The sequence below is a fragment of the Gordionus sp. m RMFG-2023 genome, chromosome 2 (genome assembly GCF_954871325.1).
Source record: "Gordionus sp. m RMFG-2023 chromosome 2, tfGorSpeb1-WG-v2, whole genome shotgun sequence".
In the NCBI taxonomy this organism is placed as follows: Eukaryota; Metazoa; Nematomorpha; class Gordioida; order Chordodea; family Parachordodidae; genus Gordionus; species Gordionus sp. m RMFG-2023.
In genome coordinates this window covers 15619335-15691423 of record NC_088776.1, presented here as the reverse complement: position 1 = coordinate 15691423, position 72089 = coordinate 15619335, and the positions used below count along the sequence as shown (strand labels likewise).

Sequence of the window (72089 nt, the reverse complement as noted above, 5' to 3'; positions counted from 1 at the left end):
ATGGAAAATTATCAATCATATTCTAACATTTCCACAAATAATTTCTTTAACTACTAGTATCATTAATGAAAATACAAATCATCCTCTTCCTCCATTATTCCTAAATCCAAAAGAACATACCATTATTGGAACAAAGAAAAGATTGACATGGTAATAAAATTTTTAGCTATGCCAGAGGAGGAACAGATTAAGATTAAGGACATAGCGAAATTTGTTAATATGTCGAAAGCCTCGATTCATAAAATAAAACTGGATACATTCCCAGAAATTATTGGTGATCCCTTAAAAGAATTCACTCTTAAACAAAGAGGGAGAAAAATAAAGGACAATTCAAATATTGAAAGACAAATTACTATTTGGAGCTGGGCTATTGTAGACTACCAATTGACTAAAGTAAACTATTTATATAATAAATTACGATTAACTTTTAATATTTTAATTAAATAGGTACTACTTAGCAGAAAATTTGGGATGTCTATGAACTACCATTTAAATATTTCATATTTTATATAATCAATATTCATGTATTTGTGAAATTACTAATATATTTCTTATTATATATTGTTTATATGTAATATATGAATTGAATAAAATATTTAATAATTTATAACTCAAACATGATAAAATAGAGTGGGAGAAAAAAAACTATTTTCAGAAATAAAAGATTTTGACTAAGATCTAAAATGAATATTTTATCATTATTTTTAAAATTATTCTACATAAAATATCTTTAACTAAGTAAAAGAAAATATGTAATGACAATATATTTTTTTAAGTGTGACATTTAAAAAAGTTGTTTAATATTTTTTTAACATATATTAATGTTTAAGTATGATTAAAATAAAAATATAATAATATCATTTATTTTGTTTTAACATCTGGTAAAAAATACCCCCCCCCCCTTCACTGTATAAGAGAAGTAATAAATTTTAATGGAAGGCACCAAAAATTTATATTTTAAATTCATTTTATTTTTTTATATATATCTACACGGAAAATTTTACAAGTAAGTTTTTTACATATAAGTTTTTAAAAGGTTATATAAATCTATTTTTAAAAAAAACGAAAAAGAAAGAATTGCGAAAAGGTCATTTCATTTAAAAAGAAAAATAAAAAGTTTTGTCCTTCAAAATATATTTAACATTTCCCTCTTTTTTTAATGTCTTCTTTCCTCCGTTTCTTATCTTCAGTTCCAGTCTTTGTTTCTCAATTGCTCCATTTGTCATTTATATTTATTCGTATATCTTGAGATTGTTTGTTTGACCATCTGATTATCGTTTGTTGAATCGTTTATTGAACATCGTTTGTGAAACATCGTTGGTTGAACATTGCTTGTTGATTTGCTGTTTGTATTGATCATCCCATTTCTCTTTCAAAAATTTATATATATTTTTTTTTTACAAAATTTTTATTTATTTATAACAATCATTTTCTATGTCGTAAGTCATATTCTCGCTTTTGAACTTGAATTTGTTCACTTCTTCCCCCTTTAAAAATTTTTTCAGCTTTGTAGAATTTTCATTTGATATTATGTTCGTTGTTTAGCCTCAGTCATATCTTTTTCATTGATTTGTTCTTAGCTTGTTATCGTCTAATCACTCGCTTAAACATCATCCATTAGCTTGTTCATCTCGTTATTTATTATCATTTTTATTTATTTATCAATGTTTGTAAATATATATTATGATAAATATATCTCAAATAAAATAATTTTGGAATAATTGAAATGATAATGGAATAAATAATTTATAGAAATCATTCATAAGAATAAGAATTTGGAATATAGAATAATAGAATATTTGGAATTGTCTCGTTTTATATAATAATTTTTTATTTATTATTTAATTATTTTTATTTTTAAATTTTACTCCTTTATTTTTCAATTTAAACAATTTTTTTATATCATAATTTATCTTCAACTTGTTCTTTATAAAAAAATTTCTCTTTCTCCTTCCATTTTCAACATACGATCTCCATATCATCATATTCTTAAAAACTTTTTCAACATCAAGATATTTAATCACCTTGCCTCTCTTTTTAATATTTGTTTTAATTTTCTTTATTTTTAAAGTTTTTTTTTTAATTTTTAATTTTTTATTAATTATAAATTTTTTTATTTTATTATTTTCTCTAATTTTTATTTCATTATTTTCTTTAATCACTATTGTTTCTTCAATTGTTATCATATGATTTATTTCTTTTAATTTATAAGAATTTATTTCTTTTTTAACATTTGGTATTAATTTACATAATTCAATCTTATTCTAGTTTTTATTATTTTGACTTTTAAAATTATAATTACCAAAACATTTTAATATATATATTGCTTCATCATAACTTGAACTTCCATATATCTAGTGTTGTTAAACGGCTCATTTTGAGCCGATTTTTAAAAACGGCTAAATCCATATTTTAGCTAGAAAAATATTACCTAAATCTCGAAATTTCGCTAATTGATGTCTAGACCTTTGTGCCATCTATGAGCAAAATCTTCAGACTTGCGTAATATTATTTTTGATAAAATATTGAGTTAGCCGTTTTTAAAAATCGGCTCAAATCGAGCCGTTTAACAACACTACATATATCGGTAACATTGCGTCCATAAGAAAATATAAGTCATCTGGTAGATTAAATGTTAAACTCAAAACATCTTTACTCTCATGGTATATTAAATATCTTCTAATTCATCTATGAATTTTGTTTTATTCTTATTGTCCCATATAGGTTTATTGATAATTAAAATATTTTATTATTAAAATTTTATTATATTTATTTTTAATTTTACATTTTAATCATCTCTTATGTGTTTTAGAATTAAATTAACATCATTTTCCATAATCCTCTTTCTTCTAGTTCTGCCACCTTAATAAATTTTAATGGAAGACACCAAAAATTTAAATTTATTTTATTTTTTATATCTATCTACACTGAAAATTTACAGTTCTTTATATACATTTTTACAAGTAAGTTTTTTACATATAAGTTTTTAAAAGGTTATATAAATCTATTTCAAAAAAAAAACGAAAAAGAAAGAATTGCGAAAAGGTCATTTCATTTAAAAAGAAAAATAAAAAGTTAAAATATATATTTAACAAGAAGAAAAAAAATTTTTGTATTATATTTTTATCTTTTCTTTTTTTAAATAAAAAATTTCCTTTATTTTAAACAAAAATTAATTTAATATGTCTAATAATTGAAATTGTATTATTGAATATTTATTTAAAAAATAATTTAGGCAAAAAAATTTTGATGTAAAGAAATTAATTATCGTAAGGAAGACCAAAACCAATTTTGCAAAACTTTAAAAAGGAAATCAAAATAGACTTTCCTAGTTTTTTTTTCGATAAATATGAAAATTATGAGTGGCTCACTGGATACGAATTTTTTAATTCTCTATATTGTTTATCATGCCTATTACTCCCAAAGGAAAAATATATTTGGCATGATAAAGGATTTTTGGCAAAGGTAGTCTAACGGCAGGAGGAATCAACCATTAATTTGCAGTTAATTCAATTATTGGCAAGATTGAATTCAAAAGATTATAAACTCGATCGCAAAATGTAGATTAAAATTTTACTTAAAAACTAAGACGAATTTCGCTTATTTATAAATCTTATTTTTTTTTTGGATTTGACTAATAAAAATAATAAATGTTTTTCATTTTGTTGTATTGTTAAAAGTCAAATTTGAGTCTATTTTTAAAATAGCCCGATTAAGATTTAACCAAAAATAATATTATATAAACTTTAAGATTTCGCTCATAGATGATGGCAGAAATGTTTGAACATCCATTTGCCAAATCTCGTAGCTTGCATAGGATTATTTGGCTAAATTTTTAATCGAAAAATTAGACTTTTTAACAACCTGTTCCAGTAAACTAAACGTATCGTCATTAATATATTCAAGATATATTAAAAAATAGTGCCAATATGCACTATACTTTTATACTATTCCATTTTAAAATCTAGTAATGCTCAGTTATCATTTTATACAAAAATCATATAGTATAATTGTAAATACCCTATAATTTTACTCCCTCTTTGAATATTTAGGATTAATATTTTAAATCTCAATTTGATAACTATTCATATATGATGATTTTTAATACTAGACTTTGTCCTAGCTCAAAATTTGACCGGGAAGGGTGAAATCTGGTAATTATTAATGACGATAAAACAAACAGCGATGAAAAAAAATGGCAGTAGATCACAAATCATGAAAATTTAGAGTAAGGTATAATATAGGTACAAGTCTGACGTTAAGGAGGGAAATTTAAAAATATATTATCAATATATGTATCGTATGGATTTTAAGTAACTAATTATTAGAAAAAATAAACAAGAAAAATGAGAAATAATAGTATGCCACCCTAGATCTAAGGAAAAACAATAATGGGAAGATCATCAGTATCATATTTCTCAGAAGATACAGGAGGCCCGTTATCTTCTTCAGTTTTACATTAGTACGTGAAAGCACCATTTTTTGGCATACATAATTAACTAAATATGTTGTTTTAGTTAACTAAATGTAAACTAATTGACATTCTTTTATGTGATTATATTTATTTTTATTTTGCATTTGAGAAATAAGGAATATCTTAATATCATCACCGTTAAGGTTGGCTGAACAATTGGCGGCACTAATTTCTAAAATATATGTCAATGTTTCGTGCTTTATTAGTGTCAATGCGTTAACCAGTACAGCAGCCATTATAAAGTAAAAAATAATTTACTAAAAAAATTTTGACCAACCTTAATAGTAAAAAGCACTGAATTTATTCTAAAAAGTTTATCAATGTTTAGTTCTTAATTTATATTATATTTATTTAAAATTACTAAAATTAGCATCATGCCACAATAGAAAATACAGAAAAATAAATATGCGTTGGTTAATATTAGTGCCTGCCTATTAAATATTAATTACTCGACAGTTTTGCGAATCAAAAAATAAAACTAGTTGTCTAAAACATCTACAGAACCCCAGTTTTGGTAGCACTAATTCTGAAACTGATATTGCCAATAAGCAAGGCCTAATTAGTATAGTGCATGAATCTATTTGGGGTTTAAAATGAAAGGTCATTCGGAGAATAAAAACAAAATTAGCGTCATGCTTAAATTTTGATGTTAGAAGTTCTAGATATTGAATTTGCATCAACATTTATTACTCTTACCTATAAATTATAAGATCTAATTTACTATATAATGCTGTTAAGTTAACCTTAGGGTAACTTTTTCTAAATATCAATAAAATGCAATAAAAACTATAATATCACGCTTTGAGCAGATAGTCAGACTTATGGAAATAATAAATCGGAAACTTAATGTAAAAACTCTGAATATTTATATGAGCCCAGTAGAGTCGCTAGGGAAGGAGGCAGATAGACAGGGGCTTGATATACACTAAGGCCCACATATATTGAACCATGTTACAATATATCTAAAAATCGTATTATATTAGTAATTATTATATTATTTTAAAAAAATGAAACATTCTATTTGATTGAAAATATGTAATTAAAAGACGATGATTATTTATTTTATGTGACAATTCTAGAAATATATTTGACATAGAACTAGTTAATCGTTTTTGCTACCCAGATTCTGTTGGAACATTATCTTTTAAGGAGATTAAGTCATGTCTTAAAATATTTAAGCCGAATTCAACGACTTTTGCGTTGGGATTTGATTTTGTTAGACTTCTAAGATCAACTGAAACTATAACTGAATTTGCTGATAAAATCAGAACAATTGGCAGGCGTTGTCAATACCTTGATGATATTGACGAACTTGATCAGTTTTAGGTTAGCATGGAAATGCGGATTGAAAATAGTTCGAGCTTTATATCCTGTAATCTTGATAGAGATAATTTTATATTGACTTTCCAATTTATTCCGAACTGGCCGCTTCAGCTGACAAACAAAGAAATGGAGAATAAGAATATGCCATTTGTCAATAAAATAAATAATAATAACAAAAATAATAATGAACATCGATTTAAAACGAATACTTTTGATAAAATCTATAATAAAGCCATGTATAATCGCATATGGTGACCATCCGTTAGATGTTAAGAGCGAGACCTGGTTAACGTTAAGATTGGATCACGGATAAAGACTCTACCTTTGGTAATAATGTAAACTAATGGGGTACCTCTTTTCGGATTACCATGGATAGTACTGTTCAATTTAGGAATGCCTCATGAAATTAAGATAAAACAAATGCGGATTTAGGTGATGTTTCGTTGAACCAAACTAAAACATTGAATCTTGCTATTGAGAAATAAAAATGTTACGTAGCAGTGGATTCTAAATTCGTAAATTTGTTAGAAAACATTATTTTTCGGTGATAAGATGGGACATATTCATAATTTTGCGGTGCGAGTACATTTATGAGATACAGCTATACCAAGATCGTTCCCAGTCCGTAGGGTACCATTTCCCTTAGCAAAGCAATTGAAATGGAATTAGACAGACTTGTGGCTGTGGGAATTATCAGACAGATTGATCTATATTTAGCGCGCAAGAGTAATGGCGATATTCGAATTTGTGCTAATTTTGAAGTTACCCTTAATCCGTATTTATTGTGCTACCATGTTATTCCTACCGTAAACAATTTGTTAGAGAAAATTCAAGGGTTATAAATTCACCGTGATATATCTAAAGGATGCGTAATAGAAGCAGATGAGGAGTCTCATAAATTTCTAACGTCAGCGATACATGATGGTTACTTTCATTATGGACGAATGCCTTTTGGATTGAGTGCACACACTATATTCAAGAAATATATGGATGAGGTGTTATAAGATTGCCAAATGACCGGTGCACATTTAGATGACGTAATTATTTCTGGTCAAGAAAATAATTGCCAATCTATGAAAGTAACGTCGGTGGATGAAAGAAGAACAATATTCCTTCGGGGTTAAAAAATTATAGTCATCCGAGTAAACATTAATTCCTTATAAGGCGCAGTTGCCGATAATTTTAAAATGCGATGCATCTGATTCAGGAATAGGGGCTGTGTTGTAACAGCATTTAATAGAGGGAAGTACAAAACCTATCTCGTTCGCGTCACGTTTTTTAGAATCAGAAAAACACTACACTCAGATTGATAAAGAGCACTTCTATTTGAATTTAAAAGGCTTTATTCATATATTTATGGTTACTTAAACTGACCATAAACCCTTAGAGCGATTATTTGTGGTGAAACGCGATCTATTTAAAATTTATAGTAAGCGTTTGACTCGTTGGGCTTGGAAGATGGCTTCTTGATTTCACAAATTATCTGGAAGTAAAAATGTGATTGCAGGTGCATTATCAAGGCTTCCGATATTGAATGTGGAAGAGAATCAAATCAAGATTCTAAACATGCCTTTGAGATTTTAAATATTATGCATTTGTCAGAAAATATTATACAAAAAGAGTCGAGGCAAGATTTAATTTAAAAAATAAATAGCAATGTATATTTAGCAGAGTTGGCTAAACTTTGATCGTCATAAAGATAAAGAAATTGTTAATTTTTATAATCAACAGGAAGAGTTATCTGTTGATCATTATATTATAGAATGGAATGAGAGATTGGTTTACGTATCGGATAATAGGCCACAATTCATATCTTAGGAATTCCGTCGGTACTGTGAATTAAATAACATACGCAATATTGACGCCCTATCATCCGAAAACCAGTGGATTAGCTGAGCGTACAGGGGGAATTATTTTCAATATTAACAATGCAACTTATTAATCAAAATTATCACAACTAGGAAAGATAGAATATGAATGATGCTTTAATATTTGCAACCAACAATAAAAAAGTAAAAATATAATGCAATATATTCCTATTAATAATTTCTAATGTTATCAATATGAACAAAGAGAAACTTATCATCTACCTGAATTTCCCAAATGACGTTACTAATTCTCCCAATGGCAATCCCCACACACCATTCTTGATTGGAGCCCACTTTGAAAAAAACAGAATTGCCAAATGTTAATTCTCTGAACTTTATTCTTTTAATTTTAGGTCGCATATCACAGTCACTGTCCTTCAAAAAACTCCATTTCTATCTTAGTTCCCTGCCGAATAATCTAAAAGCAGGTGAAGTTTTGGTTATTGAATGAGTGGTATTGCGATAATTCAATAACATCTCTTCCAATAACCTATCATCCCAACCACCTAATTTATAAATCATATCCTTAGCTGAGCGTACCGCTCTTTCATACCATTTGAAGACGGATGGTATGCAGGAGTAAATATATGTGTTATACCCTTTTTTAATAGAAAATTTTTTAAAATCATACGACCTAAAAGCTGGTCCATTATCAGAAACCAACTCTACGGGGTAACCAAATCTAGAAAAAATATTATTTAATACCATAATCGTGGTATTAGTAGTAATATTTTTAACCTTGATAATCTCAAGCCATCGAGAGTACCATCAATTATTACTAATCCATAATAATTCTTAATGGGTCCAAAAAAATCAATAAAAATACGATACCAGGGTTTGCTCGGATCTACCCAATGATTATTTCTAACCCTTGGTAATTTTGGAGCATTTAACATGCACATATTACACCTAAAATTATTTCCTTGATGTCTTTTTTAACCCCGGGCCACCAAAAATATCTTTCCATAATATCAATCATCCTAGACAAACCTATATGTTCCTCATGAAGAACATTTAGAATCTCTTTTCTTAGCGATTGGAGAATAACAATCTGCTCTCCCTTAAAAATGCAATCATTTTTAATAAACAACAACTTACCTAGCTCCATATATACTTTAATCTTTGTGAAATCTCTCGCTTCATTCAAAATAAATTGTTTAACTTTGATAAGTTCTAAATCTTCCACAGTCTCTCTTCTTATCATATCTAAATTATTCAAAATTCTCTGGTCATTTAAATCATTATCAATATTAAAAAAAACAAATAACATCTTCCTTTATTAACCTAGATAAACCATCAGCAATAATTTGATCTTTACCCCTCCTGTAATTAATGTCGAAATCAAACCCGGCTAAACAAAAAGCCCATTTCTGTAGCCTTGGCGACATATTGTAAAGTTTAACCGGATCTGTTCCAAACAAATTAACTAGAGGTTTATGATCCGTAAAAATTTTAAAATTCCTCCCTATTACATATTCCCTCCATTTCTTAACAGCCACAAAATCAACAATCCTTCTTTCTCAATAATCGAATATCTTTTCTCAGCACCCTTCCATGCTTTTGACATAAACTCAATCGGCTTTTCAAGACCATCCTCTTCAACATGAAATAAAACAGCACCCATACCTTTATTAGAAGCATCAGTAGAAATAAATAAATTTTTACTTCTGTCATAATGTGCAAGAATTGGTGCATTGCACAATCTTTCTCTAATCTCATCAAAACTAGTTTTTTCATTAATTCCCCAATAATTTTTTTTACCCTTTTTAAGCAATTCATATAAATTAGATGCCAATTTAGAAAAACCTTTGAACCTTGAATAATAATTCATCAGACCCAACCACGAATGCAATTCTTTCTTACTATTAGGTTCAGTCATAGTACTTATCGGATCAATCTTTTCTTTAATTGGCTATATACCTTTGTCACTTATCAAATAACCTAAATATTTAATACTCTCTTTGCAAAATTCACTTTTTTTAATATTTCCAATCAAACCAAAATCCATCATTCTTTGAAATAGCTTTTTCAATATATTAAAATGATCTTCCTTATCCTTACCAAAAATTAATTAATCATCTAAATAATACATAACCCCGTTAATGTCAGCAAATTTTTCATCCATGGTCTTTTGGAAATAAGCAGTCGACACTGTAAGTCCAAAAGGTAATCTATTAAATTGAAAAAGACCTTTATGTGTTGAAACGGTTAAAAATTTGGAAGTTTATTTAGTAATAGGTATTTGCAAATAAGCCGAGGAAAAGTCTATTTTTGAAAATAATCTACCTTTTCCGACCTTAGCAATAATGTCACTTATCCTTGGCAGCGGATATACAAACCTTTCTAACTGTGGATTAACAGTGACCCTAAAATCAGTACAAACTCTCAAAGCATTATCCTTCCTTTTAACCAAAACTAATGGTGTCGCCCATTGGGAAAATATAACAGGGGTTATTATGCCCTGTTGAAACCATTGTTCTAGAATGTTATCTAACTTTCTTCTAATTCAAACGGGTACTCTCCTGGCCTTCAAAAATCTTGGTTTAAAATTATTTTTTAACAAAATATTTATTTTTAAATGTTTTACTTTACCTATTTTATTATTAAAAACACAATCAAACCTTTTAACTAACTTATTAATATCATAATTAAATCATAACAATTTTTTTTAATAAACATTGACTGCATAACCAAATTCCCTCTATCAAATCTGTTATTATTTTTACAAGGATTGTTAAAAGTTACAAAATTAACCCTTCTCCTATCTCTTTAGTATTAAAATCAAAATTAAATCTAAACAAATCAAATTCTTTGATCCAATCTAGACCACATAAAGGTGGTCCCTCCCCTTCCAAAACATAAAAATCTAAATATATAATCGTATTTAGAAATTTGACCTTACAATAATAACTTTTAATGACTGTGATAGGCGACCCTTCATAAAAGAATAATTTATTCGAACAACTCTTCAACTCCACATCTTCATCCTTCGTAAGCTTTTCAAACTCTTTTATGGGCAAGGATGACACCGGAGAACCAGTATCTATCATAAAAGAAAAATCATAATTATTAACTTGAAGGTCAATCATAATATCATTAATAAAATTAATTTTATTTCTTGGCCTTAAATTATAAGGGGTTTGTATCATCTCCGTCTTTTTGAAAATGTTGTAATTGCTGTTGTTGTCGCTGCAGCTGTTGTTGTTGTTGTTGCTGCTGTTGTTGTTGCTGCTGTTGTTGTTGTAATTGTTGTTGTTGCTTAAAAGTTTGCTTGTTCTCTTTCCAAGACGAACAGTCTTGCCAATCGGTTCTATCCTCTCTTCTCCAAGAATCTTTCTCTACATATATTTTATTATTATTGATCTCCAACGATTGAAATTTGACAACAATGTCCTCTATAATATTAATCTCTGTAGTATTTTCTTCAATCAACCTTGTTTTTAGCTTTTCATTACGACAATTCAACATAAAATGCACCGACAAAAATTCAGGATTGAGCCCCGAACCATACCCTTTCAGTCTATCGAAATACTCTCTGGAAGACTCAAGTCTGTCCGGTTTTGTATTGAACAACTCCAAAGTATGCGTGATCTTGTTCTTTTCAACTTTCTTTTGTACTAAATCTTTCATTTGTTGATATGATAAATTATCAATGTTATCCATGATACTCACAGCCATCTCTTTATCCAATGTTTCGAATAATTTATATTTTTTGTAGCTTCATCTATAATATTCTTCGCAAGAAATTTCAGATCCAACGTCTTCAATAATACCTTGATCTTTACATCATTCCTATCCTCCACCATAATGAATATTATACGAATAGAATAGAATAATGTATGTGATTGTATTAATAAGTAACGGAGGAATTCCCAATATGTTTTTATAATTTATTTTAAAAATAAGAAAACAACAAGTTATTATCATGAAAGAAAAAAAAAGTGATTACAAAATGAAAATATATATTAATATATATATATATTTTGTTGCCTTGAGATATAAACATAAATTTCACTGAACTTTAAATATAAATTATTTAAGTATTTAAATATATAATAGCGCACATGCAACAATTAATATAAATAAATTAAAATTATTCACTTTATAAAAAATTATATCTGATATATTATAGTATTTAGTAATTTTATGGATCTATTATTAATAATTATAATACATTTCACATTTGTCTTAAGACTTATCTTTGGCTTATATTCCATTTATTAAAAAACATTTTTGGTTCATTTTATATATTTATAAATTTATTTTTCCAAAAATGTATAAATTATAATGAATAGATTTATAAAAAATATCAACGTTTACATTCTTTCTTTCAAATTACTGTTTAAGATATATGCATACATTTTTAAGGGTCAGGGAGTGGGGGGAGGACTAAGGTTCTAACAATATTATATGACAAATAAAAGTATTAATTGAATATCTATTAACAACCCTAGGTCAGATTCAGATATAATTCCTGTAGTAATACCGACTACTAATTATAAACAATACGACTACTAATTTATATTTCAATTTATTTCTAACATCAAATTTATATTAATTAATTTTCGAATATTCTATTCTATTTTTATATATAATATCTATAAATAATATTTTACTAATTTATTACATTTCCTTCAAACATTTTAAAGTTAGATTTCTTCAATAAACCTCTTTGTAGGTTTACGGTTTCTTGATGAACAACGTAATGTGGTATTTGTATTTGTGTTTGTATTTGCTTCATTCACTGGCACAACCATTTCTGTAACTTCCAAAGAACTTTCATGATTTAAAATAACTAAACGATTTCTTAACTGATCTGCATGCTTCCGTAATGTTTTCCCGGAAGATTCAACAATATAAGAATAAAGTCCTATTCTTTCTTTAATTACTCCCTCTCTCCAACCATTGGTATTTTCATTATTTAACCATATAGGTTGTGAGATTTCAAATTCTCTTTCCTTTGAAGGTAAATCATGGTGAAGGCTTTGTTTATCATTGGCCCTTACTATTTCGTGTTCGGCATTTGGTCGGATCCAATCCAGACTTGTTTTCAATTGCCTCCCAAACATAATTTTAGAGATCTCCCTGTGGAGCTATGCTCTCCCAATCGACAGGTTGTTAAAACCTGTGTCATAGCTTCTTCGGGATCGCTAATTGAATCTCTCGGCGCATAATATGGACCTTTCAAAGTTCGTACTGTACGTTCAGCTAATCCATTAGTTTTTGGATGATAGGGTACCGAACGTATATGACGTATGTTATTTAAATCACAATACCTACGGAATTCCCCAGATAAGAATTGTGGTCCATTGTCTGACACAATGTACTTGGGTATTCCAAACCTAGAAAACCATTTTTTTAGTCGTTTTATCATAGCAGCAGCAGAGGTATTTTGCAGTAGATCAACTTCTAACCATTTGGAGTAGGAATCGACACCTATTAGCCAATATCGCGAATCTACTGGTTCAGCAAAATCAATATGGATTCGCTCCCAAGATTCCTTCCCAACAGTCCAAGAATATAGAGGTACTTCTTGAATACTAGGTCTATTTTTCTGGCATCCAGAACATATTTTGATAAAATTTTCTATATCAACATCACATCTGGGCCACCAGCAATACAATCTAAAAATAGATTTCATTATATTTTCCCCAAGATGTCCCCGGTGAATCATTCCTAACACTGCATTTCTTAATTTATTAGGAATAACCAATCTCCCATTCCATTCTATAATATCACGATCGACAGAAAGCTCTTCCCGTCTATTATAAAAATTAACTATTTCTTTATCTTTATGACGATCAAAGTTCCGCCAACTTTGATGAATATGTATTGCTACTTTTTTTAATATTAAATCTTGCTTCGACTCTTTTCGTAGAATATTTTCTGACAATTGCATATCATCCAAATTAATACTTCGAATATCCAAAGCATGTTTAGAATCTTGATTCTCTTCCGTGTCTAATATCGGAAGCCTTGATAATGCGTCGGCGATTACATTTTTATTACCAGGTCTATATTCTATTTTAAAATCATAAGAAGCCATCTTCCAGACCCAACGTGTCAAACGATTATTAGAAATTTTAGGTAAATCGCGTTTTTCCCCAAATAATCGCTCTAATGGTTTATGATCAGTTCGAAGTAAAAATTTTCTACCATAAATAAATGAATGAAATTTTTCAATACCAAATAAAAGTGCTCGAGCTTCTATCAATCGGAGCGTAGTGTTTCTCTGATTCTAATAAAGTAAGTGACGCGAATGAAATAGGTTTTGTCCTTCCGTCTACTAATTGATGTACCAACACAGCCCCTAATCCTGAATCAGATGCGTCGCATTCCAAAATTATAGGCAACTGCTCCTTATAAGGAATTAACGTTTCCTCGGATGACAATAATTTCTTAACCTCATCGAAGGAATTTTGTTCATCTTTCGACCACTGCCAAGGTACTTTCACGCTCGTTAATCTATGTAATAGCGCCGCTTTAGAATGTAGATTGCGAATAAAACGTTCATGATAATTAACTAGTCTTAGAAAAGATCTAAGTTGTTGTATATTTTTAGGTTTTGGTGCATTTCGGATAGCTTTCACCTTTTCCGGGTTAGGATGTATACTGAATTTATCAATTATCACCCCTAAAAATGAAACCGATTTTTGTAAAAATCTCACTTTTGTTAATTTCGCCTTAAGACCTGCTGCATGTAATCTGTCTAACACTATTCGCAAATTATTTAAGTGCTCCTCATCATTTCGACCAGAAATAATTACGTCATCTAAATAGACACCAGTCATTTGGCAATCTTTTAGTAACTCATCCATATATCTTTGAAATATAGTTGGTGCACTTGCCAATCCAAAGAAATAGTCGGTAACGGAAATAGCCCTTATGAGTCACTATCGTTAGTAGTTCCTGGGATTTCGATTCTACTTCCATCTGTAAATACGCATCTTTCAGATCTATCACGGTAAATTTATCACCACCTTGGATTTTCTCTAACAAATCGTCTAAGGTAGGAATAACATGATGGTCATATAATAAACACGGATTGAGTGTAACTTTGAAATCAGCACAAATTCGAATATCGCCATTACTCTTGCGTACATTTACGGTTGGCGTTGACCACTGTACCCTGGTTATAGTCGAATCAATCTTTTCGATAATTCATGCAGCTACTAATCGGTCTAATTCCATTTCAATTGCTTTGCGAAGTGGAAATGGTACCCTACGGGCTGGAAACGATCTTGGTACAGCGGTATCCTTTAAATGTATTCGCATTGCAAAATCACGTATATGTCCCATCTTATCATCAAAATTTCTTGATGTTTATTAATCAAATCTCGAATTCTAGAATCTAGTGTTATGCAACATTTTTCTTTTTCAATATTGTTGACCAAATTGCGTACTTGTTTAATCATAACCTGACGAGGCATTTCTAAATTGAATGCTATAATCCATGGTAATCCGAAAAGAGGCACCCCAGTTATATTCATTATTACCACTGGTAGGGTCCTTGTCTGTGATCCAATCCTAACATTAACTTGGATCTCGCCCTTAACGTCTAACGGATGATCACCATATGCAGTCAATGGACTGGTTGGCCTAATTTTTGGTTGCCCAATACTTGTCCATATATCAATTCCTATCAATGACGCTTGTGCACCAGTGTCAAAATCAAATTCAACATCTAACCCATTTATCTCTGCAGTTAGATTTGCTCGATTCTCTCGATTTTATTGAATCTTCCAAATATTATGAATAGAATCACTTGATGACACTCTTATATAATTTAAATTCTTTAATTTACAGCAAACTGCAAAATGACCAATTTTTTTACATTTATTACATGCCGCATTTGTAGCTGGACATCTCACTTCTCGGTTATGAATAAAACCACATTTATAACATTTAAGTTTATTATAATCTTTATCATTATTATATTTGTATTTATTATCAAATGTAGTCGTCGTTTTAATTAGATGTTTATAATTATTATCATTATCATTATCATTATCATTTCTTTTTTTATTATCATTTATCTTATTAATAACAGGTATATTTATATTTGCCATTTCTTTATCTGCTCGCTCAGAAGCTAATGCCAGATCAATAATAAATTGAAAAGTCAGTACATTATTATCTCTATCAAGACCGTCGGGATATAGAGTTCTAAGATCTCTTTCCAATCCCGGTATTTCCCTGCCAACCATAAACTGATCACGTAAACGCTCGTCAAAATCATTAAGATAATGACAACGATTGCCAATTGTTCTAATTTTATCTGCAAATTCAGTTATGGTTTCAGCAAAAGCTGTTGACGTCGGTTTAAATAGTTTAAAACATATTGACTTAATTTCCTTAAAAGATAAAGTTTCGATCAAATCAGGATAACAAAAACGGTCCACCAACTCAATATTCTTATTGCCAAAAAATGTTAAAAATATATCTTTATATTGACATTCAGATGGGCTTACGTTTTTTAACCGAAAACTGACTTCCCATTGAGAAAAATATCTATGGATTGAAGTGTCCAACTCGAATTTATCAAATTTAATCGTAGATAAATCCGCTATTTTTTTTGAATCACCATTTAAGGAATTATTTTCTCTTTAAGGAATTATTATCTCCATTTAAGGAATTATTTTCTCCATTTATCTTCGCCATTTGTAGTAATACCGACTACTAATTATAAACAATACGACTACTAATTTATATTTCAATTTATTTCTAACATCAAATTTATATTAATTAATTTTCGAATATTCTATTCTATTTTTATATATAATATCTATAAATAATATTTTACTAATTTATTACAATTCCCAAAATCTCACTCTCTAAATATGTATCTATCCATATATTGCATTTTGATTTTTTAAATTTTTTTTTTAAATTTTAAAGCTGTGAACCGAATTGTGATATCTTATAAAGGTAATTTCCTATTATTTTTAATTTTCTAATTACAAAAGAAATGAATTCAATTGTATTAAAGATTTTTTAAATAGAATTTTTAGATTAATATATATATTAATTTTATTTTAATTTTTGAAAAAATAAAATTATTTTTATGATTCAAATGCTTTGAATATTTTGCCTCATTATTTAATGTTTAAAAGTCAGATAATTAAAACTAATGTAAATAGTCAGGATAGGGTTGGCAGGAGGGTAAATCTCCCATGAAAAAAGCTTTCATGTATAAAGTTAGAAAAGTTTATTATCAACAAAATGGGATTGAAAAAATTTCTTATTCTACTAGATAATTTTTTTGCATTAGAATTTATCAACAAATAATTTAATTATACTAGTATTTTATGCAATCTCTTATACTTCTAGTTGATATAGAAATTGTGGAAAGTATTTTAGAACTTTAAATGATTTGGCAAATATGAAGAACATAATTAATTATCAATTGCTGAGACCAAAGCAACTGTAAATTTGATATTTCCAGAAGCCTACTTCTTAAAAATAAATTATTTTTAAGCTTTTTTTTAAAAATTTTATTGACCTAGCCCAAATTTTTATTTTTGATAATCTTTTTTAATATTTTATTTTGAATAAATTTGGATCTATTCTGCAAAGGTCTTCAAATGTAAATGGTAAATATGCACAGTAAATGAATATTAAATGCTCCTCCAACTTTTTATAAATAAATTTATTGTTAAAAATGACCCAATTCAGTACTGATATTTCATTTTTAAAATTTTTTAAACTTACCTCAGGTTTTTTAAATCATACTATTTTTTGACAAATTCTGGAGGGGTTATGTTTGTGGGCTGAATTTTGGGTCAGGTCTACAGGTCTATGATATACTCAAAACAATCCAAGGTTCAATTATTACAATCAGTAGAAGAATATTATACCTCTTTATTTCTCTCTTTTAGTGTTGATTAAAACCTTGATATAGCCAATTTATTAAACCTCAATTTTTTCCCAAAAGAGGGTCTATTTGCATTTTTGGTAAGATTTTATTTTTTGAGTAAAATATTAATTTATTGGTTTTAAAAATTCACAAGGTTTTTAAGTCCAAAAAATAAGAAGTTTTTGATATTTCAAGCAGTCTATACTAATTGAATAGTTATTTACTAACATATTAAAAATATATTTTAACTACTATATCGATTTTCACTCAAACAAATAATTGCCATTTTCTTATAAAAATTTGTATAGAAAGTATTACTTCAGAATATAAATTGAGTTGGTTATTCAAAATAGATTGCATATATTTTTTTTTACTAACAAATACCAGTTTATATGTAATTGCAATATTTCTCAAGATATTTTTGTGATTATTTCATATATTTATCATCTGAATTTTTAAATATAAAATTACATATTAGAAATTCTGTCTTTTTTTCTAATCAATAACATAAATTTCTGTACATTTTGAACATTCAGAAAATTTATATCAGATCTTTTTCTAGGGGGCAGAGGGTTGGAAAGCATCGTCCTCTGCCCCTACACTCTTTTGACAAGCCTTTGGTCAACAAATTCGATTTTTGGGACCTATCCTGGCTTAAAATTTTATTTTAGGCCAAACCTCACCAGGTCTAAAATTTGTAATTAAAAAATTTATATTAAACATTTTATAAAATAATAAAGATTATTAATTGATTTGTACTAATCCCAGTAAATTGTTATTTATCATTTTATTTTAATAAAAGAAGTGAAAATACTATTTTCTATAATATTGTATATTCTTTAAGCTTGGCTTAATTTTTTTTACTCTCAAGCCCAGCTTGGCTCAATAAGCCAGAGCAAAAATAGTTTTAGGCCAAAGCTAAACTTGCCAACTTGCAGGGCTTTACTTCACCCATTTTTTTTACCAAACTTTAGCTAGGTTGGACCTAAAATAATATAGAATAATATTAGGTTTACACTATATTTATAGTTATCTTTAAATCCCTTTACCTAAAAAATTTAAAGTAAAGTTTATATTTAAAAAAAATAATAAGTCATTTTTGTGGGAAGGATCACAAAAATTTGGCAAACTTGTTAAATATACCTATTTGATTAAGGCTATGATTTTTGGGCAGTTAATTATAGTGTTGTCAACATGTTTCATTAAATCATCACAACACTGTAATCAAAATGGACAGTATTTTTATTATCATCAATTAATTTTTTGGGCAATATTTATTAATTTTTGGGCATTAAATTTATCAAAATGGGCAGTATATAAATAATATTGAGCAGTAAAAAAAAATGTTGATTTGAAGCTAAAATTGTATTGTACATTATTTATTTGAAGTTGCTTAGTATTTGTATAAATATCTTTTTATTATTAGCTATCAAATATATTATATGAAAATTAATATATTATATATGAAAAAGCTAGCGAATTAAATAAAATATCAAAATAGTTGTGGAATTGCAGTTTTATTAAAAATAATTTTTATATCTAAATATTTAATTGAAACATACATGTTATTGTACAACAAGAGCTATTTATACTAATATCCCTTTTATTATAATTTATCAAGAATATTTTATGAAAATTAACATAAAATATTTGTAAATTAACATAAAAGTTAGAAAATTAACAAATTCCTTACAATTGATTTGTTACCAAAAACCAAAGTAAAGTCATTGTGAATGGCTTTTGCAGCAAGAGCATTATAAAATATAAAGGAAAACAACATTCCCCCTTATTAATCATTATAATAGGTTGCATTCACATTTCAGTAAAAGGGTAATAAAATTGACATTTTTTTAAAGCCTACTTCACCAATTTCTTTATCTAAAAAATTAATTTTAAAGATAACTTGCTAAAGTTATTTGTAAATAATAATTTACCTTTTAAAACTGTTAATACAAAAGATTTTTAACTGACCTTGATTGTTCTGTAAAATCAATATGCTCTTATACTCTTAAAATGCATATGTATAATACATTTGCAGGAAGAACAATTGGTAAAGGAAATAATATCCAAGAATAAAAGTCAGATTAATTTTTCATCTGACACTTGGACTAACCCAACACAAAGTAAATAACATAATTTTAAATGATGCTCCAATAAATGAAGCCCATTCAGGTGAAAATATTTTTAAAACCTTTGTTAAAATAACTAAAAATTTTAATTTGGGGAATAAAAATTTTACTATAACTTTGGATAATGCAACTAATAATAAACCTTTATTGATACATTTTCTTTAAAATATCCATTAACAAATAGGGCACATCCGATGCTGCCCATGTAAATAATTTTACTAAAGAAATTTTAAAAGTTTTAGATGCTTCTATTTTAAAACTAAGAAACATTTAAAATGATTCTAATCCTCCTAAAAAATTAAATTAATTAAAAAATATATGTAGTACTAAACTCCCTCCCCCCCTTAAATTTTTTGAAAACCTAAATTAAATTGTGAAATAAGGTGGAATTACACCTACCGATTGAAAGAGACTTATTGCTACAGCTTGCTATAACAAAATAAGTCAATTAAGTAATAAACTAATATTAAAATTCTTCAAGAAAAACAAACATCAGAGGTAAACTAATTTACAATTAGGGAATAATATTTAACATATAGGAGGATTGGGAGTTAAAACAAATATATATGGGGATAATTATCCTACTTATAATATGATTATACCTTATATTATAATTCTTGAAAACACTTAAAAAATGGAAAACCTTATTTCCATAAATCCTTTAACAATAGTTTTAAAGAAGTATATGAAATTGTTTGGCTACTATAATTTAACGGCTGTTGATGCAATAATAACCACAATATTAGATCCCAGGCTTAAATTGGAGTATTTTAAATTAATATTTGCTGATTATGATATTGATATATCCATGTTAACGGACAAATTTAAAGAGATTTATAACAGCTAAACAGGTATTTAATTTATCCCCCATTTAAATAAATATGATTTATTTTATAAGCGGATAATTATAACTCAAACAAACAGTGTGAAATAGATTTTTATCTGAGTGAGCTAAGAGCAAAGAGTGATACTGACTCATAATGTGGTGGAAGGTTAATGCATATCTAATCCCCATACTCTCGAAAATGGTAAGGGATTACTTATATATACAAGGAGCATCAACTGCTTGTGAAAGGCTTTTCTCAGTTGGAACTAATTTGTTGTCAAAAAATCGCATGTCATATAAAAGAAAAACTATTTGCCTTAAAAATTGACGTAGAATTATAAATTAAATTAATAATATACATTTTAATTTTATCTATAACTTGATTATATATTTTTTGTCACAAATTATTGATTACATATTTTTATTATTAGATTATAATAATTTTCTGTTTGAAATTAAATTTGCAAAAAAACTTTGTTAATATATTAGAGCATGATTTATTTTATTACGAAAATTCATTACAATTATCCGAATAATTCTAATTAAATTACGAATAATGCACTATTCGTCGAATTCGTTTATGAATAGGCCTATTTTGCAGTATCTATCTATAATATGAAAATAGGTTTGCACTCTAAATTTTTCCTTGGAATAAGTAATGAATGGGGTAGGTCATCATAACATTCGTAGTTGAGCCTGTGAGCTTATTGAAAATTCTAGCTCAAATTTCAACAGCAAAATATGAAACCTCTTTAATAATTCCTCATTTTTTTTTTCGCTTCAAAAAAATTTTAGAAATATTTTCTATATAATTAGTCATTTTTAATCATGTTTTGTTAAGAATTTTGAATCAATTTGCTTAAGAAATTAATTTTATCTTTATTTTTACTGTATTTATATTACTATTGTAAAAAATTAATTCAAAATTTGGCGTTTCTTTAATCAACCAACTATTTCTAATTTTTTTTTGAAACGATAAAAAAAAATGAGGAATTATTAAAGAGGCTTCATATTCTGCTGTTGAAATTTGAGTTAGAATTTTTAATAAGCTCACAGGTTCGACTACGATGACCCACCCCATTCATTACTGATCCCAAGGAAAAATTTAAAGTGCAAACCTATTTCCATATTATAGATAGATACTGCAAAATAGGCCTATTCAAAAACGAATTCGAATTGAATAGTGCATTATTCGTACTAGTATTTGTATTCAATTCGAATAATTGAAATTAATTTTCTTAATAAAATAAATCATGCTCAAATATATTGACAAATTTTTTTTGCAAATTTTATTTCTAACTTTATATCATTGGTTTCTACAAATAATCATTTATATTACTCCAAAATTGTAACGAATGAGCTTAAAAGATTTTACTCGACTTTCTCATCTTGTTGACAATATATGATGAATGTTGCTTAAAAAAAATTTTTAAGTCCGAATTTTTGATTGTTTTACCCTGAATTCATATTTAGTGCCTATTAGCTACGAAGTATACGAAATATTCTGTATTTTTGTATTCTTTGCCACAAATTCGCGCTACCAACACGAGCAGAAATTTTAATATTATATTATTTTAAATAACGTTCTTTTGCAAAGGGAAATTGAAAATATGAACAGTAAATGAATACACCGCTCCATTATAAGATTTTCTCACTGATTAATTTATATAATTTTTTTAGATCGGCTCGGTCCGGATTTTGAATCTTTTAAAAATTTGTTTTTTTTCCAGACAGAAATTTTTTAGCGGGTTTTATGGCAGGTATACTCACATACCATGCAAAAATATTTAATCTTCCTAAAGTGACCAGAACCATTCAAGTGTGCTTGCGTAACTTTTTGATCAACATAATAAAGATGGTTATATATAAGATTTTTTAATCCGATTTTGGCAAGGAGGGCTACATAGAGGTCTGCATTTAGCGGGGTTTCGGCCTGCCCGCCTATCTAAGTGGGCGGGCGGATGGGCGGATAAAAAATTTTGCGAGAATGGGCAGGCGGGCGGGTTAAAAAAATTTGAAACTATGGGCGGGCGGGTTAAGGAGATTTAAAATTTAAAAAAAATAATTGTTTAAATGATCTATAACAATATTTCTTTTTTTATTGTACCAATCGTTTTTTATAAGTGAAGAACATTTACCTAACTATATTATGTAATAAACACAACAATAAAACTTTTTTCTTAGAATAAATAAACATTTTTGTCTATTAAAAATTTCCTTTTATGGGAATGTAATAAAACTTTTCTAGTGCTTCTTCCGAACGCGGAATTAGCATTGCTGGAAGATTTTTAGAACAAAGAAGAACGTGTTTGAATCCAAATATGTCGATTCATTATTATTTTTGCATTATAATTACATATAATATTAATTTTAAATTTATATTCTTTTCATATCAATTTGATTAAATAAATTGTCCATAATTTACATTGATTATTTTTATACTTATATTAATTTCCTAAATTATAAACTTTTTGTAGAGGTGTAATGCTGAAATATTTTTATTAGATGCTTAAAAAAATGAAAGAATGTTCATAATTAAATTTTATAAGCGGGCTTGGGTTAAAAATTTATTTATAAATAATGAGCGGGCGGGGAAAAAAATTTAGACTAATGGGCGGACGGGCGGGCGGGTATATATTTTTTGAAAACTATGGCCGGGCTGGGTGGGCGGGTTAAATTTTTTTTAAAACATTGGGTAATGCAGACCTATAGGCTACACCACATAAAATAGTTTATAAAGAGGTGTCCACTTTTGAATAAGGGAGGCCGGGGTAAAGCTATTGATGGGGTAACAATATTAACCCGAGTAACCTTTTAACGCTTGAGCATATAGATATTAAATTTAATGTGAAGTGTATTTTATATTTAATATCTTACCTATGTTCATTTTTTGAAAACTTTTATGGATTTACACAGCCAAAAAACCGTTTTTTACCCAAAATTTATCACCTTAGTTTATTGCTATTGACAAATAGATATTCCTTAAAGTCCTATCTATGAAATGAAATTTATCGGAAATTTATAGCTAAACTAGAAATCACGAAATAACGATTTTATAATAAACCTTGGGGTAAAGTTGTTATGGGTAAAACGCTTAAAATGTTCCGTCTGATTTAAGATGTAAAAAGATAATTTTTAAATATAAACGTCTACACCATAAAGAGACCTTTAAGCAAAAAGGTATATTAATAAATAGTTTGTGTTATTTGGAATAAAACTTTAAGAATAGTCGCAAAGGTAAAGAATAATGGAAATATACGACTTTTCTAAAATGGGCACACTCAAAATGTGCTATTTTTTATATAATTGTTTACATTCCGGTATTGTATTGATTCAATTTATACTAAAAGTTGAATAGATGTCAAAATTGCAATATTTTATTCAATTAAACAATATAGTTATGTTCAATTTTATTTTAACCGCTCTACCCTGATGCTTAGTCAATTTACCTAACCGCTCTACCCTGATGCTTAGTCACTTTACCCTATAGGTATGGGGTAAAATGGTGAAAAAGCACACTTCACATAATTAATCACATCTCCTAAAGTATTACAGGACACTTTATTATTTTGTAGATGAGGGATTTGACTACATTTAAATATATAATTTGTTCTGTTTTGTTAATGTTTCAAAATAGTATGGTATAAATACAAAATGCCAATTTTACCCCGGTCCCATCTACTTTATATTTATTATATATAAACGTAGTATAGTAATCAAAATACCTTTTTTAATTTTAGGAGAATTAACAGTGTAAAGCTTCTATTTTTAAATGGACTTCTTTTCAAATATTACATTATATTTTGATTTTAAATATCGTTGAAATATATATTATTTTTACTTTATTTTTACCTTTGACTACATTGTTCTTAGTTAATTTGTAGGTTTTGATTGTTATAATTTTATAGTACTATACTATGTAAAAGTAAAACTAATTATAGGTTGTTGGTTGGTATTATAGTCTTCTTTGAAGTTTGATGGAGTGTGAAATTTGTAATTAAAAAAATTTATAGTAATATTTTCATTTTGATAAATTATTTATTATTACTTAATTATCTTATAATTGTTTCAATATAACTCTTCAAAATTTATAATATTATTAGTCATTTCCAGCGAATAAGATACAGTATTTATAATAGTATTAGTCATTTCCAGCGAATAAGATACAGTATACAAAATCTCACCAAAGGTTCCAGTTCGAGCCCTCACATAAAAAAAATTAGTATGTGGTAATATGTTTTAGAACTATTAAATTTTTATTGGGCCCATTTTTCAGACCCCCTGTCTGCACCACATTGAATAAAATAAAAAATGATTTAAAAAAATACTATAAATATAACTTGAAAATACAAAAATTAACTAATAAAATAAATTTTTTTAATCTATATAAGAATGACCATGACGATAAAAAAGGTCAATTTTTGTTGGTACCCAAACTATCCAATCCATAATTTGCCTGTTTTTGTTTATCATGTTTAGCTAATAAAAGACTTCCTTATACCCCGATCTTCCCAATTGACATTTATAAAGAAATATATTCATTAATAATTTTTTAAAAATAATTCCGAAAAAAAGGTGAAAAACCAAATTGTTATTCTAAAAATGGAGGAGCCCTAAAACTATTAATGGCGAAAAAGCCACTCAAATGTTTCTCCTCCCTTACGAAAATCCTATATACTTTTATGAGTGGCATATGAGAATCCCGAATTCTGAATTAATGTATAACGATGCCGTATAAAATGATACTTTGATTTATTATTTATTTCAGAGATCTGCAGAACTTTTTTCAAGCTCAACTCCAATTTTTTTTGTAAAATTTTGAAAATATGAGTCTCCATTTCGATTTTTTAAACCTGCCCATTTCACCGTTCGGACCTGACCTGCAGGTCCCTGATTTATTTTAAATCTCTGAAATCGGAATCAATTTAGTAGTAATTTTTTTTTAGAAGCTATATAATATAATTTTATTATATAAAAAAACTTGCAAAACATATAATATAAAAAAATGTAATTGGAAAATGATTCTCAAAAGAAAAAGCAATCCTGAATTCTGAACAATCTTTGCCCTCGACGGCACATACGTTTTTAAAAAAATGATAAGCCTAAGTGGCAGATCCATCTTGGAACCTGACTTCGGACTGTTTTCGTAACTCAAACATCTTTGTTTTCTCGGGGATTATTAAGAATCCGTTGTCATCACCTTACAAGTGGTTTATTCTACCATTTGACTATTAATTTAACCAAGAAAAAAGGATGAAGTTAGGCTTTATTATTTTATTTAAAAAAAATTAACATCGATTGGATTGATTGATTGAGATCATAAAATATTAAATTTATGGCTCCTCTGTTTTTCCCCCAATAGCAATATTTTTTTTTTATTATTATTATTCATCTCATAACTATTTTCGAAATTAATTTACTGTAAAATTATTTTTTATTTAACCTTAGGCGAGTCCTTTTACAAAAAGTGGAACAAAATTTTTTCTTTCTTTTCTCAATTGATTCTTATTTTAATTATCGATTAACCTATTGGACCATTGTATAATTTTGAACAAAACATTTTTGGAACTCAATTTGCTCAAATTAGACAAGTTTAATTAGTATATTTAAAACACTGTGAAATAAAATATTATCAAAAAAGCATGTGTATGTGTTTTTTTGCCCCCTATAAAAAAATAAATAAAACACATAATTATATTTATAGTAAATGTTTGAAAAATGTTTTTAATATATTTTTATAAGCCTATAAATAAAAGTTTAACTTCCTTGCCCATATTTTATCTGAAAATAATTTTACAGAAATCATCTTTTTAATTTATTTTTATAAACCTATAAATAAAAGTTTAACTTCCTTCCCATATTTTATCTGAAAATAATTTTACAGAAATCATCAAAATCACTATCCCCTTATCTTGACCGCTTTGGGTCAGTCCCTATTAAAAATTGTTCTATATATTGATAAGGCCATCTATGTGGATCCAAACATAATCGCACTCGAGGGATCCCTTATGAGAGTTTCCTTGTACTTTCATTAATTATATTATTTAACGGGTTTTGGATTCATTACTTTAACAAAATGGTTCAAAAGTTACTTATTTTTTTTTGAAATAAATGCTTTTGAAACAATGTAACAGATGGCTGAACAATGAAAATTTTTTTATATTTTGATCATAATTAAAAACATTGTTTAATTACATTCCCAAAATGCAAAAAAATTTCAAATATGGAGAATGTAAGTTCTTTTTCTTTCATGAATTTAAATATTACATTAATTGTTAAGTTTAGTTTCTTCACGTTATAAAATGAAATAAGTTTAGAAATTTTTGAAATTCGCACTCAACTTAAACTAAAGGAAGCACCGTTAATTTTATTAACCACTAATGGCGATCACTTTGTCGATTAATTCTGAAAAAAGCCCTGGCAAGGATGCCCCAGACAAAACTACGTGCTGCAAAATATTTTGGCCCAAAAAAATATCAATTCATATATTTATCCTAGAATTAATCTATATTAAATTAACCCTATTACCTGACAATTTATAATCCGTTTGTAGTATTTTTGTCCTACTATTGTAAATTAACCTTCAATGATTTGTCTATTTGTATTACAATTAGAGTAACTACAAAAAAAATTCTTATGGGGTAAAATATGGTTTTTAAAAAAAATGTTTTATTTGTCTACCATGTTTGATTTAATCCCAAATTATATTTACCGCGGTGTTTATTAAGTCAAATTTTTTTATAAACCCTATTGGTCACTTATCTTAATATTTTTGCATATAATTTTACTTATTTTATAAATGTAATATCAAAGATTTCAAAGGCAATTATTATATCATACTCTATATTTAATTATTACAAGTAAATTGTAATAGTATTACTATTGATAAGATAGGGATATCATTTTTTTTGATTGTTTCTTTTTTTTTAAAAGGGAAAATAAAAATAGATATGTTTTAATAATTTACTACACTACTACTATACATTACATTACTTATGCACATACAAAATATAATAATTTATGCATGCAATTTCCACTTCTATTATTTACTTTTGAATTGAGTTAATATAAATATAATACTATCTGTAGCAAGTGCTCTGTATTGGGTGCTCAAATTCAAACTAGTTACACAACATTTAACAATTTAATTTTAAATTCAAACGATATTCACCATCACCACGCCAACAAATTTTATGATCAAAATAAAACCCTGCAAATTCAATTTATTTTGGCCCAAGCCCGCCTGAATTTTTTAAAAATTTTAGGCCAGAGCTCGATCATCAAAGTCTAATTTCTGTTCTTTGAAAGTGCCTCAATTTGTAATGCAAATAAATTTGCAAATGAAACGGACGACAAAGCAAGAGAAGAGTATATAAATAATAATTTTATTTTTATTCCCATTTCTTAGGTAAAGATATGATAAATTTTCTCAAATCTTTTTTTAAAAACGCAATATATTCTTCTCCATTACACCATATTGAAAATTTACTTTTTACATTACATTTTCATATTTTTTACATAATAGTATAAAAAAAGTAATAATACAAAAAATACATTGGAGTTGGACAGATGTTATTATTAAATTATCTACTTCTCTATTATAATATATAAAATGTATAGCTAATTTACTTTTCTTCTTCTCCCCTCTCATAATTCACGTTCAATGCTAAGGATAAATCGATTGTATTTATCTCATTATGAATTATGATGTATTAATATTATTATCTACTTCATTTTTTTTGTAGATGTTTGTTTTATTATGTGAAAGAAGGAGAAACGGAAAACGAAGAAGGATAAGGAGAACATTCTAATTATTTGTTTCTAGTTTGCGTTTTTTTTGGGAAAACCCTGTGAACTATGCAGGACAAAAAACTAGATAGAATATTCCAATTTAAATAAAAATTAAAATACCGGAAATGGCTATATATTATCAGATGGGTAACGGAACCTCTAGACTTTACTGACTCGAATCTTCTCCGATGACCAAAATAATGATTCAATTATAATTAGATTCTGATTATTTATGTTGACTAAGATAATACATCCCCCTCCCTAATGATGCAATTCCCCCTCCCACTCTGGTCGTAAATAGTAGTACCATTTGGGGTATTTTATTTTAGTTCGTTGGGGATATTTTTGCCCTTTAGATTTTTTATATCAATAAAATTATCGGTTTATAATTTTTATCTCATAATCCCGTAATCTATGAGTTATTGACATTTATTAAAATATGGTGATTTAAACTGCATATTCATTATTCGTAAACGTAATGATATTATTTTTAATATTGATTATTAATTAATAAATTGGAGAAAAAATGTTTCTGGAACAAACCTCTATCGAATATGAGCACCGAAAGGACCTAAAATGTTCACTCTGATTATTGGTAACTATTTTCATCAATGATGATATTTATTCAAATCGAACAAATGCTCAGATTAAGGCCCAAATTAGAAAGTTTTTAGTGCAATATGCATTTTATTAGACTTACGGACTAAATAAAATTTATCAATATGCATTAGCCAGCATTATTATTTGCATAAATTATTTTATTTATATTATAAGTATAACTTGTAAAATGCACGAAGCAATTTTATCATTTAAAAAAAATAATATTATTTTAATGTTTACTCAACATTAAAATTGTTCTCATTTTTTTGCTACATTATGTATGTGATTGTGAATACACTTTTCTGATAAGAAAAAAGGGCCATCAAAAACAATCACAATACATATTTCATAAATTATATTAATTTTTTTTTAAATTTAAAGTTAGAATTTTTATTCAAAATGACATTACCAAAGTGAAAAATACTCATCGGAACCCCCACCACTCCTCAAAAAACGGATACAAGTCGTTTATTCAACCACAATTATACAAAAAAAATTAAGCAATGAATCTCCAATATCCAATCGTCAAATTCCGTTATATATCCTAGTTTTAACAAAGGATCCTAAAAATAAATAAATATAATTGTTTACAAACAAAAAAAGAAGGGGCTTGATTTCCAACCGATGAAAAGACTCAAAAATTCTATTCGTTATTCGTACGCCGCCTTTCACAACGTTATCGCCATATTTCTCATACTCAATATTCGTTTACTAATTGGAAGTAATGATATAATTAATTATTTAGAAAAATATATAGTATGGAGGTTTTCGCCATATTTTTTCAGTTCCGGTCCAGCCCAATAAATTTTTAAAAGTCATTTGCCTTACCGATCTGCCCTAACTTTTTGAAGGTCCGACTGTTATCAGACCCGAATTGTTATTTTTAGAAGTTCGACTTTCACGATTTTTTTTGATTTAAATCAAATTTTCATAATAACCCGGAATAATTCAACATGCCTTCATTTTTTCATTAAAATAATCTTATTGTAAAATTAGCAATAATAATTTGTTTGTCTTATAAATATATAATTAATAAATTAAATTTTGATCTTATAATGATGCTGATTGTTTTAATTTATTTAATTATTTATAAACTAGAGTTAACGTTTGTAATAAACTGCATTTTAATTAATATTAGTATCAGCAAAATATTGAATGAATATTTTACATCTCATTAAATCTAAACAATACTATAATTTCATTGGAGTATATATTAAAAATTTCAAGGTAAATAATATAAAATCATTTTATAATGATAAAATTTAGCAACTAAGCTGGTAAAACGAGCTATAAAATATGTTTCTATTTGAGAAAAAAACGAATAGAGAATTGATTTAAATCATAGCTTTTATTCAAAAAAACTACTACCATTGAATTTTGCGATTTAAATTAAATTGATTTAATCATACAAAACCTACTGCGCGATCAACACTATACATTACGAATTTTAGCGTTCTTATTTCAGGGAGAGAAGTTATATTATTTACCGTATATTCATCTAATTATGAATGTTGGGTAAAAATATAGATGATAAATAGGCACATTTTTCCCATTTTATTAACCTTTCAAATATTTTCGCAAAATTCAGATATTTTTGCTTGTCTTTTTATCCAAGAAATTTTTCTCCTTATAAATTATTATTTGCCTTAAAAAAAACAAATTAAGATGAGAAAAAAAACAAATGTGAGGAAAAAAATAAGTAAGGTCCGAAAAGAAAGTATTTTTTTTATCCTATTTAAATTATAAACTAACTTGAATCGAAAAAAATATAATAAAATGAATTTATTTTTTCTTCCTTTTTCTATCATTCTCGTAACAATATTTGATTGAATCTAGAAGATATATTGCCTTTTATATTTTATAACGTTATAAAATATTGATTAATTATCTATTATAATTTGTAACTAAGTATATTAAAATAATTAATTATTTTTCCGAACCGTGAGAAAAAAAAGAAGATCCTGTGTTTTAACTAAGTCATTTTTCTTCACCTTTATGATAAATGATATGTCTTCACTTCATTAATTCCATTTCAATTAAATTGTATGTCTACTTCTTTTCAAAATGCTGATCTTCAAAATCGCGATATCTTATTTAAGTACAAAGGGCTTCATAAATTCATAAATGTTACTTTTTATGAGTGTGTGTGTTGTATATGGTTATTGTGAACCCTTCAACAAAAAATTGGGGTCGTGTCCGAGTTCAAAAAAAAATTTAAAATAAAAATCAGGGTTTCAGAGCACAAAATTAACATAATAAATTTTACCTATAAAATGGAGGCAAAAAACTCAAAATTTTGAAAAATGCGAAGAAAATGGAAAATGATTCCACAAAAAAATCTCTTTGTATTTATTTTAAATTTAATTTTTTTTGAAACTTTAACTCTCAACTTTTAAAAAGCGTTTGGATTCAGCAAAAACACGAGGGTCAGACTTGGTTCACGTCCCAGGTTATAATCTCGGATTTTAAATTATTTTGCTGATCTTAATTGCCAAAAATACACTTCATTTCCCCCTAAGATAACAGTATATTTAAATTCTAGGTAATTAGTTTATTGGTAACCTTGGCTATTCATAAATTTTGAATTGAATATCAATCCATCAGAGTTAAAAAATTTTTACAGGCTGGGTATCTTGTGCAAAATATTTTACTGACCGAGTCTTGCCAGTATAATAAAAATTCATTAGGCATGAAAATATCGGCAGAGCCCTACTGCATTTATAGTGATAATTTTTGGGCCAAAATTCTTATAATTAAAAAAATATGTAGTGTTGTTAAACGGGATTTTTTAAAATGGTTAACTCAAAATATCCGGAAAATTTTAAACAAACCTGAAAATTTTGTTCATACATTGTAAGGTTTGGACATCTATTAGCCAAATTTTGAGGCTTAGTCGTCAATATTTTTCTGGCTAAAATATTGAGTTGGCCGTTTTTTATAATCGGCTCAAATCGAGACCATTAACAACACTAAAAATATGGTATTTTATGAAATATTTCCCCATTTTTTTTAAAAAATAAATATTTTCTGAGGATCGAAAAAATGGAAATAGGAAAAACAATAAGTGAATGAATATAATACATTATATGATACGCTTATTTTTAACTTTTATAGATAATAATGGCGATTTAAAATATTCGGCCGGCCTGGTTATTTAAAAAAATTATTTAGGACCGGCCCGGGTATCGAAAATTTTGTTGTTAGGGCCGACCCTGCCCGGTATTTAAAAAATAAAAATACGGCCCGGCCTGTGCTAGCACATCTCCAAAATAAAAAATCGGCCCGGCTCGGGTATTTTTTTAAAAATTTTTAGGACCGGCCTTTAACTACAATTTATTTAAGCAGTTTGCCTTCAAGTTTAGATTTTATATGTAGTCAATAGCAGTGTTTATATGCAATTTCTTGAAAAATCATCATGGAAATAATTTTGTCCAAGTAAAAATGATTTCTCCTGAACTTGCATTCAGTTGGTAGGAATTTCTTCTTGAGCGGTATATTTGTAAACGAACTAAGAAGGTTGACCATAAAGTAAACAGATATCTCAATTTCACAATTGTCAAAAAAATTTTAAAACTTTTAATTACAATAGTGAAAGCTCGAAGATCAAAACTGTCTTAAGAATTATATACTACATACCAGCATTAATACCTTATTGATAACACTTTATTTTTATTGATTGATAAATCTTAAATATTTATTATACTTTGTTTTATGGTGTGTATTGTGTATAAAAATAATTCAAATTTAATATATATATTAAAATTTTAAAACCCAATTTTTCTATAACATTAACCGAACCGAACCTTTAATGTATATAATCCTTTTAAATTCAGAGCTTTTTTATCTCAGCCTTGTTCTTATGCATGAATGAATAATATATGTATAATTTTTCTTATCCAATTGTATAAGAATAATTAATTTCAAAAAATCTTTCGCTCTGAAGCATTGGGAATTGGCCCTTCCTATAGTTACATAATTACTAAATTTTACATTAAAATTAAAATCAATAATTTTAAATGTCCTTTATGACATTGCAGACCATTTTAAGGTTTTATAGGATAGGCTACGTGTGCTTCTCCTTCTGTATATGTTAATATTGTATAAATTTTTTTTTTAAATTCATGAATTTTTAAAAAGTTACATAATTTAAAAAATAATCACCTGTCTCATAATCAGTGTAAGATGTTTTATAAAGATAAACTTAAAAACACCTTTTATTTTATTGTTTAAAATGTATAAGTGTGTCTTTATTTGCAAATTAACACTAAAAGTTTAAAAAGTTATTAACGCCAATAAAGAATATTTCTCCATGCTCTTCCATGATTTATTTTTTGATGTTGTTAATAGCTTTTGAATTAATATTATAAACTAGAATAAACAGCATAAAATCACCTGTATAGTTTCTACACGATTTCCTTCATTTGTCTATGTATCCTTAACGTTTGCACTGAGTATACTATAAAACGAGATATCTTTTATGATTGCAAGAAAAAATAAAGTGGAAGGCTTTTTAACCCGTTTTTATACGGTATTTCCATATCGGAATCGGAAATTTAATTTCACCGATATTTTTTATAAGCATTCATTAGCCGTTACATTTGTTTATTTTTAGTAAACACGATTTATTTATATCAGAGACATGGTTGTAAATTTTCATCAATTAATCATAATCATATAAAATACGAAAAGAACAATTTTGAAGAAATTTGAAGATATATTTTATCAAAAACAGTATAAAAGTTTGTGAAACAAACTAAATGAATTTCCCCCCTTGCATCTCTATTTTTGATACGCTTTGCAATGTAGTGTATAATGGAGTTAGTGTTTAAACGACTCGATTTTTGAAAACGGCTAACCCTATATTTTAGCTAAAAAATATTACGAAAACATGGAGTTTTTGCTCATAGATTGTAGAAAGGTTGGGACATCTATTCGTGAAACCTCGAGCCTTTGGCTACAAAATTATAAATTCGCGAAATCGAGCAGTTTAACGACACTAGGTAGAGCTATGCAGATTCATTTTTCGACACTAATTGCTTTGCCCATGTCAAAGATAAATTCTAATTATCAATTTGTTTCGATAAAACTAGAGAAAACATTGGAAATAAGTGGGATTAATTACTCACATTATTGAGCTTAGAAGAGTACTTCCTAGGGGAAAATGGAAAGAAGTTTCACACCCTACCAAATGATCGATTATAATTTGATTAAGAGAAATCTCAACTTTACTTCCCCTAATTTAATAACTGTTATTTAAACTAACCTAAATTGAGATAAGATAGGAATAAAATTTTTATAAAAAAGGTCATAAGAAGGTTCACAATCTCATACATTGAAATAAATAAAGAAATTAAATATCAAGCTTTTATGGTCGTTTAAAATATTAACAATTTTTCTCAATTGCAAGTCGCTTAAAAATGATTACTATTGTCAAAGAGACAAAGTTTGTTAAGCATTTTTTCAGATATAATAAAAAGCACAATTTGAAAATCTTTCTTAAAGTCACAAAAAGTTAGAAAGAATATTATTGCTTTATTTGTGAATTTCATGACCTCATTTAATTAATATGTATATAGAATCTATATAATTATTTATACATATGCCTTAATTCCATATTGTAAGGATGTAGAGGTCGGCGCGGGCCGGCCTGCGGCTCGTGGAATTTTTTGAAAAGGGTTTTCGGCCTGGCACGTATAATTATTTTATGACTAAAAGGGACAGGAATTTTAATTCTAAGCATAAACGGTCGGTCTCGTAAAAATATTTTATACATCCGGTCCAAAAAACCACGTTTAGGCTGCCCACTTCTATGAAAGTAAAAAATTGAAATAATGTGGACTAAATTTTTATTTATATACTAATTGAAAAACTATAAAAACATATAAAAATAGGAATTTGAACATCTTTTAATAAAAATATTTTATTTACATTAAATTGAATATAAACTAACTAATTTATTTATTAAAATCATTATATAGACACTACTTTATATTATAATATCGTGTCCTTTTTTCTACTAAAAGTTGTAAATGCTCAAACACATGGACAACCAGACCAAGACCCATACGCAAAACTGGCTCAGCAACGGTACAATAGGTTCAATGATGATGGTTCATGCGGGAAAGGCAGTTGCTACCCCGCCACAGGCGATTTGCTCATTGGCCGAGAGAACCAACTCTCTTCCACTTCCACTTGCGGTGCCAATCAGAGATCAAGGTTTTGTTGTATAATATATTCGTATTCCTCTTGCATTCATTTGATAATCGAACTCCGTTACTCGATATATTACTTGCTTAGACATTACTTTGCAGAAATAATTTTTTATATCATTATATTAATTGTGACCTATGTTGCCTGAAAGCAATTATATTAATTTTTATTACCTTTTATATGGGTTATATTTTAAAATACAGTTCTTAACATCTAATATCAACATGTTTAGAATATTTTAGATAAATATCTTTTACGAAGAAATAATTACTTTTCGAAATTAATGAATTTATTATAAAGAAATTTATATATAAATGCTAGATATTGTATAGTCAGTCACTTGGAAGACGATAAAAAGTGTTTTTATTGCGATTCTCGAAGGCCATATCATCCTGTTTATAATCCTATAAGCCATAGGATTCAAAACGTTATCTCTTCCGCGCCTAACCCTGAACTCAGGAAAAAAGCCTGGTGGCAAGCCGAAAATGGTTATTTTCTTTAACCCTACAATAATTAACTAATTTTATTATAGTGTTGCGGAACTAGTTCAGTTTCCTCAATTTTATTTATCAAATTCATTAAAGTCCTTTTTATCTTATTTAAAAATTATGCCCAGGTGTAGAAAACGCCTCCATTCGTCTAGACATGGAAGCCGAATTTCATTTTACTCATTTGATAATGACCTTCAAGACTTTCCGGCCAGCTGCTATGCTGGTCGAAAAATCTTCCGATTTTGGTAAAACCTGGAAAGTCGTGCGATATTTCGCCTATGATTGCCGGTCCTCCTTTCCCGGAGTAAGCTTGGGCCCTTTAAAAAAGGTATCAGATATCGTGTGCATCAGTAGATATTCCAACGTGGCTCCTTCGACCGCGGGGGAGGTTTACATATTATAATTTATTAGTTTATTATTATTTATTAAAAACCAAGTTTTTTTTTATATTAGTGCCTAATTTGAAACTACTTTTTAAAGAAACCGAAACCAGAACCTTTTTAGTCCAGATTTAAAACTTTGCTTATACATGTAATATATTTTTTTAAAAAAAATATTAAGTAATTGTAATGAAAGTTTCTAAATTATATTTTTATATATTGTTTAAAAATTCTATATCATTTTAACAATATATTATGATTCATATTTTTAATAAAGTGGATTTCTTTGTAAGTATCACAAAAATTCATCGTTTATATATTTTTTTTAAAAATTGTTATTTTTCTGATTACAACATTGTTATACATAACGTTATGTTGATAGGTGCATTTTTCAAATTATAAATGAACTAAACTCTCATATTAGTAGGGCTATGACGATATTAACTATCGGATCGAATCTGCACCGATATTTAGCGTTTTCAAAAATATCGGATTGGGTCGATATCTGTAAAAAACAGAGCTATCTTTTTACTTTTTTGTTATTTTAGTTATATATATTTATATAGTTTATTTTACGTTATTATAATATTTCAAAAGATTTTTTATTTATTTTTATAAAAATTGAAAGATTCTAAATATTATTTTAAAAAATTTTTAATTTATTTTTAAAGCAATGGAAACCCCCTAAATTTTATTTATTCAAATTGAAAATCAAAGAGAAGCTAATTACAAATAATATAATTGAAATCGATAGTAATGTATATGACCTGCCAAATCTGAAAGAAGTCAAGGAATATTTAAAAGAATCTTTATATCTAGATGGTGTAATAACATATTTTTCATTTCATATCTTATTTAGTATTTCTTGGTTAGGTTATGATTGACTCATTTATTTGGGTCATATCTAATTTTTCAAACCCAAAGGTTGGGTTTGTATGAAACCTAATATTTTAAAAACGCTAATTTTATGTGTATATTTAGATAACTCTAGTAACATTGATATTGTATTATATCCCCTGTGGATCCACTTGACTCTTGAAGAATTAATGCTGAGAAGTATCCAACTTTGTCAAAACTTACAGTTAAATTTTTGGCGCCTCCTGCAACAAGTGTCTTGCCTAAATCTGTCTTTAGTGCAGGAGGGGATATAGATAGTCAACATCGTAGAGGCTTATTGCCAGAAAATCTAGGGGCTCTCATATTCATTTTAAAAAACTAATATATTATAATTTTATATAATAAATATTACAATTTTATATTCTAAATATTGCAATTTTATAATTCATACCAACATATATATTATTCAATATAAAATGAATACATTATTAAATATAAAATAAAATTAAAAAACATAATTCGATTTTTTGCATAGAAAATGGATTTTTTAATTACATTTGGTTCAAGGGGGGAGGGAGTAGTAAAAAATCAATATAAATATTGGATCGGGATCGGCAATGGATCAGGTTTGAACAAATATCGCATCAGATCGTAAAAAATATATGAATCGGCATAGCCCTACATATGAGACATGCTGCCCATTTATAAGTTTTACATACAAAAGTTTAGTTATTATAATTATTTTTACAAGGTAACACAAATTTACATTAGTTTTTCTTTATTTACTCAATTTAAAATTAATATAATTATAATTATAGGCTTGTTAATTTTTGTATATTATGGTCAAACAAAAAATATAAATATACAAATAAGAAAAAATTGTCTTATAAAAATACAAATAAAACATCCAAAAAGGTTATACACAGGGCCAGACCTCCTTACATAGATCTCATCAATCCGTACGGTCAAGATGTACAAGAATTGCTCAAAATGACGAATCTCAGAATTAATTTTACGCGGCTTCATACACTGGGTGATAACCTGCTGGATAATAGGGAAGAAGTACGGGAAAAGTACTATTATGCACTCTACGATATGGTAGTCAGAGGCAGTTGCAGTTGTTACGGACACGCATCCAGGTGTATACCATTAACCGGCCAAGCCCAAATACCTAACATGGTAAAATTAATTCTATTTTTACTTTTTACACCCACCATAGTCATTTTTTAGTTCGCCCAAAAAGCTCTTAAATTTATTCTGAATTTTTTTGATGATAATTATCTTTGTGAATGAACTTTTTTGCGAGTGATAGTGAATAAGTGAAGCCATATAAATATTCATTTATAAAATGATTTTTTCTTTAGGTTTATGGACGATGCGAGTGCAATCATTACACTAAAGGCTTGAATTGTGAGCATTGCGAAGATTTTCACAACGACGTCCCCTGGAAGCCCGCTCACGGCACTGAGACCAACGCTTGCAAGAGTTTTTATAATTTTTTTATATCAAAATTTAAATTTTTGGCCCCGCCTGGGTTTTATATTTTCTGGCCTGGCCCAGATTTAATTTTCATAGATAATAATGGTGATTTTCAATATTTGGTTAAAATATTCAGGTCCGGCCCAGCCCGGGTATATTTAAGCCAGACCCGTGTACGCCTGCAGGTCTCTAAAAAATCATTATTTGCTGATAATAAATCTGACAAAGGATATTGTCTTAGGGAGTTTTGGCAAATATTTTAAACTTAGATCATTTATAACTAGGTGTTCTTTAATTCTGAAATAATTAATTATGTCCAAACATTACTACCCTGTAAATATCAGACAATTTTTCCATAAACATTTAAGTTATCCTTAGTTTATAATAATGTTTATATTTAATTTTTCATATAAATTTTTTTTATATGATGAATCTGAAATTAATAGGGTAGTTATTCAATAACATACTGGAATACGATTCCGGTAACATCCGGTCTGTTAAAAATAAAATAAAATCCTGGTGAATTTGGTAGACTCCTACTACAATATATATGTATGGTAAATTTATCTGGAGGAAACTCAATTCTAAACATTGAGTTCCAGGAATGATTTCCAGTATTTATAACCCTATTAATTTCAAACAATTTCCTCATATGTTTTTATATTTTTTTAAAATTTATATGAAAAATTGATAATTTAAAAATTAATAGCAGTTCAAATGTTTATGGCAAAATTCTACGAAATTAACAAGGTAGGTTAAAACTAGTGATGTTAAAAAGTCCGATTCGGGTCGATTTAAAAAAACGACCCGATTAAGATTATAACTAAAATAACATTATGCAAGTTTAAAGATTTTGCTCATAGCTGGCAGAAATGCGTGGACATCTATTTGCCAAATCTCGATGTTTACATAATATTATTTTATCTAAAATCTTAATCGGGCCATTTTGAAAAACTGACCCAAATCGGGCTTTTTAACAACATTATTAGATACTATAATAGATGTTAGTATACAATTTTTAGTAAAAAAGCAATTCTCCAATTCAAAAAACCACTCTCTATAAATGGTTTAGAAGGAGATTTCGAATCGCCACCGAAGGATTCCTGATTAGTCCTTATTCTAACCTTTTTTCAATCCAGCAAGAAATTAAAACAATAAGAGCGGGAAACATTTAAAAAAATAAATCAAAAAATTTTGCTTTTGAGTCGCGTCTGTAGCCCAGTCGATGAGGGCACATATCATCTACCATCTAGATCTGGGTTCGAATATGTACCATGTTTTTTTGCCACAGTAATGATAATTTTTAAAAATAAACAAATTTGACGAAATCTCAAGGATGCGAATGCAATTTACATGCGGACCGTTGCCATTTCGATTCGGGCGTATACGAACAGTCGGGTTACGTAAGTGGGGGCATTTGTGATGAATGCGCGCACAATACAATGGGGAACAAATGCGAACAATGCAAACCTGGATACTTCAGGGTTCCTAATCTGCCTCTCAATAGGACCGATATATGTAGAGGTTAACATTCATTCGTTATATTATTTATATAACCAGGAAATTGTAAGGAAAGAAATGGGGGAAAAATAAATCTTAAACAAAAAATGATTTAATAATAAAACGAAATGACAATATTTTTTAAAATTTTTCCTAGCTTTAAAAGAAAGAAAGAAGTCGCACGCATAAATAAGAGCATTTCGAAATGAGAAAATAAATAAATAAGGAAATCTTAAGTTCCATGATTGATACAAATGCTTAATAACATTAGCATGTCAATGCGATAAACATGGTTCACTCAACGAAGGTCAATGCGATTCGACCGAGGACACGGCTCTTGAGCTTGTGGCCGGCAGATGCCATTGTAAACGCTTTGTGCAGGGTCCAGCCTGTGATACCTGCAAAGACGGTTATTGGAAGCTGCACGCTGATAACCCGGAAGGATGTGAAGGTATATAATCAATATTCTCATTTTCATATTTTTTAAAATGTTTTTGCCTACCTCATATGACAAAGAAAATGTAGATTGATTACGAATTTCCTAATGGTCATTTAGCGTAAGCAACGATTTATCACTTTTTTCCTTTATCACTATATTGCTGATTTTTATATAAATTATTAATGACTCAAAGATTAACTGCGAAATTGTCTACAATTCATAAGATAGGAATTTTCGGTAAAATAGGATTTTTAAATTTAAAAAAACGCTCTCAAAAAATGAATCAAAGGTGAAAAAATAACACATTGCCGTCTGAAAATAAAATTTAATTAATCTTTAATAATAAAATTTAAAAAATGAAAATTACCTGATATTTTTAAAAAATATAACAAATAACGAATGATGAAATAAAATATTTTGAATTTTATATTTTTGGGGAAGGGGGGGGGGTTTGTATTTAGTGTCTTTTTTTTTAAAAAAAGTGCCAGCTCGATGAACAATATGAAATTTACTAATATTTTTATTTTTTACCCCTCATTCATAGTTGACTCGAGTTCGCGGCGAATTATATAAATACCCTCTATATTTATATTATCCGCCGTGAATTCGCGCTAACTGTGAATGGGGGGTTATCCTGAATCCACATTTAGCACAAATTCACGGCTAAATATACAAAATATGCTGTATTTTTGTGTATTTTTATATGCTTCGCCGCGAATTCGCTCTAAATATGAATGCATGGTTAGAAAAACGAAAAAGTACTAAAAATAAATAAATACAGTCAGAAAAAATCAAATATGACTACCTTAATTTTCTCATGCCACATAATTTTAGATTTAAAAAAAATGATTTTTTAGAACCTATAGTGAAATTATTGTAAAAAACTTCTAATTAGTTATTTCAGAATTACGCAGAAACGTGATTTTTAAAATATTTCATAAAGTTATTGAATTAGTTATGACCCTTTTCTAGAGTGCCCACAATTAACTGGAACTTAGTTGGTAATGAGTCTCTGTCGTAATTTTATTTCATATTTATGCTATATTTATATTAGTACCTTATTTATCTGAATATTAAATATCAATTTTTAGGGTATGCCTATCCATAAATTTTTCACCGTTCATATCCTATATTTCGGTATTCTTGTTAAATCGTACCGATATGTAGATTTTTATTTACCAACAATTGAATCAATGTCAGTAAAGTCAATATTTTTTATACAAAAAAATACCTAACTATAAACTATGGGCTAAACGGAAATTGTTGAAATCTTCCTTTTCTCATGGCCAAGGTGATAATTGATGCATCATCACGAATGGAATGATTAAGAGTATTTTATTTTTTTATTCCTCGAAAGTTAATCATATTTAAAATATGGGTGATGCTTATGGCTGAATTTAAATGTTAAAATTTCTCATATCGGTATACGGCCCCGATCGGACAGCTTCCATTTTGTATAACGCGTGATTGTTTTGGATATATATAGATGTATATGTGTGTTCGTAATCGTATATTTATTAATATACATTTTTTTTATATCTAGCTTTGTATTTGTACAATGCTTTTTTAAACTATCTCTTAGTAATTTCTTATATAATTTCAATAGGGTTCATATGCAAAAAATTCACGCCCTTTAACAATATCATATTTTGATGATCTGTCACTGACAGCTTTTTAGAGGCCTATCCGATTTTTTTTATAAAAAAAAAATGTCTATCATACATATAAAGTAAATGGGCTAAACAATTTTAATTATAAGGTTAATGTGTAATAAATACTTTTTAACTGAAATATAGTAATCGCCAAAATAGCGATATCGACCGATGACCAACTATATTCCTAAAAAAGTATAATTCGACCCATCCCATATTTAAAATCGGTACATCCCCAATAAAAAAATAGAATATATAGATGCCGTTATGCAAATTAAAAACAATATTTTATTAAATAAAAAATAAACTCGAAGTTTTTTCCCTCACATGTGATAGTCCAATACCTTGAGATTATCTAGGGTGCGGTGAATGTTCTGGATTTTAAAATATAAAAAAATGAAATGAAAAATAAGTTATTTATTTAATGACTGGATACCACATTAGAAACTCTTAACAAATTTCAATTTATGTTTGGAAACACTTCGGCAAAATGCCCACTTTTTTGTAACGACACAACTAGCTTTCCCTATCAATTTAAAAAATAATGAATTTGCGATTATTCTGAAAATTTGGACCGATTCTTATCAGATAATCAATCAAATCGTCGCATATTAAAAAACAAATCAGGACATGTAAATTATTTAATTATATCCGAAACACTGAAGCTTGATTATGCAGCTCGTCTTTTTAAGTTAAAAATATTTTATTTTTCCGATGAATCCAAGGCAGGATTTTTTTATTAATGACATTTTTCTTCAACCTTCTAGAGGGATCCGCAAAATCCAAACTAAAAAACTTACTTCTCAACGAATTTTAACTATACAACTTTAGGTAAAAAATGTATTTGTCTTATGTCCACAATAATGATTATGAGAAAATGAAATTAAGCTGCATGATAGATTTTATTTCAATTGGATGATATTAATGTTAAATAAAAGTGAAATGGCAGAGGTGAAGATTTAAATTATCCACCAACATGGACCCTCTTCAGCTTTAAATATACTGAAGAGAATTAGACTGGTCATATACGATTGCATCTGAATGACATTTTGAAAACTACATCAAAAATGGAACAAGATTCAAAATAATTCGCTCAAGTATTTCTAACATCTAGTAGGTCCCTACAAATCAGTTCAAATTTCCACCCGGGCCTTAAATTTAAAAAAATTATATAATGCCATCTATTTTGATAGAATTTTTTTTAAATGAAAAGACTCTTTATCACAGAATTTAGAACTCTACCCAGAACTATTAGAACTAGATCATAAATGGGCAGAATTTTAATTGAAAGTCCTCGAAACACTATCGATTTTACTGGGATCGACTCTTTCATTACTCGAAAGTGCGATGTTTAATTGCCCAATCAAGTTTTTTCCTTAGTGCTATTAATAGTTGTTTCTTGAACAGGGTAGAATATTAGACAAAGTATTAATCGAAAATATTTACCCTTTTATTATGAATTTTTCTATTAAATTTACAAGTTTTTCGAGCACCGAATTCTACTTATTAGGGATATCTTCTAGTATCCTATCTCTTCTCTTATTCTTTTAAACTAGAACAAATCGATTTCATCAGTTTTTACTTTTCTAGATAATATTATTCTCTTTGATCCTCGAATAATATATTGAAATGAATTTTAAGTCAGCAGAGACTTTTCTTTGCCACTTCCATTTAATATGCAACAATAACTTCTAATTAAAAACTGAATCGATATATTAAATGAATATTTTATTATTATTTAAAATGATATTATAAATAGCAAACCATATTTAAAAACAAAAGATCAGCCTCGATTACCGTTATATTATTAGATTTCAAGTGGTTTTTATTGAATTACGTCCTATTTTTTATAATTATGAAATAGCTAGAAAAAATAAATATTTTGAAGTTTTTTTATTATGCGTAAAAGATAAGAAAATTCATTAAAAAAATATTAAGTTCCATTTGTCATTTTAATTTTCAAAAATTATGTGCCACGCACGAGTAATTTGAGGCAAAGGATTTATACTGGAGTGATTAATAAGAGATAAATTTTTTTTTATTTAAATAAATAGCATGTACATGTCTCATTATTGGAACGGTAAACAATTTGGGATGTGATAAAAGTACGGGCGAATGCCACTGCAAAGCTCACGTGACTGGAAAAGATTGTGAATCCTGCTTGGTAATACTAGATAGTGTATTTTTTAAAAGAATAATGTTAAATTATATACTTGAAAAACAATTTTATTAAATATGTAATAACTTGAAATTTTGAACGATTACACTATTTACCCCCCCCCCCCCCTCCACCACAACAGCCAGGATATTACGGGCTCAGTCGAGACTCGCCGGAAGGTTGTGAACCATGTGACTGCGATGCGGGGGGCTCAACCGTTTCGACTTGTCAACAAAGAGATGGTCAGTGCTCTTGCAAAGCTGGGGTGGTTGGAAGACGTTGCGATTCGACTCCGCCCGGTTTATATTGTATGGAATTGGATTCGCTTACACTTCAAGGGGAGAGTGTGTCTACGAATTTGAATCAAGTAAACTTATATATTTTTTAAAAGATAGAATGAAGGAAAAAACAATATTTCTGAAATCCATCAATGTAAAAAGATAAAATATTTAGCCCACTTCCAAACCTTTTTCAAAAACAGTTTCCTGGGCATGTTTCCATAAATTTTTATTTATTATTTTCAAAAGAAGGAATAATAATGTCGAATAAATTATTTTGAATAATATAAATTTCCTACCATTTTGATTTTTCATTTACGATTAAATAGCATCTGAGATGCACCTATCCTTGAAACATGCTTCTTTTTTTAAAAAATGTGAAGAAAATTTTTTTATCTGACATATTATTTTAAAATGCTTGGAAATAAAAGAAATTGCTGAAAATATGACTAAACACCGTGTAAAAAAAGATTTGTCTGGAAGTAGTCTATAAGTCATAAGATTTATTTAAAAGAAACGAATTGATAAAAAGAAATATAGAATAAATGAAAATTTACATTATTTTTCATGATTTTCTATTTTTTAAATGTATTTTCTTAAAGTACACCACCGTTATAAAACGCGAACGCGATAGTGAATCTATAATAACATGGACCGGAGAAGGATTTGTTCGAGTCAGGGAAGGTGGCTCATTGACTTTTGTTATTAATGATATTATAGCTCAGCCCATGAGTTACCAATTGATCATCAGATACGAATTGCCGGTTATAATAAAAAAAAATCTTTATTTTTGTAAAACCTCCAAAGGTTGGTATTTTTTTAGCCTCCTATAGGAATATAATTTAAACTTCGGTAAAACTGTAGAGATAGCTAATATATGGAACATTTTTTGATAAATGTTTTTATAGAATTTTGGCGAGAAAAAACTTTAAATAAACATAATTTTATAGATCGATATTTAAGTCTTAGAAAATTAAATATTTATCTTATATACAACAGATGGATAAGGATTGGGAAGAGGTGGTAGTTACTTTGGAAGAACATCCCTTAGCTTCCTTCATATACAATACGGTGCAATATGCTAGACAGCAACATTCGGGCATTGATAACAAATTAGAAGAAAATTATTGCTCAGAATTTTCGCAACCTTCTGTTCAAGTTACTTTCCTGCAGAAAAGTGAGTATTTGTGCTAATTTACAATTATAAAATCACTAATCTCCGGAGGAGTTAATTAATGTTGACCTTAAAATTGATTTTAAATATTCCCCAACATCAAAATCTATTAATATAATTCTTGAAAAATTTATTTTATTATTTATTTATTCAAATAAAAATTCGAAGATGTTAGATACGCGGTATTAGCTCTACCTTATTGTCTTCAAAGCAATTTTGAATATGTGGTCAAATTAGAGTTTACACATTTTACGACATCTGCAACGCCAGAGGCTCACGTTTTGATTGATTCGGTAATAACATATAATAAATAGAGGTGTACCGATATCACTTTTTGGAATCCGATATTCCCGATATTAAATTGATATCGGCCGATTACCGATCCGATATCAAATCTAATTTTGTATTTTGTAAAGATACCAATGGTTTTAATTTTTAATATACTTTTTATTAGTATAACATCTATAATTTAATTATACCATAAACTTATGTCATTTAAATATTTTATAATGATCAGTTATAGTTTATATTTAATTCAATTGCAATTCTAAAAGTATATAAAATATTTTTATTGTTAAATTATTTTTATATAATAAGTAATAACATTAATCTATATATAAAATAAGTATAAACAAATATATTATGAAATTTGAAATAAATATTTAACCTTAATATATCGAAGGTTTCTTTTTAGAAATACTAAAATTTCCAATTTATTAGAGGTCAGTCTGCGCCGATGGTAACTGTCAATATCATCAGCTTCACTAAAAACAGATTCTGAAGAGATTATCGTACAATTTTATAAACAGAATGCGCAAAAAAATAACAATATGGCAGAATGTTTATTAATTAATTATTAAAAAAATAAATATAAAATGGATTTCGATTTTATTTATAAAAATAAATTATTTTAGATATAACTTTTTTTAAAAATTTTACAACATTTTTTTTTGTTAAAACGCCATTTTTTATCGGATCGGAAAATTTTATAATATTAGCCGATAACCGATATTTTAAAATGAGTGAAATATCTTCCCGATCCGATAAAAAATATTGGTATATCCCTAATAATAAATATTCATTATTTTACCTATTTAATTAAATTTTATAAAATGATTTTTTAATATTTAATATGGGATTTTATAATAAGAAAAATTAGTTTTTAAAGAAACAAAAGTATTATCTCTGGTCCCAGTAATCTTATAATTTTTAGATGTATTGTAAAATTTATAAAATCACAACATTGTCTAGAAATGTAATACCCTATTATTTAATCAAACCAGATTTTATATTTTAACTAAAAAAGATTATCCAATTTTATAAATTTTAAAATAACAAATGCAATATATAAAAATAAAAGTAGTAGGTTTAAAGATAATTATTATATTTTACCAAACAAAATAAAAACTATTTTAAGATAACTTTCCTTCCTACTCTGGAATCGATCCCTCTCTTCAGATCGCCCCAAGTCACTAATCGTTCTTCAACAATAAGTCCCGGACTTGAAACACTTAGAACTGATTACGAAAGATACAGGTGCAGGGACGCTTATATTACCATAGCGGATCAGGCGCTCAGAGAGAAGCATTTGCCAGAACCTTGCAAAAAATATCGTTGTAGCTTAGCACTTTCTATGCACGGGAGAGGAAAAGGTTTTTTCTCCAATATATTTAGATATAATCATTTATAAATTTATAAAAAAATTTAAATAATGATGAGATGCCATATTGAACTATGCATTTTTTGCATCATGATACTCGAAAAGGCACCAGGGGCCATCTGAATTTACAAAAAATTAAATGTTGAAAAAACCTTCATACTTATTTTAAACCATTTTGTTATTATAATGTTACACAAAATGAATCTAGATTGTCATTGTGACCCCACCGGTTCTGTCAGCTCGGTGTGCGATATTTCAGGTGGTCAATGTAGATGCAAACCCAATGTGATTAGTCGGCGTTGTGACGCTTGCGCTCCTGGGACTTACGGATTCGGACCTGCTGGATGTACTTGTAAGTTTAGTTTGCTTTTCTTTGAATTGTTTTTTTTATATAGCTTTTTAATATTTTATAAAGAGTTTTTTCGATTTCTTTAATACTGCACCGATGCAAGCTAAATGACTAATGTTACACTTTTTAATGGTTATTTTGAGAATTATGCATTTGAAAATAAGCCTTATTTTGCCCTCTAATCTTAACTTAATTATTATTTTTATGTTAATCCTATATATTATATTTTTTTCCCGTGAATTGATCTTTGCATTATTTTAGTGATACTTAAGGATTGCGATCACCATTCTAGTCAAGTATCTATCATTCTATGTTTACATTTTTTAAACTAATTAAATCATTCAGAAAATGTAATAAAATACTCTTATTTTTAGCTTGCAACTGCGATGGTCGGGGTTCGTTGGACCCTATTTGCGACAGTTCAAGCGGTCAATGTAAATGCATACCTGGGGTTATAGGAACTCATTGTGATTCGTGTCAAGCCGGCAATTGGAAATTTCCTAACTGTGAACCCTGTCGGTGCAATGGGCACGCCGAAGAGTGCGATATCAACACGGGAGACTGCAGTGGTAAATGTAGGGACAGCACAGATGGACCCCACTGTGAAAGGTTTATTTGATTATAGTTTATCTATAACTATAATAAAAAAACTGTATTATTGGTTGACACAATTTAACCCAATAATGTTAATTATATTAAAGTATGGTATAGGATAGGCAATGGATTAATGTTAAAATATAGTGATCACAATTGCTAGTTTGCTGTTATTTATAAAATGTTTTTTTTTTTAAATAATAAATGTTCCCCGTCTTTATACACTAAAATTGTAATAATTCATTCACATATACTTTATTATTTTTATACTTGTCTACCAAAAGATTTTATTTTGAAGCAATAATGAATAATTATTTTGAACTAAGATTAATTTAAATTAAATTTTAAATGCCATAAATTATCTGATAGTAATAATTATTTATTCATGAAAAATATCGTATTATAAAAATTTAATTTATTTTAAGACGTGCATAAATATGTAAACGTCAATCATAGACATGATGGAGCATGTATTCTAATATCCACTGCGAAATTTGTTTACCAACAGACTTATATATTTTTTTCAAACACCTATTTCAGATTAGTAAATTTTTTTAGTATCTTTTTGCAAAATTTTTATTTTCTAACTAAGTTTTAAAAAACCTTTTTTTGAGAAATTTCGGCAGTTTTAATATGTTTCGCTAATCAGACTTATACTAATATTTAGGTAAAATTAGTAACTTTATATTTAAAACAAAAAGAATGATAAACTCATTTATTAAAAAAACGCGTTTATATTATAATATTTTTATATATTAAAGTGTAATTATTTACTAATATTGTTTTAAATTTTATAGGGCTTTTATATTTCCTACTTTTAATTGCACAAATAAAATCAGATGTGCCCCTTACTTTTACGGAGATCCTCGCATTCAAGTCAACATCCCTTGTCGGCCTTGCATGTGTCCTGGCCTGGCTAGTGACAATCAGTTTGCCGATTCGTGCTACCTAGACCCTGGAACCCGAGAAATGGTATGCAGGTGCAAACTTGGTTATTCGGGTATATATCAAAAATTATATATTTGTTTTGTTTTTGCATTTATTTCTAATACATAATTTACATTCGTCGATTGTTTCTAAAATAATTTTTTTTATATAAACGAGTTTATCATACCCTTTTAATAGAAATTAGAAATGTTTTTAAATTCATTTTTATGAAGTTTTATTATAATAAATAGCATTAACGTTGAACAATTTTCAAAAAATCAAATACGAGGGTATGCAGCATAGTCGAGTCTCTTATAAAAATCAAAAATATCACTGCCTTCTAAAATTAGAAACCATTTTCGTTTGTAGTCGTTTTTTTAAAAAAATAATGAATATAAAATAATTTTTTTAAAGAAACTATTATGGATAAAAATATTTTTGTTTTACTAACGATATTCCTCTAAAAATTTCATATAATTAATTGCATCGACTCAATCTCTCTGATTTTATAAAAATTAAATTAAGGCAAACGATGTGAAAAATGTTCACCCAACCATTACGGTCGCCCTACCCTACCTGGTGGAGCTTGTAGGCCCTGCTTTTGCAATGGGAACACTGATCCAGCTTCCATAACTCTGGGTAATTCTTGCAATTCTGATACTGGAGAGTGCACCAACTGCGGCTTCAACACACACGGCTTCAACTGTGAACAGTGCGGGGAGGGCTTCTACGGGGACGCCTTAAAACAGAGCTGCGTGGGTGAGTAAGATAAACTAAAACCAAACATTTCATTTAAAAAAATTAAACCAAAAACAAAATTGCGTTTCTTATTTTTGATTTTCTCAGACCTGGAGCTTGCATAAATTTTTAGACCATAATTCACATTTTTATTAAATTAATTTTTATCTTCCATCCATAAAAAAGCTTGCGTTTGTAACCCCTTAGGCACCGATACTTTCCTGATCTCTTCGTCCATTCCTTCACACAATTTTAATATCTCTTCCTCCTCTAAATCGAAGTCACTTCAAAATTACGTGTGCGATAAGTTGAGTGGTCAATGTCCTTGCCTGCCTAATGTCATAGGTCTCTCGTGTGACGCATGTCTTCCAGCTTTTTGGAATATAGCTAGTGGTAAAGGATGTCAGGCCTGCGATTGTTGCAAAGAGAGTAGCAACACCGATCAATGCAATTTGGTTAATTTATTATACATATATGTACTAAATTATAGAATTTAAATCTTTATGAGCATCATTAATATTTTTTAATAGAATATTATAATAATTAAACTTAAATAGGCAATGCAACTAAACATTTACCTGTTGACTTACTTTCGTTTTAATTGTTAGTTCTTATTTGTAAATCGTTTATGGTTGCTGGTTGCATTATTGTATATAGTATGATTAAAGATTACTTAAACTTTCTATATTTTGATAGTAAGTTTATAGAGTTATGTTTAAATTTAACGAAAGACCGATGGTTTTAACATTTTTGTAAAAATGTGGGAAATCCACAGTATATGATAAAAGAATGTCTGCTCCAGGTTTTAGCGATAAATTTTGGTTATAATATTGACTGCATTTATTAACTGTAACACAGGCAATGTAGAAAGTATGTTTAATTCTCTTATCAAATAAATGATTGGATTATTTAAAACTTTCTATATTATTATGGTAAGCATATAGTTTAAATTTAACGAAATTTGTTAGACCGATGGTTTTAACATTTTTGTTAAAATGTGGGGAAGCCACAGTATATCATAAAAGAATGTCTGCTTCAGGTTTTAGCGATAAATTTTGGATATAATATTGACTGCATTTATTAACAGTAATACAGGCAATGCAGAAAGTATGTTTTATTCTCTAATCAAATAATATATATAAAAGATAGGTTTAAAGAATATGCTTTAGCTTCCTGGATGCTGCCATATCAATTATATCATTATTTTTTATTCATATTTATTACTAATTTGCTATTCAGTGGTAGACTGACCATAAGACCAAGTGGACTTTTTTCCCACAAGGTCGCGAAGAAATGTTGATATTTGAGGCCACTAGAAGAAAATAATGTTCATAATTTCAATTAGTGATCTGCATCGGGCCTAATTTTTCAAGCCCGGCTCGGCCCGAATTTTTTTTAAAAAAGTTTTGCTGGCCCGAATCCAAAAATTTTTTTAAGACAATTTACTGGCCCGGCCCGAATTTATTTAAATATAGAAATTAATTTTTAGTCTAGTTCTATAAATAAAATCAAATATTTTTATTTTACATAAAAAATTCAATATAAAATGGATAAATTTAAATATATTGTAAAAATTTCCAAGGCCCGACCCAACCCGAATTTTATTTAAAATATTAGACCCGACGCAAACCCGATTTTTTTAAAAAAGAATTAGGCCCGAGGGCCTATTTTTGCAGATCTCTAATTTAAATATCTTTTATCATATAAGTCTTTTCTCTTATCTTATTCATTTTTTATATATTATATTATAACATAAATTTCCTAGATGAGTATCATTTAGTTATGTTTTTTTTGTTTTTTACAAAAAAAATCCGTTTCCGTTTGAATGAAAGTTTTCATTTATCTTTATTATTGTAAATCTTGTGCTCATTGGAATTAAATAAAACTTTAGGTACAATAACTAAAATGAATGAATAATTTAATCAACTTGGCATAGGCCTTTTATTTATACTAATAAAATATTAATTCACTGGTAAGCTTAGCACCTTCGAAAGAAAGAAGGAGGTGACTATTTAAAAAGCTAAAAAGAGTTGATTAAAAAAAAAATTTTTTGAAATAATGGGAGCAATTTTATATTTTCAAGAAATTAAGATATTTTATCAACTTGAAGAATCATTGAAGTTGCATAATATTCACAATCCATTTATAATAATTCTATAAATGGCTAGAAATTTAAATGTAAAGATCTATAATTCAAAGCTGCCAGATTGCCTCTAGATACAAAATGAAATGACAAAAATATAATAAATCGAACAAGCAACATACACAGCAACGAATGCAACAATGACTCTCGCATGATTCGATTTGCTCTTAGGATTAAATTATTTTACCCTATAATTATTCAAATTATAAAAAGTTTGACTGAACTTTATTCGGCGAATACGAGTTTATAACGAATGTGCAATATTTGAATCCGAGGCATTTTGATGAAATAAATATCAAAAGTAATTTGAAAAGGCCTTGGTGAAAGTTTTACAATTGACGAATATATCTAATTTAAAATTACAACAGGAATTATTTCCATTTATCTATATTTGCAAAAATTTAATAGTCGGAGTAGGTTAAATACAAATTATGATACTATTTTTAGTAGTGAAGATTGTGAAGTCTTATAATGAAAATATTGCATAGATAATTGCAATAACTTCAAGTGCAATACAAAGTGTAATCAATACTAAACATACTCTCAATAAGATTCTTCAGCACCTTATTATTCCCATAAGACCACAACTACACAATACTAGTATTTTTCTCTTTATTAAAAATATATGCAATATAATTGTAACTCATTGTTAGGACAAGGTTTTGATCCAAAGTAAAAAACCATGCATAGAAAATAAATCTAGGGAACCCACTTTTGCCAAAAATGGGATTATTGGGGGGGGGGGCTATTCCCACAAAAATGAGGCCGCTAGAAAAAACAAGGCGCATCACCTGTTCACCCCTGTAGCTACTTATTCAATTTTATTATAAACTTTTTATATTTTGTTAATAAAACATTCTTTATGTTCTTTGCAATCTAAGAATATATTAGAGAGAATGGCTTAATAATGATTACATCAAACATAATTATTAATAATCTTTATAAAAAAAATTCTAAACTCAAACATATTTTCTTAAATTATTATTAATATTTACAATACTATCTATTAGAGATCTGCAAAAGTAGGCCTGGCCCGAAGAAAATTCGGGCCAGGCCGGGTAAATTTTTTTTAAAATATATCTAAATTTATCAATTTTATGTTGAATTTTTTATGTAAAATAAAAATATGTGATTTTATATATAGAAAATAGACGCCATATAACATATATCGTTTATTTTGAGTAATTATAAGAATTAATTTCTATATTTATATAAATTCGGGCCGGGCCGGCAAAATTTTTTAAAAAAACTTCGGGTTCGGACCGGACCGGGCAAAACTTTATAAAAAAAATTCCGGGTCGGGCCAGGCTTGAATTAGGCTCGATGCAGATCACTACTATCTATTATTAAAAAAAGTAAAGAATTTCTTACAGCTCACTCAAAGTCACCATATTTATCTTTACTCATACATACCTTGGGCTAAAAATTTAATGAGGTAGAAGAGTTTGTAAGAAGTATATTTTTATTCTAACTCAATTTCAACCATGAATGGTGGAGTTAGAACCCTAATAATCAAGCGACTTTAGTGGATCAAAATTCAGAGTTTCTTTTTTTTAAAAATAATTTTTATATCATATAATCTATTTATCAGTTGGATGGCCAATGCAGATGTAAACCCGGGTTTGGAGGAAGAACTTGTTGTGACTGTGAAGACAACTTTTGGGGGGATCCTAAAGTTAAATGCTATTGTAAGTTGATATTATGACATTTTGAATTTATCACATTTAACATAAATCTTTATTTGAATAACTATAGAGTTTCAAAGGCGTAGAGTATTTTTATTTCAAATTATTGTTTATAGTGATTTATTGTATAAATTTATTAGGGATTATGGGGGGGGGGGTGTATAGATAATCAAGCAGATTTTCTCTACGTTTATGAAGTGTTTTAATTTATAAAAGAAATATGGTCATAAGAAAATACAAATTTAGGAATGACAAATTATTTTTACTTAACCCAAGATGCATATAAATTTTATAAAAATCTTAGGTCCTTAGCCATTTTTATCTTTTACCAAAATATATAAAGTGAATACAATTATCTCTTATTTAAAAAAAAATATGCAATCTGTTTAGCATGCCAATGCAATGATCAGGGCTCCACGAGTTATCAATGCGACAGAAAAACAGGGAAATGCTCTTGTCAGCCAGGTATGACGGGTGCTAAATGCGACATGTGCGATCGGGGCACGATTGGACAAGTACCTTATTGTAAATATTGCGGGCAGTGTTTTGGCGATTGGGATAGTGTTATCAAAGAACTTCTGAGTTAGTTATATTAAAAAAATTTCTTTTTAACTTTTTATTTTATTATATTTACTTTCTGTTCATTCTTTAAAATTTATTTTCTTTCTCCTTCCTTTAAAGATTTAAATTTGAAGAAATATATTCTTTAAAATAAGTATATGACTTAGGCCCGTTTACTTTACAATAAAAATAACGCGATGTTACTCAAGCGATGCATGGTTAACAAAAATAATGTAAAATTTTACAACTATGATATTATTTAGCGATAAATTTCTGCATCGCTTGTACGATATCAGGGCATTTCGCGCTTACTAACTAATGGATGATGCAGAGGCATTAATTTTGGTTTTTAAAAAAGTTAAGATATCGAAGTAATTATATTAAGAGTCCAGAGTGGTTTTCATCATATCGTTTGTTTATATCTTCTTATTTTTACTTTCAAGTTTATATATTTTAGCTTTTATAAAGATCAATCATTAATTTTATTTTGATTGAACGAGAAATGACGGAAATTAGTTTTCATTTTTTTTAAACTAAATTAATTTTCATAAATATTTTCATTTGAAAAAAATAGTTGAAACGGAATCACTTATGCTGAAGGCCTCACAGGTCAAAGATGAGGGTGTGGTGTCGACTTACACATCAACCTTTACTGCGATGGAAAACAAGATTAGGGACATAGAGACAATGTTGAAGGAAGCGAATGTTACTACCTCGGATCTCAACATCATATCGGTCAAAATAGAGGAGTTGAGGTTTGAAAAGGCTTTTCTTTTAAAACCTATTTTTGTTTTAAAGTGTAATTTTTCAGAAGCCTCCCCCTCTTTCATTTTTAACAAGGAACTAGCACAGTCCAATCCGACTTTAGGGGGTGGGCCAGAATTTCGTAGATCAGTACGCGACTTCTTTATTTTTTCTTGTATTATATTTTTTTAATTTATTATATTATAACTTCAGCATAATCTTTTTAAATTATCAATATTTTAATTTATTTTTTTGAAAAGGCAAAAATTGTCAGACAGATCTGACGACATAGACCAATTGATCAAAATAAACCACGATATATCCAAACAAATCGGCTCCTCCAGTGATAAGCTCAAAAACATTCAAAAATCGGCTCAAATTCTCAAAAATGAAACCAAGATTTTGGAGGAAAACACTACTAGAATACAGGAAGCCGATTTAGAAGGTACACTATTTTTATTAGTGATCTGCATCGGGTCTAATTTTTTAAGCCCAGCCCGAAATTTTTTTTAAAAAAGTTTTCCTGGCCCGAACCCGAATTTTTTTAGAAATTTTTGTCGGCCTGGCTTGAACCCGAATTTTTTTTATTCATCCCAAAGTAAAAATTATTTGTCCGCCCGATAGAAATGAATTTTTTTTAGCTTATAGTTTATTTTTTATATTTAACATTTTGTATTTTCTTAGTAGACACTAGACAGACAATTTATTTAGTATTTAATTATTTATTTTAAATAGTATCAAAAATACCTAAAAACAAACAAATAATAATTATAATGTAAAATTACACAACTATATATTAGATTCATTTAAAAATATCAAAGCATCAACATTTCAGACAGTCTATTTCTTCTAATAGCCTTCCAGTCTTTGAAAAAGTTCTCTCTGACGTTGTGGACGCTGCAGGAATAGCTAGAATTTTTCTAGCCAATTTCATCATCTTTGGTAATCTAATTTCATTGCTCCACCATTTTAATATATCTTTTTCTGGATCTATATTTTCTATATTCTCTTTTGTATTCAAATTCTTATAAATTTCAAGCTCATCTGTTTCTTTTTTTTTCAAATTTTTCCTCATTGTCCTCCCATCTTTCATATTCATTGTTTGATATATAAAAATAAGATAAATAGAACAATTTTAAATGTACCTTTAGATCTTTCCATAATTTGAGAAACGCCTTGTATATCCAAATCTATAATATCAATTGAAGGTTTACAATATTCTTCAGAATTAATTATATTTTTGACTGAATTTTCTACTTCTAATATTTCATTGATGATAACATTCTTAATTTTCTATATTTAGGGCATAAAAATGTCGCTATTTTATGCAAAATATCGATTTTAAATGATAATAAAAAAAAATTTTAAATTGGTTTTTATTTCATTATTTTGAAAAGTATCATTTAAATCCTCGTGAAGAATATTATTAAAGCATAGCAGTACTTTATATAAAGTAGAATTAATATCTCCTTCTAGTTCTTTAGTAGCTTTATCAAAAGGATGTAAAATATCAATCAAATTTTTTAAAATAGATTTCTCCAAGTTTTCCATTTTATTAATATCTCCCTTGGATGATAAAAAATTGACGATGTCATCATATTGGTTATAAATAGATTTCAACATATATAATTTCGAATTCCATCTTGTTTCGATATCTTGTAATGTTTTGTCTAAATATTGATTCATGCCGCTTTGTTTAAAATACATGGTTAATTTTTTAGCAGAAATAAGGGTTTGATATATATTAGAAGCGATAATTTTCAAAGATTGTTCCTTAAAGGTATTTCGAAGAACTGTATTAACAGATGTGTGCTACAATTTAATCTGGTGTATTTTTCTAGGGCTTTAATTATATTATCTCTTTGATCAGATAAATATTATATTTTTCACTTGATCGGGAAATATTCCAATTGCAGCAAAATTTTGTAGCATTTCCTTATGTATGTTCGCGGCGGTTCGGTTTTTTTTCTCTTCTTTAAACTTACTCGTAAATAAAACATGTTTATATAAGGTTTCACCTTCGATATAATGAATTGAACAGTTAAATAGGAAAACTTTTTAAAGGAATCTGTCCACATATCAGTGGTGGCAGAGCTCCGTCAAAACTATAGCATTTCTCGATAAAGTAGTTGGATGGGGAATAATTTCGCTACAGTCAATATTACTGTAAATGGAGCCAATTTGAATAAAATTTTGAGCCATTTTTATAAAGTCATCTCTAGTTATCGAATCAAAGGCACGCATGTCCTTGGCGCAATAATAGATCATGGTATCACATATTTTCTTTTTATTAGTTAAGGAAGAATTTATATCTATGGTTTTCTTTTGAATATATCTAGTTATTTTAGGAATAGAGGAATCGTCATTCTTAACGCACTTGTGACATCTTAAATAAGAATTTCCAGATGTACTTTTATATTGTAATATATTATTACGTTTTTGGCATTGGACAAATCAAGTTTTTTGTTTTTATCATCAAATATGTCTTCAAAATTTTCCCATATATTGCTTACCTAAATGGGGCTTACAAATAAATGTTCCATTTTTTATATGATTTTTCAAAAAAATAAAATCCATTTTTAAATTATAGTTAAATTTTATAAAATAAAATTTTTTAATTATTATACCCAAAATAAAAGATATATGACATGACATATGACGCCTAGTTTGTAACTAAATAAAATCAAATATTTTTATTTTACAAATAAAAATTGTTGCCGCCTTGTTCCTTAGAAAAAATTTTAAAAGTTTTATATATTTATTTTAGATACATGCCATATGGCGTCTAGTTTCTACAAATGAAATTAAATATTTTTATTTTACAAAAAAAAATTGGACCCAATTTATTAATTATATTTTAAAATTTTTTTCAAGGCCTGGCCCGAATTTTTTTAAAAAATATTAGGCCCAACCCGAACCCGAATTTTTTTAAAAAAAGTAGGATCTCTAATTTTTATACCAATGAAATAACTAATTAAACATATATAGCTTCTGTTTAATTGTTTTCCATTTTAATTCTCGTAATCTAAAATAATTACTTACATCTTAATCTAATATTCCTTAAAATTTATATTTGTAGAGAAAAAAATTATTTTTATATCCACTCCCCCTAGGCGCGTTTTCAATTATCCGTGAATCGTGGGAAAAAACGAGAGATTTAAAACATAACATTACCGCCTCCATGAAACTTTGCAACGAATCAAAAGAGATCAGGGCTAAGATTAAAGCCTTGAAGGAGACAAGCAAGGATAGTCTTGAATTGAGTATTAAAACCAATCAAAAAAATATTTCTGACCTCGACTCAAAAATTTTTCAGCTCAGGGACTCCAAGATTGGAGAACTCAATACACTGGTACATCTTTCTTTTTCACTTTTTATAGTTTATTGTTTATACATAGTTTTCATAAAATATATTTTACAATACACATTTCATATTTATACCATGATTATACACGGTAAACTAGATTTGCGATGGGAACTCTATGCCTTGTGACCCGGCTTGTGGAGGGGCTGGTTGCGGGGGGAAATGCGGTGGGCTGAGTTGCGATAACGGTGCCGCGACCAAATCGGCTAACGCACTAGAACTTGTCAAGGAAAGTAAGATCCTACTAGACACTAAAAAAGAACAAGCCCGCGATTTGCTGAAGAACGTGAGTCTTTTAATATTTCGTTGATTATTAACAAGATTGTTATTATAAGATTTTACTAAATACTTATGGGAAATTTATAGGTTATGACAAAAACACTTTAACGCCAATAACTATGTAATAATTAAATATAGTAAAATCATATTTAAATTTATGAATTAGGGAAAAAACAAAGGGACTGCCTTTTAACCTTTTTTTTATGAATTTTCCGAAACCTAAATGGAAATATTTTTTATTTTTAAAAAAGGTTGAATCAGCTGAAAAAAAATCTAAAAATTCTTTGAAAATATCGGAGAAAGCTTATAACAAAGCCTGGCAAGCTCTTAACTCTTCTCAAACTTCTATCGAAAAACTGCAAGATTTGCTTAACAAATCCGATCGGTTCCTGAGTTATCAAAACGCCACCCCTGCTCAAATAGAGACCGTAGCCCAAGAGGTTGGATATAATTTATTTTTGAATAGTTGAAAAAATAGTGATAATTATAGCGTCTTGGAATAAATCTCTAAATTCGCTGATTTGAAATATTTTGAAGTTAATTTCGCGAATTACCATAAATAAAGAAAATTAATTGATCATTTTATATTACAAGTACATTATCAAAATTTTGATATTTCATGTCTTAAAATAATTTGAAAAATATTAATTTTCAACATTTCTTTAATATTTATATTTTCAACTTAGAAACTGAATATTTTCAGGCTGTAGGAACAAATATAATTTACCTACAGAGATTCAATCTTGACTAGGCTCGGATTAATAATTTTTTTAGTCATGACGGTTTTTTTAAATTATGATCGAGGTTTTTAAAAGTTGAGAAATTAAAAATATGAGAAGTGAATGAATGTCATCCTTCACTTTTTATAACTGATTGATATAATTTTAATTTGGAATATCCCAGTTTATAATTTATTTATAGGCTCGGCCCTGTTTTGAAACTTTTTTATTTTTAATCCATTGATATATATATTATATTCACCGATCTCATTGGAATTCATACAAAACTTATCCGATATATATCGAGTTTGATGTACCATTTATCTTAACGATCATTCTTTGCTATCCAAAATAATAGCTTAATGTAAATTACGGGCAAAACAAAAAAAACTATAAAAATTTTCCCTTTTCCATAGTTAAGATGATATTCGTTGCATTATCACGAAAGTGCATTTTTTAAAATATTTTAAACCCTCTTTTTGTTGTGGGTAATATCACATTTTTACTTACTCTATCTTTTAAACATAGTTTATTTTTTTTATAAAAAACATTACATTTAAATTGAATTTTAGTTACCATTTATTCATTTCATTCAAATCGGGTTATAAACGATAAGTATCAAACCCGATTTGATTATTTGATAACTAATATCGGCACAGCATAATCTACAAATTTGAAATTTGGACTGGAAAGAATTTAGCCACTTTAATATAAAATTTTTTAAATTTACATTTCTTATATTTAGTATTTTCATCCGAAACTTTTTAAAAAATTTTTAAATGTAGTATAGTATACATGATTGATTATTATTCATCCACCAGTCTATCTTATAAAAGAAATCCAAATGAGTTCGCTCAAACTTAGATAAATTTTAGACAAGGCCTTACCATATTTTATTTAAACATTCAAATCTATAAAAGGTCATGAAGATGAACATATCTCTTAGTCCTTATGAAATTACTAACTTAGCCAACGAGATCAACCGTACCATTTTGAGTTTGACTAAGATCGATGAAATACTCACATCGACTCAGGCCGATGTTGACAGGGCTACCGAACTCAACACCAAGGCTTCAAAAGCAAAGTTTTTTTTATTGACGCTCCCCTATGTGCTAAACTTATTTATATTTTTGTTTGACTATCATGATAAACAGCACAATTTCAAGTTTTAAATTAGAAGTGTATCGATACCACTTTTTGGAGGCCGATCCGATATTGTCGATATTAAATTGATATTGGTCGATTATCGATCCAATATTACTAATCTGATTTTGTTATTTTCTATTATATTTAAAAAATATATACTATTATCAAATTTGTAATTTATTATTTTGACTTATTTATTTAGACTTATTTATTTAGTTATATTTATCAAGGTAGAAGTATATAAATATTAATAAATCATTTATTTATATAGTAAAGTCATTGTAATATTTTTTTGTCTCAAATGTATTTCTATCTTGTATTAGAGAATCCCATCTAGTTCATGATCTATATAAAATGTTAGTATATTTTAAAAATGATTAACTTTAAGATCATTAAAAATAAATTATATATTTTATTATATTAATAAATTTTAAAAAAATTTAATTTTTATCAGATCCAACTGGTAAATTTAATAATATCAGCCGATAACCGATATTTAAAAAAAAAGAAAAATTGGCCTGAATAAAAAATACCGGTACATCTCTAATTTAAATCAAATCAGGATTTGTTTCTATAGAACAGAGTTAACCAGATCTTTGATGTTCACGTTAATCAGATTTTGGTCTATTTTGCCAACACCAAAATGTGTGTTTTGAGATAAATAATATATTTAAATTTGATTATAAATCATATTTTGATTAAAGTGACTCAAAATAAAAAATAATAATACGTAAATTTTCATAAATTTATTCAGTGAGCACGCTAACGTAATACTTAAGATGGCCGAGAAAGTTAAGTCGGATTTGAACGAGAGCAAATCGAGCATGGAAAAAGCACAAACTCTTTTGGATAGAATATCGATTGGTATCGATAATACAACCAGAAATTTACAAAATGTAATTATATTCACATGAAATGTTTTAAAATTTTTTTTTATAAATGAGAATTTTAAACTCAAAATTTATTTAAAAAATACTACAATAAAGTGTGGTTACATTTATGTTATAAATTTTTGTCAGGATAATCCAACCTTTTTTTTAAAAAAATTTTTGAAGGGTTAATTTTATTTTTGCAATAGCAAGAATAGGGATTAAAGATTATAAACGCTTCTTTTTCAAAATGTACAAAAACTTTTTTCCCTACTTGTGCACATTTATCTTCTAACAAACGTAATATCACAGATGAAGGCGAACATTAATCCGACCCAACGATCGTTAGAAGAATCGGTATCGAGGATAGAGGATTTGAAACTCAGACTTAAAGGTATTAAATCTTATGTAACCAAATCCAATATAGACCTCACGACTGCTGCCAAACAATCATCGCAGGCCGACGCCTTAAGTAGTCAGGCGGAAAAAGTTAATCATTTCATTTTACTTTAAATCTTAAAAGTGTTACGAAAATTACAATCAACGATATATCGTCAAAAAAATTAAACTTTATTTTTTAAATATGGTTTATAATAACATCATATTCATTTTTTGGGGAGAGGTGGGAGGGGGGTATTAGCTTAAAATAATTTTACGAAACTGACAAATTAGGGGTTTTTATAACTTTATTCGTAATGTTCTATATTTTTTATTTAGGACAAATTTGATAAAAATATTATTAAGATTTTAAATCCGAAAAAACCTTTATATTATTTTCTACTGTCACTTAACCAGAACCCTTAATAATTTTTAGCAGCTGAACAGTAACCCTTTTAGTTTATTTTGTTTCCTGAACTGAACCCGATGCCGGCTCAGATCTCTAAATTAATATAGATGTGTATGTGCCATCTATAAGTATCTTATTTAAAGCATTTATTTTTTTCGGATTTTTCATTTTATTTATTACAGAGATTAGAAAGAAAAAAAGAAAATAAATTTAACGTAATTTATAATTAATTTTGCTGAGAAAGATTAGAGTGATAATTTTATTTTAACTGGATTTAATATATCAAAGATGCAACCTATAGTAAAATAGTTATATTTTTACTTATTTTTAGCTCACCATAGATCTAACATATACTTCAATTCTTAGTTACTTATTTTTAGTTTACTATCTGACATATACAATTCTTTTATATTGCTTCTTCCAGATCATATTTACTTATGATCAGACTACGATATATATGTATATCTTGTTGAATCTCGCCTTAAAAAATAATCACATTTTCATATATACTTTATTTTCTGGTATCACTTTAATTTCTACCATCTCCTAATTCCAGCAAGATAAGGGATATATTATATTATGTATAGATGATTATATTAATTACTGGCAGATAGTCCGTCAAGAATGATGGGGGAATCAGAAATTTATTATTATTTTAGTGGTAGGTGATTCAGAAATTTTCCATTATTTTTGTAAAATTTGTTATAATATGAAAAAATAATTGGAACATTCTAAAAATACTATGGTATTATTTAATAATTTCTTGGTCTTAATATCAACAATAAAAAATCTTTCATTTTTATACATTAGTATCAATTTATGATACTAAGTATTTAATCCTGATCCTGATGGGTGAGGGATTTTAGGGTAATAAATCGTAAATAAGGTATGCAAAAGAAAACCCTCGCAAGATTAAATTTTTTATCAAAAATTACAAATTTAGCTAAAAAGATGAGATATTATATAAACGGTGTCATAGAAATAGTATATTTACAAATATGTTCTGAGTATTTGTTCATGTTTAAGGGACTATTATATACAATTTCAATAAAATAATGGAATCGGAATCATCTCTCATAAAAATAAAGGTAAATTTCTGATCCATGCATCATAAAATAGTCAAATTTATGATTCATGGGTCATTCTTGAAGGGATATCTGCTAGTTTACTTATAAACATCCAATTCCATTTAAAAATATATAGGCATACAAGGATTTGGAAGAGCAATACGTCGAAGCTTCTCATAAAATATCACAGGAGATGGACGAAGATAATGAATTGATGAAAAAAGCTCATGACCTCAAATTTAAAGCTCAGTTGCTATCTCAGAATACTATCTCTAAGCTCAAGGAGATGGATGGTTTAAAAATATATTATTGCTTAAATTTTAAGGTCCTTCTGATTATTAAAAATCTCATTTAATAAATTTGTAGCGTATTCTCTACATCCTAGCCCTTTTTATTAGTTACTATTTTATTTTTATTACATAATAATTATTAATCTTAACTTTGTTATAATTTTTAACAATTTAGATTTACAAAAAAACTTGGACCAACATGATATTGTCTATAAAAACTTGACCCAAGAGGTTTCTGAGCTTAACAAATTAATGAAAATGTATTTGCCGCGAATCAATGACAAGGCTATGATGTATAGAACGTGCAATCCTTAATTTTTTTTAAAATATTATATATTTTTTAATTTTTTGTAACCACCTATTAAAAAAAAGTTATATTTAAATTTTTTCTTAGGAAGTATAAATAAAAGAATATATATAAGACTTTTATAATTTTTTTTTTTAAAAAATCTCTTTTCTGACATTGAAATCTTTTATTATAATTAATAATGCAACCTTTTCAGTGATTAAATAATCATGTTATATTTTCAATTTTAGTTTTTATTAAAAAAAAATATTATTTTTTATATATTTTTATTATTATAACTTATTCGCTTTATATAAGAATTGTGCATTTTAAATTTTTTAATTTTGTACATTATTATAAATAATTTTCTATTATTTTCATTTGATAGTAATTGTATTATTTATAATTTCATTTAAATTTAGTTAAATATTTCTATCGTTATTTTGATAATATTCTTTGACAATATTGTCTTAATTATAATAATTAATCAGTTTATAATATTTTGAAGACTAAAGTGAGATATTTTGTAAAATTCTTCAAAGAAGAACGAGGACAATTAGTTTTCTTTTATAATTTATTCAAATTTATCAATCATGAATAGAATGTATTATGAGAATAATTTTAATTTTTAATAATAAAATTCTCGTGTACAAATCAGTACTAGTTAAGTTCCATTTTTAAAAATGCAGATGTTTTACATAATAATTAGTAAATGGACAGAAATGTCCAATAGAAAATAAAAACTACAAAATTTTAAGAATTCTTTTAAAGGCTTAGAAAAAACGGATTTTTATTTTTTAAATTCGTATGAGCTTATTCACGCGTCAGTGGTTCTTACACACCCTAGGCTTCTCTATCAAAAATATGCGCATCCCTAAAAAAAGTAACAGTTGTAATTGTTCACTTCTACCACATAATTACTGCTGAATTTCCATTATTTGTTTTTTTCCTCTTGAATTTAGTTTTTTTATTTCAAATATGTAATATTGCTATAAAACCAATGACGATAATGCGAATTAAAGGTAATCTGCATTTATTGAATTCAGCTCTAGTTGATTTCGTCGGCTTATTAGGCGCCCGTAAAAATATTTAATTTAAAATGTCTCACATTTCGTCTAATGCCTTTCAATGGCTGATTTCAAATAATTTCATGTTTTTACAGAATATACATATCCTATCTCATCACTCACTGGCGATCCCAAGCGATATGCGCTTACTATAAACACGGCATAAATAGTAAAATTTTCAAGCTCCGTGAAGTTGGCAGAACGACTTGAGGTGCAATTGACAAAAATTATGCCATTATTTAGAGTCTTAATTGCACTTCTATCCGGACATCAGCAGAATGAACCGTTCGTGAGTTATGAGCAAAATAAGGAAAGTGTGAAATTTTGATGCTGGCAGAACGACTTGAGGTGCAATTAACAAAAGTTACGCCATTATTTAGAGTCTTAATTGCACTTCTATCCGGACATCAGCAGAATAAACCGTTCGTGAGTTATGAGCAAAATAAGAAAGTGTTGGCATTTTGCCAAAACCGAAAATAAAAGAGATCCTTTTTTGAAACTTAACAATAATGTAGTATATGATTTACTCTTCAATATTCTCAAACCCGGATATCCGTATGTATAACCGTAACCGAGCTATACCTATTTAAAAAACGTGAAGTTGGCAGAACGACTTGAGGTGCAATTAAAAAAAATTATGCCATTATTTAGAGCCTTAATTGCACTTCTATCCGGACATCAGCAGAATGAACCGTTCGTGAGTTATGAGCAAAATAAGAAAGTGTTGGCACTTTGCCAAAACCGAAAATAAATTAGATTACCTTTTGAAACTTGGCAATTAATTAGTTTACAATTTGTGCTTTAATATTCTAAAAACGGGATATCCGTATCATTAACCGCAAGCGAATAATATTTATTTATCTGAGAAAAATGTAGTAGGCGAAATTATTTATAAAAAGTGAGGTGCAATTAGAATGTCAATGTGTAGCCCTTTAATAGAACATTAAGAATCTATAAACGGCTTATCAGCAGAATTAACGGCTAGTGAGTTATGAGCAAAATAAGAAAGTGTTGGCACTTTGCCAAAACCGAAAATAATTAAGAATAACTTTCGAAACTTGGCAATTATTTAGTATAAAATTTGTGCTTTAATATTCTCAAAACGGGATATCCGTATCATTAACCGTAACCGAGTTATATTTATTTATTTGAGAAGCGGAAATGAGCGGAACTCTTAGTAAATGTGAGGTGCAATTAGCGATTCTTATGCCAGTGTGTAGCCCTTTAATTGAACATTAAGAATCTTTAAACGGCATATCAGCAGAATAAACGTCTAGTGAGTTATGAGCACAATAAGAAAATGTTGGCACTTTGCCAAAACCCGAAAAAAATTAAGAATAACTTTCGAAACTTGGCAATTAATTAGTTTACAATTTGTGCTTTAATATTCTAAAAACGGGATATCCGTATCATTAACCGTAACCGAGTTATATTTATTTATTTGAGAAGCGGAAATGAGCGGAACTCTTAGTAAATGTGAGGTGCAATTAGCGATTCTTATGCCAGTGTGTAGCCCTTTAATTGAATATTAAGAATCTTTAAACGGCATATCAGCAGAATTAACGGCTAGTGAGTTATGAGCAAAATAAGAAAGTGTTGGCACTTTGCCAAAACCGAAAATAATTAAGAATAACTTTCGAATCTTGGCAACTATTTAGTATTCAATTTGTGCTTTAATACTCTCAAAACGGGATATCCGTATCATTAACCGTAACCGAGTTATATTTATTTATTTGAGAAGCGGAAATGAGCGGAACTCTTAGTAAATGTGAGGTGCAATTAGCGATTCTTATGCCAGTGTGTAGCCCTTTAATTGAACATTAAGAATCTTTAAACGGCATATCAGCAGAATAAACGGCTAGTGAGTTATGAGCAAAATAAGAAAGTGTTGGCACTTTGCCAAAACTGAAAAAAATTAAGAATAACTTTCGAAACTTGGCAATTATTTAGTATTCAATTGGTGCTTTAATATTCTCAAAACGGGATATCCGTATCACTAATAGTAACCGAGTTATATTTATTTATTTGAGAAGCGGAAATAAGCGGAATTCTTTGTAAATGTGAGATGCAATTAGCGATTCTTATGCCAGTGTGTAGCCCTTTAATTGAACATTAAGAATCTTTAAACGGCATATCAGCAGAATTAACGGCTAGTGAGTTATGAGCAAAATAAGAAAGTGTTGGCACTTTGCCAAAACCGAAAATAAATTAGATTGCCTTTTGAAACTTGGCAATTAATTAGTTTACAATTTGTGCTTTAATATTCTAAAAACGGGATATCCGTATCATTAACCGCAAGCGAATAATATTTATTTATCTGAGAAAAATGTAGTAGGCGAAATTATTTATAAAAAGTGAGGTGCAATTAGAATGTCAATGTGTAGCCCTTTAATAGAACATTAAGAATCTATAAACGGCTTATCAGCAGAATTAACGGCTAGTGAGTTATGAACAAAATAAGAAAGTGTTGGCATTTTGCCAAAACCGAAAAAAATTAAGAATAAATTTCGAAACTTGGCAACTATTTAGTATTCAATTTGTGCTTTAATATTTTCAAAACGGGATATCCGTATCACTAATAGTAACCGAGTTATATTTATTTATTTGAGAAGCGGAAATGAGCGGAACTCTTAGTAAATGTGAGGTGCAATTAGCGATTCTTATGCCAGTGTGTAGCCCTTTAATTGAACATTAAGAATCTTTAAACGGCATATCAGCAGAATTAACGGCTAGTGAGTTATGAACAAAATAAGAAAGTGTTGGCACTTTGCCAAAACCGAAAAAAATTAAGAATAACTTTCGAAACTTGGCAATTATTTAGTATTCAATTTGTGCTTTAATTTTCTCAAAACGTGATATCCGTATAACTAATAGTAACCGAGTTAAACCTCAAATTTTGAAATGAATAGTTAAAATTTCTATTATTCATCTGTCCTCCGTTAGAAATACAGTTTAGCAGCCAAAATTAAAATATTAATAGCTAAATAAAAAATGGCGTCACCACTAAGACAAAATCAAGAATAACGACATACATCTTTTGCCATTATTTTGTGATTAACTATTAAATTTTTATAATTTGACAATCTAGGCAGCGACACACATATTTTATTATTTATCTCTGATACCAGTAATATAAAATTTAAATGGGTACATTGGCCTTTATGACTTTTGTACTAGTCGCTTTATTATTTAAATCGCCAAAAATTTCATAGGTAAGATATAATATATATTTACATAATGCGAACAATGTAGATTATATTAATCACAATAATAAAGAATAATTTGTTATAATTGCGGTATATATATTTATTTAGTCAGACATGATGTCGTTTTAATTACAATTTATGTAAATTTAAGCGTTTAAGTTACGCTATTACTAAATATCACCCAGGCTATCTAAGATTATATATTATTTATATGAATTTGTATGAGATATATAGCGTTTGAATTTCACTAAAGTGTTTTAGGTTTAAGAACATGATTGAATCCCTCGAGCTAGTTAGTTATTAGTGTTAGGCCATCTACATGATACCTAAATTAAATATTGAAAAATATTAATGATTATAAATATTTCAAGTTTTTATACCTTTTCCATATAGTATGAGCGAATAATGCAGTTACACTTAGCCACGTGAGGAATAGATTGTGAGTTTCAATAGAAGCATCTTGAATACTTTAGATTAAAATATTTAAAAAATTAACCTTTCACTATATTTGGAAATAAAATCTAAGAACAGACATAGCAGTCGCGTCCTATTGCCGGAAGCACCAAAATTTTTGACATTGAGAAAAAGTTGAATATATATCTCCCTTGTATAACTGGGATCATTACATTTTCATACATTATTTACAATGTATAGAGCTGAACATATAATCTAGGAACTATACAAAAATTTCCGTCCATATATATTGTTGATACGGATGACATCAATTTTAGCGTTACCAAAAATCAATATTCTACTATTTTCAGTTGGGAATATTTGAGATCTTGAGGTTTTTGTATAAATGGGGTTCAAATTATATCATGAATATGGGGCAGGAAGGCCTATATTTTTTTCAGGAGCCTATCAATGATGACCCCCTAATTGATATAAATGGGGGAATTGCTTTGGGATAATTTTCAATATAGAGTTTCTAAACATCTTATTTAAATACTTTTGGGATATATATTCATTCGCGTTTCAATTGGTTTTGAGAAATAGGTTTTTCTATAGACTATTTCGTTTTTAAGAGCTCAAAATAAATAACATTAGGGTTTGTTCATGTATACCTGATGAATTATAAGTGTGATCATATTTACATTTTGCGATTTCCTGAAACAGTAAAAATATCCAACCTTTCATAATGAAATCATTATTCAGAAAAGGAAAAAACATAGGTAATTTATTATATTCGCTATATATATATTTATTATAAGCGCGGGGATGTAGCGTATTAATTAGTAATTGCTGTTGGGTCCTTTCGGTTTAAGTACACTTGGGTATTTCATAGGAAATCTGTGGAATTGATTCAAACTTCATCCAATCGCCAGGTTGTTGTTGTAGGTACGGGCAGGCCCGAGATCAGGGAAAAGATCATAACGTTATCTAATATCTCTGAGAAAGCTATCTATAAAGATTATAAATTATTTTAACTATATAATACTTGGTTCTCAGTTATTCAATTCGATGTACAGATATTGTGTAATATCCCTGGTTATTCAATTCGATGTACAGATATTGTGTAATATCCCTTAGAAAGCTATCTATATAGATTATAAATTATTTTAACTATATAATACTTGGTTCTCAGTTATTCAATTCGATGTACAGATATTGTGTAATATCCCTGGTTATTCAATTCGATTTACAGATATTGTGTAATATCCCCTAGAAAGCTATCTATAAAGATTATAAATTATTTTAGCTATATAATACTTGGTTCTCAGTTATTCAATTCGATGTACAGATATTGTGTAATATCCCTGGTTATTCAATTCGATTTACAGATATTGTGTAATATCCCTTAGAAAGCTATCTATAAAGATTATAAATTATTTTAACTATATAATACTTGGTTCTCAGTTATTCAATTCGATGTACAGATATTGTGTAATATCCCTGGTTATTCAATTCGATTTACAGATATTGTGTAATATCCCTTAGAAAGCTATCTATAAAGATTATAAATTATTTTAACTATATAATACTTGGTTCTCAGTTATTCAATTCGATGTACAGATATTGTGTAATATCCCTTAGAAAGCTATCTATAAAGATTATAAATTATTTTAACTATATAATACTTGGTTCTCAGTTATTCAATTCGATGTACAGATATTGTGTAATATCCCTGGTTATTCAATTCGATTTACAGATATTGTGTAATATCCCTTAGAAAGCTATCTATAAAGATTATAAATTATTTTAACTATATAATACTTGGTTCTCAGTTATTCAATTCGATGTACAGATATTGTGTAATATCCCTGGTTATTCAATTCGATTTACAGATATTGTGTAATATCCCTTAGAAAGCTATCTATAAAGATTATAAATTATTTTAACTATATAATACTTGGTTCTCAGTTATTCAATTCGATGTACAGATATTGTGTAATATCCCTGGTTATTCAATTCGATTTACAGATATTGTGTAATATCCCTTAGAAAGCTATCTATAAAGATTATAAATTATTTTAACTATATAATACTTGGTTCTCAGTTATTCAATTCGATGTACAGATATTGTGTAATATCCCTTAGAAAGCTATCTATAAAGATTATAAATTATTTTAACTATATAATACTTGGTTCTCAGTTATTCAATTCGATGTACAGATATTGTGTAATATCCCTGGTTATTCAATTCGATTTACAGATATTGTGTAATATCCCTTAGAAAGCTATCTATAAAGATTATAAATTATTTTAACTATATAATACTTGGTTCTCAGTTATTCAATTCGATGTATAGATATTGTGTAATATCCCTGGTTATTCAATTCGATTTACAGATATTGTGTAATATCCCTTAGAAAGCTATCTATAAAGATTATAAATTATTTTAACTATATAATACTTGGTTCTTAAATTCTCATTCCGTGTTTAAAATCATCTAGGAAGTTTACGTTTTCATTTTCAGTTTTGTTTTCCATTTATCATAATGTATTTTTTTGTATTTTCTTATTAATTTTTTTCTTTTTTTGTTTATTTCTATATTTTTTTTTTCCTTTTTTTCATATTTTTCTTTTTTTGATTTATCATTTATTTCTATCATTTTTTCTATTTTCATTTGTTTTTTTTATCATTTTTTTTCTTTTTGTGTTTTTTTCTTTTTTGTTTTATCCATTTTTTAATATGTTCTGAGGGCAAATGTGCTAGGTGTAAATGAGAGATCGGCTATAAAAAAATTTAATTGCTTCCAAAAAATTATTTAATTACATTTTAATGGAATAGGAAGTTAGATTTGGTATTGTTGCAGCTTGAAAATTTAAAATAAATTGATTTATTATGAATAATTTATTTACCCTCAGTTGTCAGCAAACAGGCCTTGACCCTATCTGAGGGCGAATCTGCAAGGTGTGAATGATGTTTTGGCGATTTTAAATTTGGCGAATTAGTGGTTTTATTTTCGTATTTTTTATAATTTTTTTATCTTTTTTGTTTTATTTTTTTTTGTTTTATTTTTTTTTGTTTTATTTTTTTTTGTTTTATTTTTTTTGCTTTTTTATTTTTTTTTTTTGCTTTTTTTTTGCTTTTTTTTTGATTTTTTTTTTGCTTTATTTTTTTGCTTTTTTTTTTGCTTTTTTTTTTGCTTTTTTTTTGCTTTTTTGTAAACAGTGTTCAGTTCAGAGGTGTTAAGGATTAAAAAAATTTATATTATATATATATAATTTATGTGTGAATTATTGTTTTAAAATGTTGAATAATTATCGTTATAATAGACCGCTTATTGAGATAAAAATGAACTAAGTGCTAAGTCAGATTTAGTTCGAAACTGATGTGTTAAACAAATCAAACCATGAAATATTGAATTCGAAACCAGTAATCTATATTCCTTAGAAGTCATATGAATACGCAGGCAAAACTATCATTAAATGGGATTACAATTATACCAATTATTATATCTAAAATATACACAAACTATATTTACCCATTATAATCAATTTTTCCTATGATAAATTATTTTTATATTATTGGTTACAAAAACAGATGATAACTTTAAATAAATATTGCTCATACAAATAGATTTCATATACCTTAGTAAAAATAAATTGACCATATTATTAAACATCTAGGAATATTTTCATATACATATATATAATAGATTTAAAATAAAAATCAGGGCATGTGCCATAGTGCAAGTAT

At 27.8% G+C, this 72089-nt stretch overlaps 1 protein-coding gene across 2 annotated transcripts; it reads left to right on the top strand.

Moving 5' to 3' along the window:
* Positions 1–16468: 16468 nt before the first annotated feature.
* Positions 16469–63875, top strand: LOC135925085 (laminin subunit beta-1-like). Of its 2 annotated transcripts, none has more exons than XM_065460248.1 (32): positions 16469–16593; positions 29249–29588; positions 34891–35083; positions 35399–35565; positions 35694–35956; positions 37701–37964; positions 38150–38270; positions 39600–39788; positions 40036–40215; positions 43910–44019; positions 44156–44380; positions 44894–45055; positions 45291–45468; positions 45634–45758; positions 46883–47117; positions 47334–47477; positions 47849–48083; positions 48908–49068; positions 49521–49754; positions 49920–50188; positions 53468–53564; positions 53952–54143; positions 54697–54877; positions 55127–55311; positions 57980–58218; positions 58331–58516; positions 58761–58949; positions 60149–60312; positions 61129–61270; positions 61556–61732; positions 63234–63390; positions 63563–63875. In XM_065460248.1, exons 2-32 carry the CDS (start codon positions 29492–29494, stop codon positions 63700–63702), a joined length of 5601 nt encoding a protein of 1866 aa, XP_065316320.1. In that variant the 5' UTR covers positions 16469–16593; positions 29249–29491; the 3' UTR covers positions 63703–63875. The 2 variants fall into 2 exon arrangements, with proteins under 2 accessions (XP_065316320.1, XP_065316321.1); XM_065460249.1 differs by having other exon boundaries at positions 16574–16593; positions 29282–29588.
* Positions 63876–72089: the final 8214 nt, after the last annotated feature.

What these genes read in the sequence shown, in the direction of transcription:
- LOC135925085 (XM_065460248.1), top strand. Translation starts at nt 29,492, where the DNA reads ATGAAAAGACTCAAAAATTCTATTCGTTATTCGTACGCCGCCTTTCAC. An exon ending in TATGCACGGGAGAGGAAAAG is followed by an intron (nt 47,118 to 47,333) that starts GTTTTTTCTCCA and finishes AAATGAATCTAG; the next exon opens with ATTGTCATTGTGACCCCACC. An exon ending in ACACCGATCAATGCAATTTG is followed by an intron (nt 50,189 to 53,467) that starts GTTAATTTATTA and finishes TCTATTTATCAG; the next exon opens with TTGGATGGCCAATGCAGATG.